General features: G+C 36.6%; 3 protein-coding genes and 2 long non-coding RNA genes across 5 annotated transcripts; 2 read left to right on the forward strand and 3 right to left on the reverse strand.

Moving 5' to 3' along the window:
- The first annotated feature begins 4590 nt into the window (after positions 1-4590).
- Positions 4591-6241, forward strand: LOC140813589 (uncharacterized). Its single transcript, XR_012113983.1, has 3 exons — positions 4591-4743; positions 5355-5413; positions 6118-6241. It is a non-coding gene; the product is annotated as an uncharacterized lncRNA (long non-coding RNA).
- Positions 6242-19318: 13077 nt separating this feature from the next.
- Positions 19319-20803, reverse strand: LOC140815581 (uncharacterized). Its single transcript, XM_073174658.1, has one exon. The coding sequence runs from the start codon at positions 20801-20803 to the stop codon at positions 19319-19321; it is 1485 nt and encodes a 494-aa protein (XP_073030759.1).
- Positions 20804-24188: 3385 nt separating this feature from the next.
- On the reverse strand, positions 24189-30703 carry LOC140814342 (uncharacterized). Its single transcript, XR_012114095.1, has 2 exons — positions 30308-30703; positions 24189-24477 (listed from the first exon to the last, which is right to left on the reverse strand). It is a non-coding gene; the product is annotated as an uncharacterized lncRNA (long non-coding RNA).
- Positions 24969-27951, forward strand: LOC140814341 (uncharacterized). The gene is made up of 5 exons (XM_073173292.1): positions 24969-25595; positions 25687-25912; positions 26018-26405; positions 26689-27082; positions 27157-27951. Exons 1-5 carry the CDS (start codon positions 25074-25076, stop codon positions 27211-27213), a joined length of 1587 nt encoding a protein of 528 aa, XP_073029393.1. The 5' UTR covers positions 24969-25073; the 3' UTR covers positions 27214-27951.
- Positions 30704-35297: 4594 nt separating the features above from the next.
- LOC140814575 (short-chain dehydrogenase TIC 32, chloroplastic-like) lies at positions 35298-42016 on the reverse strand. Its single transcript, XM_073173596.1, has 8 exons — positions 41737-42016; positions 39932-40163; positions 39690-39769; positions 38414-38567; positions 37737-37815; positions 36674-36758; positions 35895-35941; positions 35298-35679 (listed from the first exon to the last, which is right to left on the reverse strand). Exons 1-8 carry the CDS (start codon positions 41840-41842, stop codon positions 35515-35517), a joined length of 948 nt encoding a protein of 315 aa, XP_073029697.1. The 5' UTR covers positions 41843-42016; the 3' UTR covers positions 35298-35514.
- Between the last annotated feature and the right edge of the window lie 30073 nt (positions 42017-72089).

A 72089-nucleotide genomic window follows, 5' to 3' on the forward strand; every position in this document is an offset into this window, starting at 1 on the left:
ATTATTTTATCTACAAGAGTTCAGTTAATCAGTTATATTTTATTCTAAGTTTTGTCAAACACTATAAAGGGGGAAATTGTTCGAAACTTAATTCCGGTGCTTTGACAAAAGACTTACCAACTGAACAAAGTAAGTGAACTGATCATCAACTGAATACGTCATCTGCCGAACTTAGTTAACTGATCGATACAACTGAAGTTCATTCTCGGCAACTGATTCTTTACCAGCTGATCTCTCAGCTGTACACGTCATCTGTTGAAAGCGACAACCGACAAAATAGTACATTTATCTGCAACTAGTAGTGGAACGCCGCATTACAGAATGAACAGTGTATGATTGTCAGAATATATCGACGTGGCAATCAACGGTTAGAATATTCAAACATTCTTTATTGTTACCGTTGAGAGGAGAGCCTATAAATAGTCGAAGACAGCAACTGAAGAAACACCCTGACTTTCAGTTATCTCATTCTACTTGCTGTTACGCTGCAGAAATATTTACTCACAATCAGAAATCAAAGCTCACGCTTATCAGTCATATCAGTAGTATTCAAGACTACATTCTCGAGCTTATATAGCACTTTGTAATCTTTAATAGATTTTCTAAGTTGTGCTAAGATCAGTTACGATCTATAAAAGTGTTGTATACTAAGAGTTTCAGTTTTGGCAAAGTGATAAATCCAAACTGAAGTGGGTCAGTACAGTATCGTGTATTTAATCAAAATCTTTTAGTGGATATCCTATCTTCGTTATAGAAGGGGTGACGTAGGAGTTATTCAAGTTTCCGAATATCCAGAAACATATTGTGTCATTATTTCAGTTTTCATTTTCAGTTAGATACTCTATCTTTCAGTCAGTTTATTTTTCGCAACTATTTTACTCAGTTTAACTGATTGTTATTGACCGACGGGATATCTAGTTTCAGTTTGTAACAAAACTGAACTCATATTGTCGAAGAATATTTAAATTCGAGCAGTGTTTATTCAACCACCCCCTTTCTAAACAATCTTTATTCGATTAACCGATCCTTTCAAAGTTTGATCGGGGTTGTCACTTTTTGCCCCTTATTGTGAGGCATGCAGCAGAGAAGCTGAGGCACTTTATGGATAGCCTCAGACCCACCATTAGGATAGAGGTTATGATGATGAGGTCGAGAGATTATGAGGCGGCCATTGCTTTCGCTTATCTGGCGGAGCAAGCACTGAGTAATATAGATGTGGAGATGTAAAGGAAGAGGCATCAGGCACAACAGAGCTCACATCTTAGTAAAAGGCAGTTCACAGGACCTCCCAAACACCCAGGGCAATAGAAGCCTCAAGGCGAGTTCAAAAAGTCGGGGCAACAAAAGACCCCTCAGAATTTAGGTGCCCCGAGACAAGAGGAGAGGCAGGCATGCAATCAATGCAATTGTTTTCATTACGGTAAGTGTATGCGGGGAACATTTATATGCTTTATCTACGAATAGGAAGGCTACAAGGCCGCCGATTTCCCAAGGAACAAGGGGCCTACTACTGGGAAGGCCTATTTTATGCATACAGATGCGGCAGAAGCAGACCCAGACTCGACATCGATCACTAGAAGGATATTTATTTTAGGTATATCCGCATATGCACAACTAGATTCAGGAGCTACACATTCATTTATATCCGAGACTTTTGTCAAGCGACTGGGATTGTACCAGAGGCCATGGATTTGGGTTTCAAAGTTTCAATTCCTTACAGGGATCATATGTTTACTTCGAGGATAGTAAAAAATTTGGAACTTTGTTTGCAGAAAAATGTTGTTCAGGCAGATCTGATTGTGCTACCGATGCCTAAGTTTGACATTATTCTAGGCATGGACTGGCTTTCTCCGAATGGAGCTTAGATATATTTTCAGCAGAGATCAGTGCCTGTTCGACCGCCCTGCGGGAAATCTTTTATATTTGAGGCAATAGGCTGCCAAGCATTTTTGGCAAGTATTGTGTCAGTATCTGAGCCAGTTGGTTAGAGACTAGAAGATGTCGAGATTTTCCTAGCGTCTTTCCCGATGACGTTTCTGGCATTCCACCATATATAGAGGTGTATTTTTCTATTGAGCTGATGTCGCGTACAATGCCAATTTCTAAGGCACCCTATCATCTAGCACCTGCAGAGATGAAAGAATTTGAAAGATCAAATTCAAGACTTGCTGGACAAGTGTTTTACCAACCCGAGATTTTCTCCATTGGGCGCACCGGTAATGTTTGTGAAGAATAATGACGGCAGTATGTGACTTTGCATTTATTACAGAGAATTAAATAGATTCACCGTCAAGAATAAGTATCCCCTGCCTTGATTCGAGGACTTATTTGATCACCTGCAAGGAGCATCAGTGTTCTCAAAGATAGATTTTCGTTCAGGTTATCACCAGCTGAAGGTGAGGGAGGCAGATGTTCACAAGACGGCTTTCAGGACGCGTTATGGGCAATACGAGTTTATGCTGATGCCCTTAGGTTTGACTAACACGCCAATGATCTTCATGGATATCATGAATCGCATATTTCAACCGTATTTGGATTAGTTCGTCATAGTCTTTATAGATGATATACTGATCTACTCGAAGAGCAGAGAGGAGCACAATTAGCACTTGAGAACGACATTGCAAACATTGAAAGACAGACAGTTATATGCCAAGTTCAACAAGTGCGATTTCTAGGCCTTAGATCAGACCCTAGTAGGTCTGAGACCTGGCCCAATATGGCTCGAACACTGTTGGTCACGGGTTATGAGCAGATTGAAGGAACTTGAGCATAGGGGAGACTCGGTTGGGTTGTTTCGAGGGTAGCTTGCACAGCGGCTTGCATGGTCTTATAAGCCAAGGTTAGAACAATCCAGGAAGAGTTAGTCGTGGTCTAGGAGAGGTTGGTTCGAGCCTGGTCTGGGCTGGTTGGGCGTGGTATAGGGTTTTGCTTTGTGGTTTGATTTTGTTTTTTTCTTCTCTCAGGGGTGGCGCCATGGCACTGCCCATTTGGCGCCGCAGCACTTGAGATTTGTCGCTTGTAGAGCTGGTGCATGGCGTCTAGGTGCTTAACAAGCATCGCAGTGCTACACAGCCAGTGCCTAGGTGCTAGTCCAGTACATGAGCGTTAATGATTTCAGTGAGCATGTCTCATTTTGGGTGTCGATGTGTCGATGTGTCTGAAGTTATTGGTGGTTTAAATTGGGTCATACGGGGTTTGTTTAGGAGTCTCGGAGCTATGGTTAAGTTTCTGGTTGATTAGGGTTAAAGTAGGGACACCGATCTAAATTTTAAAACGGATTATAAAATTTAAAGCGTGATCTCGAGTAAATGATTAAAAAGATGTTTTTAAGGTGTTTGATAAGTCTGGATGGAAAATGTTCGTTTTTCACCCGATTTAGGTTACCACTCCTGGCAGTGCCCTAATAATTGAAAATGCATATTTAAAATGTGTATGTTGATTATGAACATGGATTTTTATGTTAATGCAGGAAAACACGTTGCATGATTGGTTTTAAGGAAATGTATGTATATGCATGAATTTTTCAAGTGATGAATAAGATGACATGTTTTAGAAGGAAGTGAGTTGGTTGTGACTAACACGAACACGAACATGTAAGGCCAATGCTCAGTTGATGGGTAAAATTGTCGCTAATGTCCCCATCATCGGGTACCGCAGTTATGTAAATGGATCTATTGACCTAGAGCTGATACGAAAGTCACAACTAGTGATCTGAATTCTTTACAAGAAAAATGATTATGTATATGATAACATGATTTGATATGAATATGTTTATGTTTATGTTCATGATTTTGAAGATCATGGAAATTATTTTGCTTACAAAACTTTTCACTGTTACATGATATGTCTATGTATTTGTTATAATGGTTCAGGTGTGTTGAATCTTTAGACTCACTAGGTGTGATTGATGCAGGTGAGCAGTTTGTTGATGAGGAGACCAGAGGTGCTGAGGAGTAAGTGGACTAGGGCTGGTTGTGCACTGGAAGCCCGACGACCTTGCGTTTCTTCCGCATTTTATGATGTTACGATTTTATGAGGGTTATGGTTAAACAATATTTCAAAACGTTTATGATTTTTATACTTTGAGGTTTGGTAAGTTTTTAGTATTATGATGTGATTGTTTTACTATAAACAATAAACTTTTCGTTGATCTTACCTTTTAGATTTTTAAAACGCAGTTATTTTATTCGGTATTTGGATCGTTGGTAAAACAGAGTAGACGAATTTATATATATATATATATATATATATATATATATATATATATATATAATAAAGATGTGTGTGTGTGTATTTCACTATTCCATGTCCGAGTATGTAAGGCCCGAAATAATAAAGATGATATTATTTTAATCCGAGAGTATGTAATTGGAAACTTTTGGAGTGTTGAATTATATTCCAAGATGTTTGCATTTATTTAGGATTGAAATGGAATTATTTAGGATTGAATTGAATTAAAAAGATTGAGCGGGGGCCAATTTGTAATTAGTGAAAAGTTGAGGTACTAAAGTGCAAATATGGAAATTTAAGTGGCACACTGGTCTTGGTCACCTCTTGAACGTGGCATTCCCTTCCAATTTTCATTTTTTTCATGGATGCCTAGCTTGGAAGGGTGAAAACGTGAGTTTCCATGGGTTCCTTCAAGGATTTTGATCTTCAAAAATTCATATCTCAACATCCAACCATCAACTTATTAATCCAAGTATAGATTCTTGATCCTTACCTTAAGAGCTTCAAGGGGAGGTAATTTTCATCCATTTCCAGCATGTTTCAAAATTTAGATGTTGGAGGATTTGTGATTTAATTGTTGATATGTGTTCTTGAGTATATAAAGATTATAGAACCGTAATCGGATCGAAGAACGGACATCATATGAATTTGTTTGAAAAATTCAGCATGTTGTTCGAACCTAGTAGGTGCAGATTTTATTATGTTGTGGTTGATATCGTGAGGTTTTTAGTCATTGGTATCAGATTAATGATGTTTGAGTCGCCGGGTATATCGAATTTGCGTCGTTATGCCGCCGGAATTGATATAGATTGAGTTTTGAGCAAACCAAGTCTTACTTTGAATTATTTGATTTATATGGTATTGATTATGAATTCTGATATGATATTTGTAATGTTGCGATTGACGGGGTTATCGAGACTATATTGTTATGCCGTCGAAACATCAGTTGATTTAGATTGATCAGATTCAGATATGATTTCGATTATATTGTGATGTCGATGATATGAATTGAATTGTATCTTGTTCAGATATTGATCAGATTATGTACTGAGTTGAGTATTGATCAGAACAGATTGTGTATTGAGTTATTCACTGACACAGCGTATTCGATATTGTCATTTCAGATTTGATATGGACAGATTTGAATACAGGTCATCGTCTTCGTCAGACCGGGACGACAAAGGTATAATTCATGTGATACTTGGGAAGATATAACTCAAATCAGATCTCATTTGAGTTTCCCAATAAAATCACATACTTGATTATTGTTTATCTTATGATATGATTATGATTTGTTTATAGACTTTATATTCAAATCTTTTGAAATGAACATGCTTTGTTTATAGATTTTATTCATTGCATTTGAGATAGGAAAGTTTGACAGATAGTCAGACTTCTAGACGTTCGGTGTATCGTTACATAGGAGCAGACACCCTTCTATTGTAGATTATTCGATACAGATATGACCGAAGTCTAGGAATAAGACGTACGTCACCCCGATTGGGAGGGTAGGTGACAGACAGTGACGTCTTATTCACCCCGGGATCCCTAGAGTTATAATTGAGTCGAGTCTAGACATGATTTGACTAGAACTGCATGCGGTTATGGATGTGGTTTCACAGATTATGAAACCCATTTTTATTGCTTTCAGTCATGATAGCATGTTTTTATAATTTGATTTGAGTTGCATGTTTATCAGATTCGAGTTGCATGCTTATTCGATTTGATTTCATAGATTATGAAACCTATTGCTTTTAGTTTTATTCATGATAGAATAATTCATGATTTACTTTGTGTATATGCATGTTTACCATGTTTTATACTGGGATTTATTCTCACCGGAGTTATCCGGCTGTTGTCTTGTTTTGTATGTATGCATGACAACAGGTGGGGCTGGATCGGGGTCAAGAGGATGAGGAGAGAAGAAGAGTTAGCGTGGTGATTCCGGACTTACTGTAGATTTGGTTTATTACTTGAACTTAGTAACCGAACCTTAGATTTAGATTGTACAGTATTGTACTTTGATACTGAAATTAATTTTATACTGAGATGTATATTATTTAGATTCCATTACCTTCCGTATTTATATTTTAAAAAATAAAAATTTTTAGACCCTGTTTATCAGAACTGATAATTAAATCCCAACGATGATTAAGAAGATGATTAGCGTCCGGGTCCCCACAACAGGTGGTATCAGAGCGATAGATCCTTTAGATTGAAATAGTCAGAGTTGATAGATCTTTTAGACTGAGATAGAAGAGAATGAGCGGGGTAGATAGATTGAATTTTCTTTCCTTGCATGTGATTGCTAGCATGAGAATTATTTCAATGTTGAATTACATTGTGTGTGCTAGCATGATTTATTGCTTTTCTATTACATGTTGTTTGTTATCTGAGTTGACTACAGCATGTAATTACCAAGACTGAATCAGAACCGAGTCTGAATCAGAGGTATATGATCAGAAGAGGGCTAAGACAGATTATATAGATTGTGTATTGATTTGTTTGATATTCAGATATACCGCCTCGGAGATTTCCAAAAAGGGGTAGTACTTCAACTGAACAGATAGATGCATCAGAAACTCAGATGGAAGTAAAGTGGGCAGAATTTCAGTTATTACAGCCGCCGATTCTGAGTGGTACCGAGACATCTGAAGATTGTCAGAACTGGTTTGATGATATAGAAATCTTGTTTGATTTACTTGATTGTACAGATGAACAGAGAGTTAAACTGGTATTCCACCAGTTACGAGAGGCTGCCCGAAGTTGGTGGATTACAATCAAAGGATTATTAGCACAACGTGGTACTGTGATCACGTGGGAAGTCTTCAAAATTGAATTCTATCAAAGATTTTTCTCCGTTTCCTACCGAGAGGACAAAAGAGCAGAATTTGAGAATTTGAGACAAGGCCCATTGAATATTGACGAATATGCTTCTAGATTCTCTACTTTACTGCGTTTTGATCCTAATTTAGCTGGAAATGATGAAGCTGTAGTGAATCAGTTCATCAGAGGGTTGAATTCGGAGGTAGTTGCATTGATGAATTTGCAGCGACCTTATCATTTTGCTGATATCTTGAGTAGAGCGAAGAGAGCTGAGGCGAATCTGATTAGACAATTGGCAAGGTTGTGTGTAAAGCAACCTCAGACACAGCAATCCCCTCTTCGATATGATCACGACAGTACGAGTGGGAAGCAAGATTTGCTGAAAGTTCGAAAGAAGCCATTCAAGAAGATGGGAAGTGGTTCCTCTAGCTCAAGTGGTTCCAGTCCAAGCCATACTGAAGTCTATTGTAGGACTGGCGGAGGGAGACATTCCTCAGAGCAATGCCAAGGAGTACTTGGTAGATGCAATATTTGTAGACAGCCAGGGCATTTTGCTAAAGTTTGTCCACAGAGAGGTCCCCGAAGATCTTAGAGGGCTGGACCATCTGGATATGATGATCGAGGGACAGACCCAGGGCCCACTGGGTGACATAGTGACATGTACTGTTCTTTTATGAGTACATCACATATATATTGATATATACTAATGCTTTCCTTACGATTATCTGTGACTGAGTTGCATGGAAATATGATGTATCAGTGGGGTTTGTTTGTACTGTAGTATTGATCTCCTATTTGTTGGGAAAGAAAGAGTGATATCAGAGATTTCTGTGACATATTGCATACTACAGTAAGATGTGACTGAAATGGAGTTAGATTTTGACGTACTTGTATTTTCTGATTTGACCGCATTATTGATGTTAATATGCTGAACAAGTACAGAACTATTATAGATTCCTTTCAGGAGAATATAAAATTCAGACCAGATTTGGCTGATGAGTAAAGAGTTCACGGTAAGGATTCTAGATTTAGAATTCTTTTGATATCTGTGTTGTCTATGACTCGATTATTACCGAAAGGAACAGATGGTATCCTTATGTATTCAGTAGATTTACAGAAATCGAGCATATCATTGGCAAATTTGTCAATGATAGACGAATTGACTGATATTGCCCAGATAAGATTTTAGATTTGCTTTATATCAGAAAGATAGATTTCAGAATTGAATTCAGATCAGATACTGATTGTTGTTTTAGAATTCAATACAGAATGATATTGAATATATAGAATGAATTGAAAGATCAGTAGAAGAGTACCGACCAAGAGTTACATCTGATTTAGTGTTGCTCTTTGGCATGTTTCAGTATATTCAGAGATGTTCTGATGATTTTATGTTCATTGTATCTATGAGATTTTGATATAATTCCAGCATTTGATTGATTGAAGAGAATATCTGAAGATTGTATTGAATATTCTGAGAACTGCGATGATTGTATACATAAATTATTCAGATAAGAATCCTGATTGAAACAGATTGTATTCAGAGTATGCGTTATCTGAAGTTAGTATACCGAGTGAGTTTGACATAGTTGAGATTGCAATCAGTGACAGATAGGATACTGATATCAGAAAGATCAGAAATTTCAGAAATGTCAGAATTGTCAGAAATGTATTTTGTCTGATTTGGCAGATTATTTTATTCGACTGTTGCTTTATATCTGCTGAATATTTTTATTGTTCTAAATCAGTATTTGAGACATCTTATATTGTTTTGGGGAGCATATTTTATTTGCAGATGAGATATAACAGTTTATCAGAATGACATGAAGATATTTACCAGAAATCCTTGTTTTATGAGTTCACTGAACTCACTAGTTCTGTATAGGATATTGATACTTCGTTTCTGATTTGATATTACTGTTGTTTTGAATCCGTATATGCTACAGATTATTGTGAATCACGGAGAGTATATACAGCTCCAACCGAATCAGAGTTGAATTCGAGAGTTACAGTAATTCAGGAATGTGATCAGAATGTTCAGAACTAGATTTCAGTAATCAGAGTCGAGTAACAGATATGTGATTGTGTATTTTATATGAGACTGATTATCTTGTGGTATCATAATGTTTCAGAATTGAATAACAGAATTGATATCGATAGTCAGAGCCGAATACCAGGTAGGTATTTTTTCTTTACTTTATGTTATTAACTGATTTGTTTATGTCAGTAGTTCGGATTTGAAATCACAGATAGGGTCAGAAATGCACCGTAGTGGATTCAATTTTCAGTTTGATGATTGAGAATGTATGATATTCGAACAGATAGTTGTGATATAGACAGATGAGATCAGTTATGACAGGAATTGTATTGAAATATTGGCAGAATTTATGTTGAAATATTGGCAGAAATTGTATTGATATGACTGAATCGCTAACAGAAAAGACAAAAAGATAGAAATCAGAAGATTTATTACAGAATTGTATAGTTCTAAATAGAAGTGGGAGTACATTTCTATTGCTTTCGTAATAAAATTACCGCCATTTTCTCCAGATCATGATAGAATATGATTGTGATTGATAGATTATTCAATCTATATTCTATTAGTTTGTACAAGATCATGTACAAACATGACCAAATGACACAGATCGGTGTCAGAGAAGTGGTCAAAAAGATCAGAATGCCACAGTAGATTATATCAGATTGTGATTTGATTGATTTTGTATGTGTGACAGAGTATATCACGAGCTCTCTCTTAAATGGTTTTACAGATTGACAGACCGTCAGAATGTATTAGCCAGATATTAGAAGATTTTGGTACAGCTTTAGTGTTGGATGTTAGCACTAGTTGTTATGACTTATTGTCACTGTATAAATTACTGTATGACAATAGCTATTAAGACAGTTCAGAATGGACAGATTTAAGAAACCAACGTCGGATGATGACGATTAGTATTTAGAGCTGAAGATGGTATATGTCCTTGATTGAGATAAACAGTTTTGATAACAGCAGATGGTACTGATATATGATGAGTTGTAGCTTGGTTTATACGGATGGTGTATAACCAGTAATGCGAGATTGATTCTATCAGAAGGACTGGAGAAGTATTATGACATTATACTTAGTGAATTATTATTCCAGACTGGAATCAGATATTAGAATTTTGATTTACCTCTTGTATACGTTTCGTGTTGATATCTGACTTGATTACCTGTGATTTCGAGGACGAAACCGTATATTAGAGGGGGAGAAATGTAAGGCCCGAAATAATAAAGATGATATTATTTTAATCCGAGAGTATGTAATTGGAAACTTTTGGAGTGTTGAATTATATTCCAAGATGTTTGCAATTATTTAGGATTGAAATGGAATTATTTAGGATTGAATTGAATTAAAAAGATTGAGCGGGGGCCAATTTGCAATTAGTGAAAAGTTGAGGGACTAAAGTGCAAATATGGAAATTTAAGTGGCACACTGGTCTTGGTCACCTCTTGAACGTGGCATTCCCTTCCAATTTTCATTTTTTTCATGGATGCCTAGCTTGGAAGGGTGAAAACGTGAGTTTCCATGGGTTCCTTCAAGGATTTTGATCTTCAAAAATTCATATCTCAACATCCAACCATCAACTTATTAATCCAAGTATAGATTCTTGATCCTTACCTTAAGAGCTTCAAGGGGAGGTAATTTTCATCCATTTCCAGCATGTTTCAAAATTTAGATGTTGGAGGATTTGTGATTTAATTGTTGATATGTGTTCTTGAGTATATAAAGATTATAGAACCGAAATCGGATCGAAGAACGGACATCATATGAATTTGTTTGAAAAATTCAGCATGTTGTTCGAACCTAGTAGGTGCAGATTTTATTATGTTGTGGTTGATATTGTGAGGTTTTTAGTCGTTGGTATCAGATTAATGATGTTTGAGTTGCCGGGTATATCGAATTTGCGCCGTTATGCCGCCGGAATTGATATAGATTGAGTTTTGAGCAAACCAAGTCTTACTTTGAATTATTTGATTTATATGGTATTGATTATGAATTCTGATATGATACTTGTAATGTTGCGATTGACGGGATTATCGAGACTATATTGTTATGCCGTCGAAACATCAGTTGATTTAGATTGATCAGATTCAGATATGATTTCGATTATATTGTGATGTCGATGATATGAATTGAATTGTATCTTGTTCAGATATTGATCAGATTATGTACTGAGTTGAGTATTGATCAGAACAGATTGTGTATTGAGTTATTCACTGACACAGCGTATTCGATATTGTCATTTCAGATTTGATATGGACAGATTTGAATACAGGTTATCGTCTTCGTCAGACCGGGACGACAAAGGTATAATTCATGTGATATTTGGGAAGATATAACTCAAATCAGATCTCATTTGAGTTTCCCAATAAAATCACATACTTGATTATTGTTTATCTTATGATATGATTATGATTTGTTTATAGACTTTATATTCAAATCTTTTTGAAATGAACATGCTTTGTTTATAGATTTTATTCATTGCATTTGAGATAGGAAAGTTTGACAGATAGTCAGACTTCTAGACGTTCAGTGTATCGTTACATAGGAGCAGACACCCTCCTATTGTAGATTATTCGATACAGATATGACCGAAGTCTAGGAATAAGACGTACGTCACCCCGATTGGGAGGGTAGGTGACAGACAGTGACGTCTTATTCACCCCGGGATCCCGAGAGTTATAATTGAGTCGAGTCTAGACATGATTTGACTAGAACTGCATGCGGTTATGGATGTGGTTTCACAGATTATGAAACCCATTTTTATTGCTTTCAGTCATGATAGCATGTTTTTATAATTTGATTTGAGTTGCATGTTTATCAGATTCGAGTTGCATGCTTACCATGTTTTATACTGGGATTTATCCTCACCGGAGTTATCCGGCTGTTGTCTTGTTTTGTATGTGTGCATGACAACAGGTGGGGCTGGATCGGGGTCAAGAGGATGAGGAGAGAAGAAGAGTTAGCGTGGTGATTCCGGACTTACTGTAGATTTGGTTTATTACTTGAACTTAGTAACCGAACCTTAGATTTAGATTGTACAGTATTGTACTTTGATACTGAAATTTATTTTATACTGAGATGTATATTATTTAGATTCCATTACCTTCCGCATTTATATTTTAAAAAAGAAAAATTTTTAGACCCTGTTTATCAGAACTGATAATTAAATCCCAACGATGATTAAGAAGATGATTAGCGTCCGGGTCCCCACAGAGTATCTCTGATGCTGATGGTGTAACAACTCACCTCTAAACCATTGACTCTTAGGCACTGGCTTCTCGAATAAATGTTGGCACTTTGGCCTAGAGGCCGTAGATTCACCAACACTTCTGTGGAATCGCTGTTGAACTATTCTTAGTCAATCAGCATTATACCTTCCAGTAGCTTCAAACAGTTGGCCCTTTGGGATCCAGCATTTCTTGATTATACGTTCTTCTCCTGCAAAGGTTCAGCTTCTTTTCTCATTGAGAAGATCTCTCAAATATGTAACATCCACATTAACAGAAGCTACTGGGGGAAATAGATCATCATCCACCGCCATGGATTCTTGTCTGTCAGGGAACTTTAAGATTCCATTGTTAATTATGTCCTGCAAAATATTCTTGAAAGCCCAACAAGATTTAGTAGCATGATTGTACGAGTTGTGATACTTACAATATTCTCGACCTGTCAACTCTTCTTTGGGTGGCATTCTGTGATCTGGTGGAAAAAATGATGATTTTTTTCTTTTACCAAAAAATCAAAAATCTCATCGGTCTTCGACAGGTCAAATGTGTACTGCATATCCTTGGGGAGTTGGGAGCTATTCTTCTTTTCAGGATCTGTCAGCTTTTTTTTTAACAAAAGAAACGTACATGAACCAGCTGATCGAATTTCTGCCAACGCAACATCTTCCACCTCTTAATAATAAGAACCCATAGTAGTTCTGCTTTTGTATGACTCCTCCCACAAAAATTCTTCGTACTCAACAACTTTGGTAGCCAACTCAAAGAAATCCCTGTACTCCATTCCAATTTCTTTCTTAATTCAAAATCCAGCCCCTTTTGTGACATCTTCACGAACTCGGTCTCAGTTAGGAATACCTTGCATCTATTCTTCATCTTTTTGAACCTGTCGATAAAAGACTCCACATATTCTCCTTTCTTTTGTGTGACTCTGTATAAATCAATAATACACACTTTTGTTTCTGTTCTATAGAATTGAATGTGAAATTTTCTTTCCATCTCTTGCCAATTCATCACTGAATTTCTGGGGAGTGAGGCATATCAAGCAAATGCAGTCACTATGAGAGAATTTGGGAATAGTCGCAACTTAAAGTTGTTGAAGTTCTCCAAGTTGGCTAGTTCCCCGCTCTAGATGGTAAATCTGGCTATGTGTTCCATGATGGACTGGTCGTCTTTCCTAGAGAATAGGCTGAAATCAGGAACTCTATAACCCTTTGGATACGGGTTATTCACCTCTATGTAGCCTGGATAGGATTTGTGGAACTCTAGGTGGCCTATCTATCTCAAGGCCGACCCATATTGCTTTTGAACAGTTTCTCTCACCATTTCCGGATCAATCAAATGGATGTTCCGAGCTAGGAGTGGGTGATGGTATTATTTTACCCTCGAGCTTGGAACCCTACATTTAAACCAACATTACCTCTTGGGAAGCCCCCATCTACTCCTTGATAATCTATGTGTTTCAAGTCATCACAAGCTCATGGTTGGTACATAGGATTTGTCACGTTGTATACTTGAGTAACATGTTGTTTCGAGCTCCCCAATCCATGAGCACGTGAATATGGCTGAGCTCTTCCCCCTAAGGTCTCTTCTCTCCTATGAGGTAGTGTGTACCTTCTTTCTGGCTGACTTGGGAAAGTGAACTCTGGGTGGCGGGGATCAATAGACCTTGAGTTTCTTACTTCCTGGTCAAATTCATGGACTTGTTACTTCCCCGGTTCCCTTCTTTTTCACTTGCATTATGTTATTTATTGGTTGACTGGTTCGGTTTACCCAAGTCTTCAAGCAACAAGACATAGCCTTGGATAGTGCTTGTGATATCTCTTCAATTTTTATCACAGTCAACTATTCAATAAAACGGTTTGAAATATGAGCATATACCTCTGGAATATGACTTGCATGCAAATTCAACTCCCTGGTTGGCTCTTCAGCTGCCAGTTGTTCTGCCAACGGAGTGTGAACATCTTCCTTGCTTGGTAGAGACTCTCCATCCCCTTAATTGACGTTTTCTTTCCTTATTGGCGGCATAATGGTGTCCCACTGGGCGTGCCAAAAATTGTTTGCATAATATTTCAACTTTCAGACGTGCCAGGTGCAAAGATGTACCAATTTGTTTAAAAATAATGAAAAATCTAATATCTAAAAACTCGATATTGTAGATACTAAATTTGACCGTCCGTTATTATCTCCTAAATAAATATGACGTCATAAACAAAGAAAACTAGATAAACAGTACTAAAAATTAAGAGATGAACTCCTAACATGATTTATTTTCAATAAAATGTAGAAATTCACCAAAAAATGATATATACTAAATAACGTTGCTGAAATATGAAGGAAAATGACTTAAACTATTGAAAACTTGAATGAAAAACTATGAAAATGATTGACTAAAACAAATGAGAACTTTGTAGGGAGTTTGCTAGAATTTTTGCGAGAGATTGTTTGTCTCTTCTGTTGCTTTGGCCGATCCTTTTTTTTCTGAATGATGAGCAGTTCTCTCCACTCTCCCATGATCAATGATCTTCCGCCCTTTCATCCCACGATCATTCTCTCTTTCTTCCTGCGATCTTCTCCTCTTTCAGCGTTGATGAGTTCAAACTGATAGGAATTGATTTGCCATTTTGATGGGCATGTCTAATTTAATTTTAGCCCAAAGAGATACTAGCGTGAAAAAATTGAAAAATATGATTACAATACACAATTATGAAATTAAAAAAAAATAGAGCTTTCAAATTTAAAATATATAGGAAAAAAACAAAGAGAAGATAGTGAGAAATAGAAAGAGGAAGAAATTTATATACTAAATTATAATACAAAACGATGGTGTTCACCTGCATAAAAATATAACACGATCACCCATAAAGTGCAAAAAATGAATCTGGTTCCCGGATTGCACCACTTTTGTAAAATCTCTTGCATTGCATCAATTTTGTAATATTTTATTTTTTTTATATTTTTTTTATAAAAAATGCCGAGACTAACACACACAGCTTTCTATGTTTAGTTTATAATCTATTAAAATTTATATATAATTTTTTCTTAAAATAAAAAAATCTAGTTTATACATATATTTAAATTATACTTATTATTGATGAAAATGATATGAGACTAATTGCACATGCATGTGGTATCCCCATTTCGGAACCATATCGTGTATTAAAAACGCTCCACACGGCATTTGCATATGATTTTTTTCTTGAAGACACATGCATCATTCATAGCACTTCATTAAATTTATATGAATGATTCAATGATTGATTAATTAAAGAATCACATTTTATAGAATTATATAAAGTTTCTTGTAGAGACTACACAAGATCCAACCATATCATAATAAAGAAAAGGCAAAAACTTGTGTGAGACGGTCTCACGGGTCGTATTTTGTGAGACGGATCTTTATTTGGATAATCCATGAAAAAGTATTACTTTTTATGCGAAGAGTATTACTTTTTATTATGAATATGAGTAGGATTGACCCGTCTCACAGATTGTGATCCGTGAGACGGTCTCACATGAGACCTACTCCAAAGAAAAAGTACAATTATTCTGAGACACGTGATTTAAGGATTTCATTAATTAATCTCTTACATACATAAACAATGATTATTCTATGCTATACTTGGATATTTTTCCTCCTATGACGTGGTCATATATATGTTAGCTTTTGGATCATCAACATATATGTCTATTTTCATAAAAATATAAGAAAATCACATGATCCAATGATATTTGAATAGGGGAGAAACACACCCATCATAGACTAACCTTAAATAAAGAGTAGTTCTCTTGTGAGACATTCTCATAGTTTTATATCCGTGAAACAGAATTGACATGGTCTACAACTACATTGAAAAATAATATTTTACTTTTAAATCAACTGCCACGATCAACAAATCAAGTGGCTGTTGGAAATCAACGACCACGATTTAGTGATCGTTTGTCGACCTGACAGGTTGATCATTTGATTTTATTTTTTTTATTATTGACTTTGAAATCAACGAACAAGATTTTTGGTTGATGATCATCAACAGCCATGTCATGTCCAACGGTAGACCCGCCAAATCGACCATTGAATTTTTTTTCCAATTTTCTCCTATAAATACCTCATCAGCCATTCATTTTTTTCACAATTTTATCTTAATCTCTAACTCTCAATTCTTTTTTTGTTATCAAAATATCAAGTCTCGATTATTGGTATATTGATTGTTGATTTATTTTCATAGTTATACAAATGATCGGAGCCGGATCAAGTTGTATGTGTGGCAAAGCAAAGGAAAATGTCATTATGCCACCTGAGCTCGAGCATCACGATTTTCCTTCATTCAATCTTGATGGCTATGATCTGGATTTTTTCGATGAGGAGCATAAATAACAAGAACAAGATGCTAAGCAAACACATCATCATCAAAATAAGAAAGTATGAGCAATTCGACGGTACCTAAAAGTAAAACTTGAGTGGTCTTTTGCCCGAAATTCGATTTCTTCATCAAATATCTCGAAATGGTTACGCTTCCCTCCAATGATTTGCAAGAAAAATGCAAATATTGTTCAAAAAGTTACAAATTTCAACAAGGAGATGATTATGAAACTTTAATTTGACACGTCATGAAAAATCATCCAGTGAAAATTAGTAGTGATCATTATCAAACTCAAATTCCAACATTTTCTTCTGAATCAGGTAACAATTCTCAACTTTTTAAATTTTTCGAAGCTAAATTTAGAGAAGAAACGACTAAATTTTGTGCAGTCGAACAAATTTCTTTTAGTTTCAATGATAAATTATCTTTTGAAAATTGACTTTCTACAAATCAAATTTTTTTTATTAAATGTATGCCATAAAATACACTCAACGCATACTTAAAAAATTATTCGTTGAACAAAGAAAATTAATTAAAGAATTAGCTAGTTTAAATAATAAAGTTTTTGTGTGTTCTGATATTTGGAGTGATAATTGACAACGTTGTTAATATAGGAGTATTATAAATCATTGAATTGATATTTTTTGGAATATTCAAAAAAAATTGCTTACATATAGATGTTTTAACGAATCACACATTTAGAACAATATGATCTAACTTCTCAAGTTTTTCAATTTCATTTTATAATACCTGAAACGCCCACTACTCATTATTCTTAAAAAGTACTAGAATTTTTTTTTCATCTAATCGTCCGAAACCATACATATATATAAATACATTTTAAAATACCTTTGTACCATTTAAAATAAATCAACCAACTATTATTTGAAAATTCAAAGGAAATAATTCAAAACAATAAAATCATCAATCGTTTAACAAACCTAAAATTAACAATATTTAAAAATAAAACTAACTCTGACATCCTTTCAAACACATCTCAAAAGCATCATAAAAGTCAAAAAAAATTAACATAAACTTAAATCATAAACTTAATTTAAATGCGGAGGTTTATGGCATGTAAATACGCAAAAAAACGAGTTGGCGATGCGAAGAACGGCGACGTAGAAACCTAGGCTGAATTCTACATCAATAATTGTGGCTTTTCTCTTCAAAAAATTTGTGTGTGCGTGTGTTTGCTGCTGCTAGGATTCGTCCTTGTGTGTTGTGTGATGTGTGCGTGTGTTTTGGTTTGGGGCTTTTATTTTAATTAAAATACATGGTGTAAGCCTAGGCCCAATTGTAACGTCTCGAATATTCGAAAGTCCACGCGAATCACATGCTGCAATTATTAAATTCTTTGTGTATTTTAGTTACTTGCTTTAATTGCATAAATTAATTATGTTGTGCATATGTGTAGGTTTAAATTATTTTTTATGCATGGTTGCATTAAAATGTATTTTTAAAGGTTATTCAAGTTGCGATCGAGGAACGGAGACCGAGGGCTGAAAAATAGAAAATGTTTTTATTAAATAATTGTTTTTAGTTATTTAATTTAAGGGTGATACTTTTTCTTATTTTTGAAAATAATAGGGTTTTTGAGGTGATTTTATACGCCGTGACGTAATTTTTATCGTGTTGGTTTTTCAACAAAAATACGAACTTATGGGCAATCGGCTATTAAATTCACAAACTTGTTTTACCAAAACTATTTTAATATTTTAATTAAATCCTAATTAAGCATTAATGGGCCTAAATTGTGTGCTTAATGGGCCTAAGTTTAATCAAGGATTTAATTACTATATAAAATGTTAAAACACCCCTTAACCTAGGAATCACTCGGCCCCCTTCCCCAACTAATCCAAAACACTCCAAACTTTCTCCCCAAAATTTATAACGGCACACACAAAGTATCAAGCAAGGAGGAGTTTCAAAATTTGCTAAGGTTTTCAAGCCATCGTCTTCGTGTCGTCGTTCTTCAACCGTCAATGTAAAATCGTGCCTTAAATACGCAAAGGTACGCCATATTCTTTCTTTTACTCATCATCACACCATATTATATATTTGCTCATGAAATTGCATGAAAACAAGTTGCACCTAATTATTTTCGCACAAGCATCTCAAGTGGTTTTTAAAACATGTAATTTGATCCTTAAATCATGAAAATTCATGTATATAAGGGGCTGCCATGATATGGAAGTAATATGGGATTGTTTTAAACAAGTTTAAGGGCTTAGGATCACACACAAAACGCTGCAACATGAATAGAAACAAGCTGGAACTGTGGGCAGCAACAGGAGAAAGAAACGTAGGATTGCTTGGCTTGTTCTTAATGCTTTGGTTCAGTTATTGTGGATGGGATTTGGGGGCTCGGCCAGGGCTCTTCCTGGGTCAGGGGTGGTCTTGGTCTAGGGCTGGTATGGGTCTTAGGGTGGCTAGGGTTCGAGTTCTAGGCAGGGGCGTAGCCAAAAAAAATTTTCATCCTGGGCTATGAATGATAAAAATAAATAAAATAATATAAATTACATATTAAAAATTAAAATATGGTAAACTGCTAATTTATAATTAAAAAAAACACTTATCAAATATTTAATGGTAACTGCAAATATTACATAATGACTCGAACAAAATATAAACTACTGAAGTTGTGCTCTGCGGTTTTTCATATAATAGAATTCATCAATTATTGAATCAGTGTCGATCTTTGCAGTAAACTCTCTTTCAATGTAGATAATCATAGAATTTGCCAAGAACTCTTCTTCCATCTTATTTCGAAGACAAGTTTTAATAAGTTTCATAGTTGATAATGATCGTTCTGTTGTTGCAGTAGAAACAGGAAGAGTTAAAACAAGACGAATCAATCTGTCAATTAAATGATAATGTTGTGTCTTTTCATTTTCTACTAATCCTCGACATAATTCAGAAATGGTAGAGATATTCTGAAATCTTTCGTGATAAATTATATCAAACTTATAATGCTCCAACTGACTTCTTAAATAATGTAGTTCTTGTCCATTAAAATCACTGGGATAGAATTTCTCTGCAAGCTTGTAAATATCATCAACATTAAACAACTTAAATTTGTCTCGAGGTTCCAAAGCAGAGCTAAGTCTAAGAAGTTCTACAGATCCATCATTGAATCTGTTATTGAGTTCTTCAACTTGAAAATTTATTGCAGCATGAAATACATCAAAACGATAATGGTGCTCAAATGTAATAGAATTTCTTTGATGGCACGAACGTCTTGTAGCAGATCTATAACAAGCATTCATATCTGGTATCTCAATGCCATTATTTTCACAAACTGATTGCACGATCACTAGAAGAATATCATAACCTTCTGTTCTCAAAGTATGAAGTAAAGCTTTTGTGGTTGAGACAAAATTCATTGCATTTAAAATGTCTAAAGACTTCTCTTGCAAAGCTCGACAAAGCAAATCAGTTATCCCCATAATCTTGTGCATCAAGTATAATATAAATGCGAAGTCAAATGATCTCAATGCAATAAAAGAACCTGTAGCATCCCCCCATATAGAATTTGAAGATGCTTCTTCCACCATGTACTCAAGCACAATAATCACAGAGTTGTACATATCTATCATACTGCAAATCGACTCAAAATGAGAACTCCAATGCGTCTTGCCAGCTCGTTGCAAAGTTCCAATCTGATTAAGTCCAGTACATGTCTCGCGCATACCATTTGCTATCATATCTGCAATTTCAATAGCTTGAGCAGATTGCAACTCAGTGTGACGTTTTGGAGATACCTTAATGAGATTACAAATAGAAGTTAATTTTGAAAAAAATAGCCAAATAGAACTCTCTTTTTCAGCAGCGGCTACCAACGCCAACTGAAGTCTATGTGCAAAACAATGAATATAATATGCTTGTGGAGAATCTTTAAGGAAAAAAGCTTGAAATCCATTCCATGAGCCACACATATTGCTAGCACCATCATATCCTTGACCCCAAATATCTTTGATATACAACTCATGTCGACCAAGCACATTACAAATTTCTTTTTTTAGTGTTACCGCAGTGGTATCAACAACGTGCACAATATCAAAGAAACGCTCTAATAAGAAACCTTCACGATCAACAAATCTCAACACAATAGCCATTTGCTCTTTGTTTGATATGTCTTTAGCCTCATCAACCAGAAGACAAAATTTTTCACTCCCAACCTCCTCTCGTATTTTTTTCTCACTCTCTTGGCAAGAATATGCAAAATATCTTTTTGAATGTCTGGTGATGTATATTTTGCATTTCTTGGTGCATTTTCTAAAACAACATTATTGATATTAACATCCATTTTTCCCATAAGCTTTATCATCTTTATAAGATTACCTTGATTGTTAGAAGATGAAGATTCATCATGTCCTCTCAATGCACATCTTTGCAAACAAAGACAACGAATGCTTTCAATTGTGGCCTTGAGCCTCAATCGGTTCTTATTCACTTCTTCTGATGTTTGTGTATTCATCACTTTATCGATGTGACCACTTACATTTATCTAAACACCCATAGATTGAACGGCATTGTTATGTGGTGAAGTACGACCTCCCACATGCATTTTTGAAATCGCCGATACTGTTCTCCTAATTTGGTTCACGGATATTCCATAACAGGTTGATATGCCCTCTTAAGATATAAGCTCGTCTGATTGCATCTCTTTCATTGACAGGACATTGCCATATTGGAGTACGCATGACCGGATCTAGTTGAACATAAGTACTAACATCACTTTCAACTCTTTGACACTTTGAGGGATGTTGGTCATCATGGTTTGAGATCCCAGCTTTAGTTGGAGAATGCTCCTCTCTAATTGATGTATTTTCTTTTGGTTTATAAAATGAAAACAGATTTTTCTTCTTGCCGCCTTGAGCTTCCATTAGAAAAACCAACCTATTAGGTACAGAAAAAAGTTATTATTGTGAAGGGGATAGATTCCAATATCCATATTGAATAAGCTTAACAGCTTTCCAACATCAATTGGAAAAGAAATACGATAATTGTAATTTTTTTTAGCATAAAATAGATATGGACATCAATTTTAATATTAATCTTATATATTATTCAAGTTAACTAAGTTCGTAAGATTTAAATAAAAACAAGTGATTTGGCATAGATTACTTCTGATCATGAATATAAACAGAGCATAAAAGATTTATTTTGAATTTACAGATTTTGTTCCCGTTGTTTTAAAAATTTGGACATGTTTTCGATTTTAATATCAAAACAAGACTTACAAAAATTTATAAACTGAGCATAAAAGATTTACTCCTGTTTACAATACAAAAGGACTTACAAAAAGTTATAACAGGATTATTGACAAGCCAGTCACACAATGACAAAGGAATTGGCATGTAAATGTGGAAAAAAAAAGACACACACATAACTGCACAGGAGTGCTTACGAGATGATGATTCAATTTTATTTGTAGAGAGATCTATCCCATCAAAGATGACTAGCCACCACCAACTTCAAAGCATCGTTGGAAAAATTAACAAAATCTCAATTGAATAAAAGTACAAGTACCTGGGCAACTTGATTGGAAGAAATTGAAAGCCACAATCAAAATATCAACGGAGCTTAGGCTGGAGTTTGAAGGAATAGTAAATATTTTTCTAACTAATGGGCTTTACAAAAATTTAACCTAGTTCATAATTAAATATATAATAGTCCTATTTTTTTTTATACCCTGGGCTGGATCCCAAAAATTAACCTAGTCCACAATTAAATATATAATAGTCCTATTTTTTTAAAAAAATTTCTACCCTGGGCTGGAGCCCACCCCAGCCTTTGGGGTGGCTCCGCCCCTGGTTCTAGGCCTGGGGAAGGAGCCCACCCAAAGTGGGACTCCTCCCATATTCACGCGCAGAATCTGTTCGGGAGAGAAGAGGGGCTAGTGGCTCGGTCTGGGGGCGAGCTAGGTGGTTCATCAGGGTCCAAGGGTCATGGGCAGTGGTCAGGCTAGGTGTTGGGGCGGCTGAGTCGATGCTGGCTCGAACCAAGAGTGCAAACCGTGAGGATGACAGCAAGGGACGCGCATGTTTGTGCTTCTGGTTCAGGGGCTTCGCTGCTGGGTTCTAGGGAGTGGGCTGGTCTGGATATGGTTTGGGCGTTGTCCATGGGTGGTTAGGGACAGGTGGGCTCGGTGGTGGCTCGGCTGGGAGAGTCCTAGTTGGGTTAGGAGTCCTAGACATACAAGGAAACCCACACACACACACACACCCCCAGAAACATGGGTCGAGTTCCAGCACGAGTTCCAGCAAGTTTTTGAGCGGTTTAGGGTCATGTTCTTTGGGCTGGGCTTGGTCAGGAGGGTGCCTAATTTGTTTGGCTTGGTTTTGGCTCGGGCATGGCTCGAGTAAATTAGGAGATGGCTCGGTATGTTCGATAAGGTGTCTATTTCGAAATCTAAAAGGCTAAAAATGAATTCATGGGTCCACAGGTGTGGCTCATGACTTGGAAGGGTATAATAAATGCTAAAAATATTATGTTTAAAGTTTGGGATCAAAATAACGAGGTTTGGATTTATCCGGGATTTAATCGCCGCACGAAACGCTAATTAATTGAAACACTTAGTTTAAGCTTTATAAATTATAAAAAAATATATTTAAGCTTAAATAATTATTAAAATTATAAGTTTTTAATTTAGAAATTTTATATTAAGGTTTGGTTTAATTCGTGATTAAAACGCAGTAATATGTCTTAGTTAAAGATTAAATTAAAAGTCATCGATTTAAGCTAAATAAGAATATGAGAAAATTCATGTAAGCTTAAATAATTACTTGGGACGTGTTAGAGTCAATGGAATTAAGAAAATATCAAAAACGTGAAATTTTACGTCTAGGGGTAAAACGATCTTTTTACACTTAGAAATTAGTAAACGTCATGGCAGTACCCTAAATGCTATTTTATATGCTAATATGATTATTTACAATGATTATGGATGTTTAAGAATTTTTATATGTTAAATTATGATTTTTAAAAGTTTATGATTTTTATGATTTAAATATGGGCATTTAAAAAACATGTTGCATTCTTGGTTTCAAAATAAAACGATATTATTATGCATGTTTTATTAAGTGATGGAAATACGACATGTTGAAGGGTGTGAAGGGATTGTGACTACTACATGTTGGAAATATCGTGAGGGTTATGGTTCCAGTGGGAGCCCGACGATCATGTTTCCACGGATACGCATACAAAGATGTTAATATGTTGGCCAGGGCCCAGTTGACCGGTGAGAGTGTTGCTGGTGTCCCCCACCGCCCAGTACTGTGGTTTTCTTTAGATGGATCCATCGCCCAATACGATCAAGAATACGAGTCACAATCACGATCTGAATTCAACAAACATGAACATGAATATGAATGTGAATATGGATACGAATATGGATATGATACGAATATGTTTATGTTGATATGTTTATGAAAATGTTTTAAGTTTAAGGTTTATGCCCTATTATGAAAATGATATTTTAAGTATAAGAAATTTTCCTTGTTATATGCTAACGCTGCGTTTGGTACGAGTGATTACCGGAGGATTAACAAAAAAAATACTACATTGTCTGTTGTTTGACTCGTTTTTTAGTGCACACGTGATAACAGGAAGCCCGTGATAGCGGCACTGTTCTCGCATCAAAAGAAGAGACAATAGTCCTTTTTGTTAGGTGGTATTGACAATCCAGTAATGAACAGGAAGACTTATTTACTCGTTCACTACCTAATCTACCCTTCATCTCACCAACCAAAAACACCAAACTCTTTCATCTCTCGTGAATGGCGGCCTCCCGTTTCTATGCAGGCTTCGAAAGTGCTGAAGGGTGAACTACTTTTCCTTTTCCTGTACACGTTTTGTAGGTTTCCGTTTGTCAATTTTACTATTGTATGGTTTTTTTTTGTTCGTTGTAATTTTTCCGCTTTTAAATCGTCAAGTAATAATTAACGCTGCTGATTTTTCGTTTAATCTGTTTGTATCTACGACCGTAAGATAACTTTGTGCTACGCTACGGGAGTGAGGTTGGGTTTCCAGTGAATCTTGAGCATCAGTTTGGAAGCTACGTGTACTGCATTTCTTTTCCGCCAAGTGAACGAAAGTAATTTTCTTTGTACTCTGTACTCATGTCAACGTATATGCTAGTTCGAAACACTACTATGTTCAAGTACAAATAAAATTTTAAAATTACAATTGTTAAGCAAAAATTTATGGAAATTTTGGACCATTGAAAATTGAAATACATTTTTCCGTTGTGTATTCCACTTAGCATCCATCTCCTTTAATAGATAGGGTCCATTAAATCACATTTGTTATTATATCATTTTCCTTTCATTTGTTTGGTATTGACACATAAATTTCCAGTTTTCTGTTGAGTTTACTGACCACATGGAGCACCGATGTAAACTTGTAATCCTCCTGCTGGTGTACCATATGTTTTGTCGATCTTATTTGATGTTATGTCTCCTAATACGAGAGCATACACGAGTGGTCTCAATTACCCGTCGTGTCCGTCGAAGACAAGCTGCTTCTTACAGCATGATAGAAAGGGTCATTTCTCAATTGAACAATTTGCATAGGATAATTGAAGTCGGAGATATTCAATGTGTGACTAACTTAAGGATGAATCGTAGCGCGTTTGAACGACTCTGTTATTTGTTAACAAACGTAGGCGGGTTAGGTGACTCAAGATACGTACGAGTCGAAGAGAAAGTGGCCATGTTCTTGTCTATATTGGCGCATCATAAAAAGAATCGTGTTGCTGGCCATGATTACATACGAAGCGGACAGACAGTTAGTGCTCATTTTCATGATGTTCTTAAATCGTTGCTAAAGTTACATCCATTACTCCTTGTCAAGCCGTCTCCTGTCGCTGAAGATTGTACCAATGAAACATGGAGGTTTTTTAAGGTAATACATAATTTGGATCTTTATTTGTCGAACTTTTGTTCCTTTCGTATGTGGTTCGTTGACATAAAGGTAATTTACACATTGCCAACAGGGTTGCCTAGGCGCATTGGATGGAACCCACATTGGTGTACATGTTCCTTGCCGAGATAAAGCAAGATACAGAAACCGAAAAGGTACTATTGCGGTGAATGTGTTGGGTGTCTGTGACCGCAATCTGAATTTCATCTACGCTCTTACGGGCTGGGAGGGTTCCGCGGGAGATGCTCGAGTTTTACGAGATGCACTAAGTAGGGATGATTCATTCAGAGTTCCACGAGGTTTCTTATGTATTTCTGAAAATCTGCTTTCTTTGTTTGTCTTGCATCTACAGTTCCAACATATGATTTGTTAACCTCGTAGTTATTGATGTTACCAATACGCAGGTTGTTATTATCTATGTGATAACGGATATGCAAATGTTGAGGGTTTCTTGACTCCGTATCGACGTGTCAGGTATCATCGTGATGCTTGGGGCAATCGTTCTTGCGGGCCACAAGATTACAAGGAGTTGTTCAATTGGAGACACTCTCAAGCTCGGAACGTAATTGAAAGAGCATTTGGTTTGTTGAAAAAAAGATGGGCCATCCTTCGAAGTCCTTCGTTTTACCCACTAAAAGTTCAGAACCATATAATTTTGGCTTGCATTCTGTTGCACAATTTCATACGAGCTCAAATGGATGAAGATCCGATGGACAATGTGGAAGAGAATGTTGGGAGCCCGGTTAACGAGTCACAGTATGATTACATTAACAGTTTGGAATCTTCAACTGGGTGGGATGCTTGGAGAGAAGAGTTTGCAATGTCGATGTGGAACATGACCAATTAACTCGCTTGTATTTCATTTGAATTAATCGATACTGTACTTTCATTTTCTTTGGAATTATTCGGTTATGTTAAATTTTACAAGTTGGTGGCGTTAATCAATTTTGTGCGTGCCATGTGTGTTTTTCTGACATTTTTCAATATAGTTTCGCTACTATAGTTTTCTTCATTCTCTCGTATGTATTAACTTCGTGACGATGTATGACATAGTTGAATTTTGTTGTTTTTGTAGAGTCGCAGAGAACCTACCAAATCAAGTTATGATGGATAGTGGAGCATCGTCCGCGAGCGTTGTCGGCAGGAGCAACAAAAAAGAGAAGACACGACGTAGTTGGAATGCTCGAGAAGAAGAAGTTCTAATCCAAGCACTTAAAGATGTGATAACAAAGGGATGGAAAAGTGAGAATGGATTTAAGGCTGGATATTTAAATCTGTTGGATAATGCAATGCATGAATCTATCCCCGGGAATAGTTTACGTGGAAATCCACATATCAACTCCAAGATCCACGTGTGGAAGAAAACTTATAGTGCTTTAGTGACCTTACTAAGCAACAGTGGTGTGGGTTGGAATGATTCTGATAACACAATCGATGTAACGGACGAGACATGGGAGGCAATCGTGAAGGTATTGTTTTTAGTGTTTAGCTACTATTGGTTACATAGTTGAGTTATCTTGTTTGATTCTTCTATATTGCGCAGACTGACCCTACGATACGTTCATTGAGACACAAGCAGTGGACACATTACCACGACTGATGTGAGATCTTTGGCAATGATCGTGCTACTGGTGAGCGCGCCACCAATTTCGGGAATGCACTACATGAGGTCCTCAACATAGATACTGAACTACCTAATGCAGCGTGGCTTGCCGACACACCTGCATTTAACACAATTGATGATGATGAAGACTCAAAATCTGATACAAATACGCCATCATCAAAACCTAAGGAATGTGTAGCTTCGAAAACTAAGAAAAGGAAGAAAGCTGTTGACGGGGAGCAGACCATAGTTGAAGCCATAAAAAACCTTGCTGACATCACGAGAAGTACGATGACAGATTTGATCAAGAAGCTTGATGCAGAGGACAAGCTCTCAGATGCACAAGATGAGGTGTTGAGTGCGTTGGACGGGATGACTCATCTTTCAGAGGAGGAGCAAGTTCTTGCTGCTAAGTTGTTGTTTAACAACCACAATGACTTGGCTTTGTTTAAACGCTTAGGTGATCGCGGCAAGATTTGTTTGGTGAATAGGCTTCTGGGCGGACATTAATGGTTCAAGATTATGTGTGTTTTGCGAAGATGAATCATTGTGAATCGTACATGTAAAACCTACATGCTTTCAGTCTTTATCAAGGTCATCGAAGGAGTACTTGTTTTGGGTGTGTGTTTTGCTCAAATGTAGTATGTAGCATGGGTGAGATCATTTTGCTTTTGTAAAAAATTGAATCTGTAGTCGTACGTTCTCACCAATATTATGGAGTTGTTGGCACTTTTGTTCATCATGTTGGTACGTACTGAATTTGTGATAGAGTTGTTAACCTCAAAATTAATACAACCTTGTGGAACATGGAGAGTCTTGTTCGATTATGTCACAACCAAGAACTATGAGGCATTGAATTGGTACAATAGTCCTTAATGTTTTCAATGACAAGTGCTGCTACAGATTGGGGCAGCATTCGATATATATGGAATTTATGTTGCATAGGAAATGTTAAATTTTGGGTTGTCTATGGATTTAATGGCTTTTATGTTCCTCGATATCAAATTTGGTTTGTGTATGGATTTTATGTTGCAGATGAAATGTGAAATTCGATGTGAACAAGACTCGTTTATATTGTATGGATTTCAGGGCTTCCAGTTGAGAGAAGCTAATCTCAGTTGCAAGACTTGCACCCACTGCTTCTGCATCCCTTCGATGAACAATACCTCAGCATCTTATTGTCTTGTAACATTGTTGGTTAGTTTCATATACAATTTATGTGACTGAGTGCAAAAATACAAGCAAAGACGTTAATGGAGAGAAATGTGAACAACAATGTATGCGCCATTATCACGTTGAACAGAAAAAATTGAACAACAACCGAACAAATAAATTACATAAATTTTTAAGGCTATTAACAATCATTTACCATTACTTGGCGATGTTAATTTACACACTTTTTTTACAAAGGCTGATCTTCCCCACCGTTGGAGACAGTACCACCAAATGCCTAATCTACTAACATGGCGTCAAAAGGGTTAGTACTATGAAATGGATACAAAATAGTGGGGCAAGAACGAAACATTTTCTACTCTTAAACCTGCAACCGACTTCACTCAGTGGTGAGGTCAATTACAGGGATGGTCGATTTGCCAGGGCCTGCCGAGTTTCTCTTGAAATCTTCACCATTCTTACCACGTTGAACTTGTACTTTTTCGTTGTCATAGTCTTCTTTACAGTCCACACGTACCTCCTTCTTCTGGTGACAGAACTTCATTTTTTTCCTCTTGTTGGCCAAAACATAGGCATGTTCAAGCATTTTAATTTCGAGCAAGGTTGCTCGACACTTCTCATCTTTCTCATTCTTTTCGGTTTCAGCGTCGGAACACAGATCGATCACCGGTACAATGTATGAGCTTGTGATAGTATCTTCAGAACCCATGTTACATGTAACAGAAATATTTTTTGCTCGTTCTGGGACAACAAACGAGTTTGTATGATATGTACATGCGAGCATCAGTTTCAAAACATGTATTTAAATAGACACATTTACTGTACCATAAATGTACCCACCTGCTTCAAGTAATTACTACACTGTCAACCTGTTCCCTCAACTTTACTGAAAGATAGGTCAAGTCCAAAGAAGATATGCAAATCACAATTTAATGAAGGTTCCCAGGGTGGTAGATTTTAGTCATAAATAAGTTGATAAAAAATTTACATTTAATAAACTTGGTTACAAACCAACCGTAATCGTAGTTCTCGGTGGAAGTGTACATCTGCTATACATATTGCCTTACAGGGGATTGAATACATGAACTTTCACCACTAAGCTGCAAAAAAAATGTCAAATAAAGTAAGAAATTAGGTCAGTCACATGTTGAAGAGAAAAATACAGTTGATTACACATTCTTAAGTGGAAAAACTAAGATAAAAGTCAACCTCGTTCTGCGAAGTCATATTTTACTCCTGACTCAGTTCCATCTGCTCCAACAACTTAGCTATCTCTTGGGAGTTCTTCTCCATTCTCTTCGCTAAATTGTGATTGTCACGAGTTAAATCTGAAAAAGCCTTCAGTAAATCACCTAGTTTCTTACAGCCCGTACGTTCATTTTTAACATGATCATTCGTGTTATAAGTGGACATATTAGGCTGCGAGCATGAAGTTTCACCACACGTTCTTCTCAAATAACTATGAAATGCTTCCTCGGCATCTTTCCTACTCTCGTACCCTTTGAAACAAGCCCCAGGAAATCTACAAACTTCGGCGTTAGCTTCAGACCACTTGTCATATACACCAGGTTTTTGTCCAACAAAAACAACATAGGTTTTAGGCTGCATTAAAAAACGGTTCAGCACAAACCCGGGTACAGTTTATAATGTACAAACCCGGGTACAGTTTATAATGTATACAAGAACGAAATCCTTTCAATAATGAAGCAAAATTTAAAACCATAAAAAACGAGAAAATTTGTACAAACCATTTACTGTACCCAAACAACCCGTTGCACTGCTAATATTGCCAGATTAACATAGAAAACATAATAGACAAACAAGACTGCAAATATGAAAAAAAATAGGTCTGAAAGGCGAATCTGCAAATCTATAATCTATGTAATAAAAAGTGTCCAACAAATTAGAATTAGAACACATCACCATTTCTTCGGTTAGATATGTTTTACAATTACGCAGTGATCTTCACGGGCGTCGGTATCAAATCTGGAGGACACGTTCACAACCTTCGAATGGCCGATGCAGAGAGACGACTCTGTTACCCCACCAACAAATACCTGAAATTGTATGAGACCTTCAAATGGTGGAAGAAAAGTTAAATAGAGGTATGCACAAAAGAGATCAGCAGTTACTCTACAAGAAAATCACCTTTTCAGTCGTCCTCCGTCCACACAAAATCGCGAAGTTGCGATGAAGAAATCATAAATCGGAAGAAGATTTCCCCATTTCACATAGGATTTTAGGGTTAGGCTTTGGGTGTACGAGGAGAAGCTCGTGATTCGAATTTGTACCCAAATTTTTGGCCAATTGACTACACTCCAATTTAAATTGTAATAATTTTTTTTTCCTTTACTATATCTTTACATTTTAAGATATAATTATATATACAATTATTTAAACAATACAGATTTGAACACCAATGGGGGCATTTACGTCATTACACTAAAGTGCACAGAAATAATCATTCATTAAAAAATCATACCGAACACCATGTTATTTATCCCCCCATACTATTAATCTGTATCTCTCATTTCGTAATCACTCTGATAACTAATCATTTATTTATCTCATCACTCCTACCAAACGCAGCGTAACTGTATTACGTATTACTTGTTATCAAGGATATGACGTGTTGAGTCTTTAGACTCACTAGGTTTGTATGATGCAGGTGATATTAATAACTATGATATTGGAGGTCTTGATGGGGGTGACTTGCTGGACTGTCGGTGCACATAACCCGAGGACCAGCGCTTCTATTTTCCGCATTTAAGTTGATGATTTTAAGTTAAAGATTTTGTAATGCCCGGAAATTTAATCCTAGTAATCTATAATTATTGATATATAATTTGATATGATTATGAAAGGATTAATCGGAACATGAAAATAAGACTACATGTGAAATTCGAGGAAGTTGGGCAGAGAGTGTGGCGCCCGAGCGGTGGTTTTTGACCGCCCGAGCGCCAATGTTCAACAGAAATGTGTCTCGGGCAGAAGATGTGGCGCCCGAGCGGTAGAATATTACCGCCCGAGCGCCAAGGGTGCAAGTTGAAAATCTTGGGCAGAAACTGCCGCGCTCGAGCGGTAGTTTCTTACCGCCCGAGCGCGAGTCATGCAAAACGTAAAGAAGCCACGTTTGTATACAGGCGTGAGATGTATATATATATACATATATACATACAAATGTGAATTATGAATTGTAAGAAAGAAGAGAAACGAGAAAGGAAGCACGAGAAATTCTCCAGAAAATCCTTACGCCTTTTGTGAGAAATCCGTCCGTCAGATTTTGAATCTGAGTACAGTACCGAGTTCCTATCAACGTAGGCTACAACTGGACGTAAGTTTTGCTACGTTTTGATATGCTTTGAAATTATGATGTTGTCAGAATTGAATAGAATTCATATATGATGTTCTTGTCATGTTAGACATCATAGAATCGAAGTCAGAGTGAGAAACGGACTGATTATGTAATTGTTATGATTTTTGGAATCGATTTGACTGAGAATTCATATCAGATATGTAGTGTTATTGAGATTATGACTGGTATCGATATTGATTATGAGTTCTGGTATTATATGTGTGATGTTCGGATTGACGGGGTTATCGAGACTGTATTGTTATACCGTTGAAACATCAGTTAATTGATATTGATCAGATTCTGTAGTGATTTCGATTATATCGTGATATGGTCGATATGGATTAGAGTGTATCTTGATTGGATATCGATCAGCGTATATTTCGATTTGAATATTAATCAGAACAGGTATTGAATTGAGTTGAATATTGATATTATATATGTTCGGTATTGTTATTACCAGATTGGGAATGGACCGAGATAGAGTCGGGACTTCTTCTTCTTCTTCTGAGCGAGAAGATAAAGGTATAAATTAATGTTGAGTTGGGATTGCACAACTCGAGGAAGGTTTGACTCGAGTTTCCCTAAATCACATACTTTATTTTATTGCATTGTTATTTGCAATTGAATACGATTCATATTTTTGGTCTATGGATTTATAGACAATGTATGTCTTGAGTCATAAGCGGATATGCTTAGTCGTAGACATTACATCTTGTGACAAAAGGGCAGGATAGTGAGGACTCGTCACTGGCCCATTGCACTTTGTCACAGGACATGATATTGGTGATAGGACCACAGTCCATGACGGTTAGGTCAGGACACTGGATGTTTGGTTATATCGGCGTGGATAGAACTAGAGTCTTTTCTATTAATGTTGGTCGATATAGGAATACCACATCCGGAAACCGGGATCCCTAGGCTAGGATTGAGTCTAGTCTAAAACGTGGAGTCACGAGTTTGAGTGACAATTATATTGATTCATATTTATTGATGTTGATTATGTTCCTGAATATGGTTCATGTTCCTTTTTGTTCCTGATATTGGTACATGCTTAGAATAGAATTTATTCTGGATATTGAATTATGTTCCGGATTAGGGTACATGTATAGAATATGATTTATTCTTGTTATGGGTTGATATCATGATTTTGATATATGATATGATTTTTAATATATGCTTTTATATTGTTTATATGATATCATGTATACATGATTTATACTGGGATATTTATATCTCACCGGAGTTATCCGGCTGTTGTCTTGTTTGTATGTGTGCCTGGCAACAGGTGGGATAGAAGCGGGGTCAGGACGAGAACGAGGCTGGACTAGATAGCGTGGAGATCCGGGCTTTGAAGCAACGTAGGATTCAGCACGGACTTGTAGTTGAACTTAGTCGGATTTTTGTAGATCATACAATAGTTGTATGAGATATTTAATATGTAATTTGAATTTAATTACATTATGTTTCCGCTGTGTAATTTAGGAAAAAAAAAATTTTAGACCCTGTTTATTATACTTGATTATTTATTCTTAAAGACGATTAAGGAATGAATTAGCGTCCGGGTCCCCACAGATTTTTACGACATTTCACTTATGTTTTTTTCAGAGATTTTGAGAGGTTTAGTGTGGGCTACACTTTTCAACATTTATTGTTTTTTAGGTTTGGTAAACGATTTACGATTTATTGTTTTGACTATTTCCCTTTGGGTTTTCAAATATTAGTTGGATGGTTATTTTAAAATGGTGCAAAACTATTTTTATGCATATGTATATGTATAGGCCGAAGGTTGAGAGTTATTAAAAAATATCTAGTACTTTTTAAGAAAACGAATAAGTAGACGTTTCATCAATATTCAAGTATATTAGGCCCATTAAGCCCGTTAAGTGATATTTAAAATATTTTGTTTAGAAAAGTTTGTGAAACTATTAGTCGAGTTCTCAAAAAGTTCATATTTTCGTCGAAAATCGAATACCGTTTAAAAAATACGACTCGTCGTATAAAATCACCTCAAAACACCTTATTTTCAAAAATATCATATAGTATAAACCTTATTTTAAATAATTAAAAATAATTATTTAATAAAAATATTTTTCTTTTTTCAGCCCTTGGTATCCGTTCCTCGATCGCTTCTCGAATAATCTTTAAAAATACAGTTTATATGCATTCTAACAATAACCATATTTTTAAACAAGTAATCATGCATATCACAATCAATTCATGTCATTAAAACTATTTAATTAATCATTTTCTATTTTTCCTAGATTTGCATGCAGTTAAATTACGTTATCTTATTTTTAGACCTTACAATACCAATGCAAATATTTCTAGTATTAGTGAGCTTACTCAAACGTGTAACCATCACTACACGGTACATTTTTTCATATTAACTACACGTGTCATATTTAAAATTTGTGTGTTTAAAATGAATTAAAAAATTTAGGATCACATATTCAACCAATTAAGATCACAATTCATTATCTATAAATACAAGCTATGAAACAATAGGACAAATTTTTCAAAATAAATTATATGGGTTTAAATGGTTTGTACATGACGTTCTAACTCATTACAATTCAACATATAAATTATTATTATCATCTTTTTAATATAAAAATTTATTATGTATATTTTTTCATCAACATGTTCGAGTTCGTGATATTTATTTATTTTCAAATCAATCGAACATATGCACTAGTGTTTGTGAAATTTTAAAAGTATCTGATGTTTATAATCCTACTTCTAATTTAGTTTATCACATTGTTGCTACATTGCATATATTTTTATTGAACACATTAAATCTAGTTATGATGTTTTAGTTCAATGTATTTATGTCAAGAAAGCGAAATAAGAAAAATATTTTTTAGAAATTCTTGAAATATTTTTATGTGCTTCTATTTTTTATCATATATTTAAATTAGGCTGTTTACAAAAAATTATACATTATATTATGATTCTTTAGAACCTATTACAGAAACTATTCCATCTATCTAATTGATTTTGTTTAATATTAGAACTCATTTATATGATCTTTATAATGAATATAATATCAAATATGATGGATAAATTGTTCCACATGAAGCACAACCTACTACCACTATTAATATTACTTTTAAACTTGCTAAAACACAAGTTTTATATAAGGAACGAACGAAACGTCTTACGAGGATTGGAACTCGAATTTTTTGATAAAAATTATTGATAATACCATATTTTAAGAGTCCTAATTATGGTTTGATTAAGAGTCGAGATTTTCTCGACCGGAATGGGATCAAATCTGACCCGTGGCAAAGTCTAGTTGATCTATTATTTATGTTTCATCTTTCATTTCTTTTTCATTTATTTCAAAAAATCTATCGATCAATTCCGGTTTTTTTTTTTTTCTTTTGATTCTTTTCCGATCAAGATATATATATATATATCATGTTCATGGATTAACAAAAGCACAAAATCTCGACCCACCCGGACGTTTATACTGCATATACTAAATATTTGATTGTTTCGTGCAAAGGTGATGCAAAACGAATATTAAAGAACGATACCCGAAATGCCTAACTAATCAAACAACAAAAGCTAGAGAACTGAGAACCAAATGGTCGGAATCACCAGCTGTTACAAGATCACGAAACAACGCTTCACACAGGTTCAACGAAGTCTTCAAACTATTAATTGAAGAAACGAAAACTTGAAAGAAAAACTTTTATTTTAAGAGCCAGGATGTAAAATCTCAACCACGGAATCTAGGCATCAAGCCGTCGTTTCTGCTAACCAACCTACTTGTTCTCTGTCAAATTCAGGCTGAAATCCCACAGTTTTTTAGCCAAATCTACATCTCTGGCCAGTGAACTCGGATAAGCAATATTGCTGTCCGCAAAATACTTGCCACTAACTCCCTTAACCTGTGGATGGAGAGCTACATAGCATGTTGTTGCCGCTCCCTAATGTCAATCAACTATATTACTTCAGTTCAAGAATGCAATCTAATAGAACACGACGTCTATTTTCTTTACATATGCATTAAACACGAGCAGGGGGAGGACCAAAAGGCTTCAAAATTTTCTGACTAATTGTTTTATAAATATGTAGAGCTTTCAAAATAAACCACGACTACTCTCTTCTTATCAAGATTTCTGAGGTCAAAAACTGAACAAACCTGAGGAATGTTTTTAATGAAGTATTTGCCAACCCAGTTAACAATGCCTGTAAAAGATTTAACATATATTAGTGGAGGAGCATTTTATGCATGCAAACGCAGTAACTTGCTTTGAGCGGACAAATTCCTGTCACATATCATCAAGGGATAACTATCACTTTACACTTTATTCTTTCTAATTCGTGAGTCCTTTCCATTTTTTTAAGACGCGATACATCAATTTGCACACTCCCTTCTTTGGGAAAACCAACTATTAAGGTTAGATTCTTTTACGTGCTACTAGCTCGACTGGTGGATAATGCATTTCAAATGCCACTATCTAAGTATTTGGTGAATCTTACTTTACCCTTTGTGATGCACCAAAATAGTAGATACTTACGTGGAGTACATGGTGAATTCCTATAACATGATTTGTCAATACGAGGAATTATACCATGTGAATGTAAATTGACCTAGTACTTCCATAAGTTATTAAATAAGTTGCAAATTGAATCCAAATGCACATAGTTACTCATACCATTTTTCCCCAACAGTAGATGACTTAATTTCGCACTTTGTTTTTTTCCAGGAGGGTAATCGGCTATAAAATTTCGAAAGGATTAACTTTAACATGCTGATACATCACAATGTGCAACTCACTTCATATTTTCTCACCATCATTGGGTTTTTGGACACGTGACACAAATCATGCTTAATCCCCATTTTGTCTATATCATTGAACCATTTAAAAGTATTTCTCAACCATTATATGCGATAATAAAACTATTTCAGAGCTTCACCTTCAACAAAGCCATGATGTCGCATAAGGTTGGTGGCAATTGCTCCAGGATGCAGAGAATTTGCGGTTATTTCAACCCCTTCTTCCTGCCATTGGAGATATTACACTTTTTAGTGCTACTGAGTACACATCAGTGAAACAGCTTTCCGGAACGCGTGAATCACATTTCCACTAATGCAGAAACTTTACCAGTATCCAAAAAGATCAAGTCGTCAATTTCATAATAAACATCCTGCTCACTCCTTAACACAAATTTTGGTCTCACATGATTCTAATGTGAAGAGTTCCTATTACTACCAGTAAAACAAGTGTAATCAAGACCAAACAGCAGTCATCAGTTCAATTTAGATGAACTAAAACTTCAGAATCTAGAATGTTCACTGTTCAGGCAGAAGAGCAAGCAAGAATTTTATGACCAGTTTAATTTACATCCCAGTTTCCTGGAGCAGAGAAACTAGATGGCTCTAGGCCTAGGCAGAAAAACAAGCACGAATTTTTAGGTACATCCAAGTTTTACTGGAGCAGCAGACTAGACGGCTCCGAGCTTCATGCTTGGTTCTCAAACGAGTAACGACATGTTAACAACAGAAATCACCCATTTACGACCCAATTTCTTCTTCAAAAAATGAACTATTTTAAAAATATTTTGGTCCCTTGGCTTGCAAGCCGATGAAAATAGAAGGCAGAGAAATACAAGCATTAATCCATAATTCCAAAAAAAATCCAATAGACTTGATTGTGTCGACAATTTTCAAATTAGTCCTAGTTTGATTTCAAATCCAACTCAAGCACTGTCTTTAGAAACAAATTCAGCAGGTGGAAGAAATCAGAAATCAATGGCAGTATGATATCCAACTCAATGAACCATATTAGGTGATAAAAGAAATTAATATAGTCACACCAAATGTAACTTTCATTCTCCGTGTTCATTCGAAAGAGATCTAAATGTACACTTGCAAAACAAATTGAAGCCAAATTACTATTGCAGTTCTTATTGAATCCAAAATCCAATGATCAATGAAGGAAAAATCTTTCATGCCACAATACCAGGCTGCATACATTACCTTCAAGCGACTCGCGAGTTCATTAGCATGCAATATGTTAGCCAGCTTCGACTGTCCATATGCGAATAAGGTGTTGTAACTACAGATCAAAGGCACATGACAAAAAGTATTAAGCGACTTCCCATCATTGAAAATTGTTTGATGAAAAGTATTTAAAGATCAAAAAAGTAATCAGGAGGCATTTCACTATCCCCTATTCTGATGTAATTTTTTTGTTAAATAAACAGATGAAGTGAGTAATAATTGATCAAAAAGTTTGCACACTTAGCTCAGACCATTTGACTGAAGAAACCCAAAACTGAAAAAAAAATTAAATCTATACATACATATAGTAAGTTCATGCAAGTTCCTCTTTCAATTAGACCAAAAATGTCAATTTTCCATGCTTAATATCCCCCTAGTGGCCCACTATAGCAAATAGATACATTTAATAGAAAAAAAGGTATTTTCATAACATAGTGGCTGCCTTTTCTAGTGGACAAGGTTGTTTTCATGCACCACAGAGTTGAAAATAGCTTTGTGCATTTCTTGATTATACAGTTCACTCAGATAAATGTCTAAACCTATAATTTTGGAACAGCATATGTAAGACACGGTCTGTGATTACCAGTTGCTTCGAAAATGGCATTTTTGAGTGACTAATATTAGTTGAACTAAGGATAATCAGTGAAGCTTACCTCGAGCTATCGTTAATTTGATCAAAACGAATTCCTTCACGATATGCAAAACGATGACCCTCTGATGAGACGATGACAATCCTTCCTTCTTTCTGGCTCTCACTAGCAGTCTTTTTCATGTTGTCCAACAAAAGATTTGTCAAAAGAAAATGGCCTGCACCAGAATGTAAATTTGTTTATTGAAAATTGGAAAATGTCCTTGGCAACTGAACTGGGAAAGTAGATCATGATCGAAATATACAATGATATTGACAGAAGACACACACGTAATAAATAAATAAATACAACTTGAAAAGTCCGTGAATATACGTTCTAGGCTTCTAGCACAAACGACATAGATATGGTTTAGGAGAGATTGTTTCCTGCAGGTTTACCCCTTTCCAAGGAAAGAGCTGTTATTTGTCAGCTCTTTTTCAAGGATCCTCCTAAGTTTCAGTACAAATCACAAAGCTGATGGCTACTGAAAAATGAGATGACAGGAAAGCTCATATCTGAAGTCTGAATATTTCATCGATTAGAATTTTGAATGATTTGACAAGGAACCAGACTGGAGAAACAAAACCCAGACATAATTCGAGATGGGTAACTTTATAAAAAAGAAAGATTTCTGAGGTCCTGAAGAGTCGCACCATCTTATCTGCTCGCATAATGAATGCTAAGTACGTTGCACATCAATATTCGTAAGTTGCACTCAAAAATATAATTGTCCTATACTATTAATCCATTAGATGGTTCAAAGTGGAAGAAAATCCCTATAAAAGATTATATTACTTTAATAAATTTGAATAATCATTTATAAAAAATCAACTTTAATTCTAACATCATCTAGAGAGTCAAAATAAGTTTTTCTCGATAAATTTACTTGTCAACAATCTAAAGAGTCCCAAATAAAAAACACTCTTGGAAGAAGATTTGTGGGAAGAGATGTTTGAGGGGAGGATCTGGGGAAGGTCTTCTTGTCGAACAGAAAATATGATGTGAAGTAGACAAGATAATTATGTAATGCCATATGGTGAACATACCAAAATAGATCATTCCTGGTTTTGTTATAATAAAGATATTTAGGAACTCAACCATAAATTTTCAACAAATCCGTACAAATCAAAAGATCAAAAGATCCCCCGCCAAAATCAATTCCAAAGTTGAGCTAAATCTTTATTAATCAATACAACAACCCTTTATTCAAAAAGCAATGTGATAGGCTAATCGGTCATAGAAATGGCTTACAAAATTAACTTCAAGATTTAAAGTTTAGATAAGATGCAGGAAGGCATACCTAAATGGTTCGTTGCAAATTGCAACTCTATGCTGTCTTGTGAAAGTGTGAATGGTGGAGCCATTACCCCTGCATTATTACTTATAAATAAGAAAGATTGTAAGATTTTAGAAGTTAAAAATTTCTACTTATGAGAAATAAAGTGGATCAACATAGTTGAAGGCTAAGAAACAAGAGGCTGTTGGTGCAACAGAATGAAGTGAGTCGTAAATCAGGAAGTTACTAAATATCAGGAAACTTACATGAGGAGGTTTAACGGTAACGACAAGTTGTTGTATTCCAACGCAAATTTCCGGATTGATGCCATAGAGCTGAGATCAAGTTCCATAACATCAATCTTAGCATCAGGACTTTCCTTTATTATGGTTTCTTTAACTTTTTTACCACTGTCCACGTTGCGTACTGCCATAATCACGTGGACGCCACATTGTGCAAGAATTGTGGTAGTCTCTGTTCCAATGCCACTAGATGCTCCTGAACATGCATAAACAAATTATTCTATGACAGAAGCTTTTTAACCACCGGACATCTAAGTGCTTGACACAATACAGATTGCTGAAAGAGATGCATTTCCACTATTGTAAGCTCTTGAGAACAAAATTGTCCAGCTAAGTAAAACATAAACATGCAAATATATGAATTCATCTCATTAAAACTTAATCCTTTACTAATATAATGCGACTTTTATATCCCTTTTTCCATGTTTTATACCATCAAATAAAATACCCATGGTAAAATCACAAAAAATTTGCATTCTACTAGAGTAAATTGCTGGATGAAATTTAGGCAGGTATATTAAAAAAGACAACAATGTGGTAAAATAAATTCAGGTCACCAAACTATTAATTTGAGTAAAAAAGTACAATAATATGAGTACTATTACATCACTGGTATTTTAGAGTAACTAAAGATGGCAGCAAAGAAAAAAGGATAAGAAACAGTTTAAAATAGCAAGATACTCAATTCCTAGTTCAGATTTTTAATAGCTGAGAATTCATGTACTGCAATAACTTCATTCTTTCACACTGGACTAATCTGTAGTGAGAGAAAACTGGAATAAGACACCTCTACCAATACAACATTTACCCCAATGATGCAACTTTAATCTTAAACAGGTAAAGTCATCCAGCACACACAAAACACATTCCAAGAAACTTAAAAGCACTACTTACATTTACAAACAAACAAGTATCAGGACGTTAGGGGTGTCAAAATGCGACACGACCCGTAAACTCGACACGACCCAACACGAAAAAAATCAGATTCGGGTTGGGGTTTTTCGGGTTCGGGTTGGGTTCGGGTTGAATGGATTCGGGTTAGTGTCATGTTAGACGGGTTTCAGGTTGGGTCGGGTTGGGTCGCGGGTTGACCCACAGACTTTTTTTTTTGAAAATATTACCTATATTTTTATATATTGTATGTTTGAACAAAATTTATTGTATATTTATGTGCTAAATTTTCATCATTTGATATTTATTTTGCATATTTTTTTTTTTAACAATTTTTTATTTGATTTAATAAATATACTTTTAATTTTCTACGATTAAACTTTCAAATTTAAATCGAAAATTTTGTTATTATGTGTTTAAATTAAAATACTTTTATTATATTTTATTTTTTTGAATTTTTTTCATTAATTTTTTAAAAAAAATATAAAAAAAATTAATAAAATTCGGGTTAGGCGGGTTAGACGGGTTGAATTGGGTTATATGGGTTCGTGTTCGGGTTGGGGGTTTTCGGGTTGCTTCGGGTTCGGGTTGGGTTCGGATTGAAAAAAAAGTAAAAAAAATTTCGCGGGTTGACCCGAAACCCGACCCAACCCAACCGATTGACACCTCTACAGCACGTATAGTTTACTCAATAAACAACCTAACAAAATATTTATGGTAAAAATATATACACCAAAAATATTATTGCAAAGCAAAATCATTGCAAAATCCTCAATACGAGTACCCTTTTTAATCAACTAACTAATCAAGAATCACAACATAAGAACCACGACGATACAATAAAAAAAATCGCCTAAACCCCAATAATAGTAACAAACCGGTAACAATGGCCGTAAGGCCTGATGCATCAATCCCTTGAGCCACTTCGGCAGCTGTCGAACACGCCGAAAAACCCGATGCCCCTTTTCTTCCAAAAATCCACATGTTTCGATCAAAAGTTTAAAGCTTTCAACACTGATTGCTGCGGACCTCTGACGAAAGGGTTGCTAAAGCAGAAAATTTTGCAATTTATATAATTGTGCAGGAGAGTTTGATTCCCATGTATAATACAGACGAGAGGAAGCCGGAAGGTGACAAAAATGAGAGAGAATAGAAATATACAAACAGGAACAATATAATTTAAAAGGAGAAATAAGCAGAAAAAAAACCGTGAAATAAATTAAAGAATTTTGAACAAGAAAGTTGGCTAGAAATAAATTATTTTGGAAGAACAAAATAGTCGAATATAATTTATTTGTTTTTAATTTTTTTTGAAATATTTCGAATTTATAAAATCTCCAGAGTTATATTTTTATTCATATATTATAAATATGATATTCGTCAAAATTATTAATATAATAGTATTTTCATTTTTTAAAAGTAGATTAAGCTTTTGGGTATTAATGTTTGAATAATTAAAATTGAGACAAAATTCTCCAAGAAAAATAAAATCAAATTAATATAGAAAGTTAATATATAGAAGGAAATTAATTACTTTGGCACCTATCAAATGATTTTTATTTATATAAAAGTTGTAATTAATTGAGAGAGTGGAAAGGGTAAATGAAAGTATTTGAGGATTTTAAAATATTAAAAGTTATATTATATAATATTTAATATATAAGGTTATATTTAAAATTAATAGATCTCTTGTTAGACGATTTCATTTATTTATAATAATAAGTAATATTTTTTATGTTAAAAATAATATTTTTTGGGTGAATCAAATAGGATATCTGTCTCACAAAATTGACTCGTGAAATCGTATCACAAAATTTTTTGTGTTTTAAAATATATCTTTAACATGAGCTAAAAAAAGAATATTCTCTTTTTATTTATTTGAATGAATTAGTTAACTATTGAGTTTAAACCATAAGCTCATGCTTGATATGATTGAATGAAATAAAATTGGAACGAAATGAATTTTGAAATAGAACGAAAACAAGGATGAAATAGTATGTCTATCTAATTTTTATGATTAACATGAAAAAATATTAAATACAATTATTTATAAAATTAAATCATATTATATTTAAATAATTATTATTCTATAATTATTTCATATTGTTATAGTCAAGAATGAAATGAGATTGATAATATCATTTCATTCACACCTCATTCCATCCAATAAAATATGCATTAAAAGTAGAGTGAGTCTCATGTGAGACCGTCTTACGGATCTTAGTCTGTGAGACGGGTCAACCCTACCCATATTCACAATATAAAGTAATACTCTTAGCATAAAAAGTAATACTTTCTCATGGATGACTCAAATAAGAGATCAATCTCACAAATATGACCCGTGAGACCGTCTCACACAAGTTTTTGCTCTAAAAGTATCATATATGAGGATAATAATTTTCAAAAAAGAGTTTCTAATTTTTGTATGTGCTTCATCCCAATAATATATTAAATTATTTATAATATTATTTCGGGTCGGGAAGAGATTCCTATCGGGTGGAAGTTATTTGCTCGATCCCTCTCTGACGTTGATCGAGACGGGAAAAACACCAAAAACTCAATTCGGAAAAAAAATATAGTTCATGAAATTTTTTTGTCAGGATTTCGAGAAATTTTTCCAGCCATATATAAGATGCCTTAAAATCCAACAGGTTACATGTGCACACGAGAGAGTTGGTACCAACTCACACCTAGAGGGGTGGACGTTTATTTCTGCCTTATTTTCAGTATCATTGCATTTTAGTTGTTTTATAATTGAGTGCATTAAATATTTCTTTGAAACAAATACTATACCAAGAAATTGGCTAAACCGAAATCCCCCAAAATCCCGACTCATCCCAAATCTCATCTTATTTCATATTTCGACCCGTCTTTTTCCCGACCTAGGCTGTTGGGATTCTTCCCGTTCCAATCTACATCGAGAGAGGGATCAAGTATATAATATCCACCCGATGAGATTCTCGTCCCAAATCGATTATATTAATAATAATATTTTTATTATTTTTGAAAATATTATAATATTTGTTGGGTGCAATAATTGTCTTTGCTCAATAGAGCGGTCGAATAGTGGTGCTTGAGCTGTTGTGCGGTTTAAAAGATTTGAGTTGCACTATTACCATCAGCTATAGCTTTGGGTAAAGCGGAAAGCGTCCGGTTCTACAATTGGTATCAGAGCTAAGGTCACGGGCTCGATTTTCATTGATTGCAAATAGTGCAATTATATTGGGAGAGAGATTGTTGAGTGCAATAATTGTATCTGCTTAGGAGAATGATCGAACCGTGGTGTTTGAACTGATGTGCGGTTTAAAATATTTGAGTTACACCATTACCACCGGCTATAATTTTTGGTAAATCGACAAACGTTCGGTTCTAAAATATTATTATTATATTGGATTCGGGATATAATTTTGAATAGAATATTATTGAGTTGAAGCCCATACATAAATTAGCCGACGCATTTAAAAGAGGCTAGCTTATAGATGAAGATTTTAAAGCATAAATCACGTCTGGTGAATGCTGATTGATGCCAAACAATTTTCAGTCAATATGAATTTTGTATTTATTCATAAAATACTATTAGTGAATAAATAAAGTTACTTAACAATATTCAACTAGTAGAATATTGATTGATGTCAAATGGAGCTTGGGAAGGTTGTGTGGTGATTTGATGAGACAATAATTTGATAGGCTAATTTTTTTTTTTCAATTACCTTGTATTAACCAAGAAGTTGTTTCCATTTATTTATAGTGAACCAGGAAGATGATGATTTAATTATTAATGATTATGTACATTATCTGTCGTGCTCGTGATCTATCAAAACTAAAAATTTGACGTGTGTTATTCATAAAATATCATTGATAGCAATAAGATTCAGGTAAATATTTTTATTAATAACAAGGTTTAATTAAAATAAGTAGTAGAAATAATTTTTTATTGTTAAATAATTGAAATATACATTAATAAATAGTATTTTATTTCCATATGCATGTATATTAATTTTTTATTTATAACAAATATTTATAATATTTATTACAATTAAAATGATAGAATTCATATAATATATATATATATATATATATATATATATATATATATATATGTTTATCATGAAATTGCGGGCGTGCCAGACGTGATCGTGCCAAAGTTATGAATGATCTGACTCCGTTTACCAAGTGTTGTGAGTCTCAATTCGGTCGTAAGTTCTAACTCCTTCGAAATGGCTCAAAAACGCAAACACAAAATGAGGAATAAGACAAAATTACAGGAGGAATCCATGAACAACATCAAATTTAATTACGCTGTTATGAATTTGAACGACATTATCACAAGAAATTTGAAGTAATATGTAAAAATCTCAAGGAACTAAAATACTGGAAATTGGAAAAAGATGAACTATTGAGAGGAATTCTGCAGAGCTTTGCGGTAAATTTGTTGTGTTGATTTTTGTCGGTCCTTTTTCTGATTCCCTTCTCTTTTGACACACTCTGCCCATCAGTTGCTCCTTTCCACGATCATCCCATGATCTTCCACCTTGGGTAATGGCCGTAACTGGCAGCAACGTTCCTTTACTGGGCCAACTGCAACTTTCCTTGGGCTTCATCTATTGGGCTATGGCTTGAGCTTCATGGATTTTGGCTAATTAAATTGCTCCCAGGCAAGTTGGGTCCTTGTTTAATTGATTTGGGCTAAACAATTGCCCCCCGTAGCCAATTTGGCTCATGGGCCAATTTGGCTATATGTGTAATAATTCTAATGTATTGGCCCATTTATAAGTTGGACCCAAATGCTAACACGACATATATGATGAGGAGACAGATGAGGAGAAAAAATAAAAGGTAGCAACGTGGTTTTCTTCCTTGCCTTCTTCCCCCAAAATCCTCCCATTTTCACTGCCTTTCACAACCAATCTTCCTTCACTTTGAGACAACTACTCAACCACTCATGGAGATCCCATGTCCCATATCACTGCCGAATACATCACCTTTGTGATGTCATCCAAGTTTCTGAGAATTGTCATCATCAAACTTCTTTACATCAAGCCACACCTTCTCAACATAGGTATATTTCACCATTTTTCTCAATCCTCTATCACAAAAACACAGTAGAATTTGCCACATTTCATGCTGCTCTCAAGGTGTTTGTGTCTATGTTTGAATGAGTTTTTTGATGAGCAACACCTTTCAACACTTGTGGCAAGGGATTCCCATAGATGTGTCTGAACTCTTTGTAGTGCTTCCTCACATATTCCTCCAATTTTGAGACATCTTGCCTTCTAAAAATATCTCAGAGAGCACCATCGTCAACGTCTTCAATATTTTCCAACATGTTTCTTGAAATCGGCATTTCGTAATTTGCACATTCTTCCTCTTGGGACATTTCCACTATTTCAGAAGCTTCCAACAATTTCTCCGAACCATCATTAATTATGTCACTCGAGCTCACTGCTTGCACCTCAACAGAGCAACTTCCTTGTTGTGCATATTCAGAGCTTGGTCTATAGCTTGTGCAACTTATATAATCTTCCATGTACTTACAAGAAATGCACCAGCACAAGGAATTGTGATGCTCCACCAAATTCACTGAGGATGAGATCCCATTTTTTGGATTTCTGGCAAGCCATAAACTTAAAGATCAATGGAGATGAAAAATACTCATGGTAGTGCCGCAGGCCAATCCAAAAGAAAATTGCCAAGCTTTGATGAATATCTTTTTTGCACTTGTTTGCCATTGTTTGGCAAGTGTCTTTTATGATGTGTATAGTTGGAAAATTAGCTTGAAAGCCAAATTTTGTTGTTGGAAACATGTTGTTTACCTTATACATGTTGCTTGGGATTTGTTTTCATGTATTTGTATTTCTGGGATGTCACGTTTACAGGGGAAACTCTGCCCGAATTTCTGTAAAATAAATTAAGAACAACGGCTAAATAGCTTGTTTTCTTCAATATTATCACAACATGTTATCACCATTGCTCATTATCACCCATACTTTCCAAACACCATCAAAATATTGAAATATGTAATAAACGTGCTCTATACGTCATCAATTCGGCTATCAAGACAACACATTATTCTATTAAAATCACATCAGCTGCAAAGGATTCCATGAACAAATTTTTATTTATTTATTCACAGATGGTCCATCACTATTTGCAAACAAGTTCAGCGGGGAATGGATTAAAAGCCTATTACTCGCATATTACAGAAACTTTCTACGAGTCAATATCTCAAAATTAGCCAAAGTGGCTATCCAGCCTACTTTGTACAATACTTCTCATCTATTCCATCTTTATAAAACATTCGTCTCCGGCTGTCAATCTTTCATCTGAGCCGGAGCTAAGATTAAATCCTCCATTTGTAACTCTTCTTCCTTGCTACCTCCATATTCCTCCTCAAATATTTTCTTTTCTTTGAATGATTCCTCCACCTTAGATCTGCGCTCAACAGCTTTTTCTCTCAACAAACGTCGTTTTTGGGTCCGAGAAAGCGGTTTTGGGAACTTTGGATGCTCCACCCGTTTCCATACACAATTGGGGATTGCTCTGGGAGGAACAACAAAACGAGGTCTCCTTTCATATTTCCTGTCAGCGCCTAGAGATACTGGCCTCTGGATTGTCTTCTGGATCCATTGTGAGTCATTTCTTCTCTCTTCATTCACCGACCAAGAACGTGGGCCCCTTCTGAGGTATTGGTTCTCCGGCCTTTTGGCCATGGATTCCCGGTTATACCTAATATTCCTCCCAGTATAATGCAGACCGCCCCCACTGTAATAGCAGTCTTTTCCATGAGCAGCTTCTGTTTTCTTCTCTTTAACCTCTAATATCATTTTCTGAGGCACCCAACACCTTTTTATGGTAAGTATTGGTTTAATGGACATGTCCCCACTCCCATTCCTTCTCCTCTCGTTGATTAAAAAACGCAAGTCAGTGTTGTTCACATTCACATTGGCCACCGGGGGAAAGGGATCTTCATCCACTGTCATTGTTTCTTTCTTCTCTGGAAATTTCAGGATCCCCTTGTTGATTCTTTCCTGCAAGACATTCTTGAACGCCCAACAAGCATTAGTATTATGGTTGAAGGAATTATGATACTTACAGTAATCTCTTCCTTTCAACTCCTCCTTCGTGGGTAGCTTGTGATCTGGGGGGAATGTTATGAACTTTTCCTTCACTAAGTGATCGAATATTTCCTCCGTCTTTGATGCATCGAAAGTATAAGGAGTTTGCACTGGAGGAATGTTTTTCTTGGAAAGTTCTTCAATCTTGCGCTTCAATAAAAGGACAGTGCGTGATCCGGAATTTGCTACTTCTGCCGATGCAACTTCCTCCACTTCCTGGAAATAAGATCCCACTGTAGACTTTCTTTTATGACTCTCCTCTCGTAACAATTCCTCATACTCTGACACTATGGCAGGAAGTTCATAAAAATCACGGAATTCCATCCCTTGGAACTTCTTTCTAAGTTCAAAATCGAGTCCTCGCTGTGCTATCTTCACGTATTCTGATTCAGAGAAGAAAACTTGGCATCTGCTTCTCACCTTCTTGAACTTACAAATGAAATCATTGGCAGATTCCCCCGATTTTTGAACCACTTTTGACAATTCCGCTATACTAATCTCAGGTACTTTCCCGAAGAATTGTGTATGGAATTGACGTTCCATATCATGCCAAGTCATAATAGAGTTCCGAGACAGCGTTGCATACCATGTGAAAGCAGTGCTGGTCAAGGAATTGGGGAACAAACGTAACTTGTACATTAGGAAAGTTCTCCAAATTTTCCAATTCTCCACACTGAATTGTAAACCTGACCACATGTTCCACGCTGGACTAACCGTCTTCCCCGGAGTATAACGTGAAGTCTGGAATGCGGTATCCTCTTGGATAAGGGTTGTCACGATCTACAACATCAGGATACGGTTTATGGAATTCTGGTCGGTTGATTGACCTCACTCCTGGGCCATACAACTCTTGAATAACATCACGTACCATCTCAAAATCCACCACTGGAGTTTGTCGTAACTGTTAAGGTGGATAAATTGCCCCCTGAGTGTTATTCCCTGAACCTGGCACTGAAAATCCACGCATTCCCCCATCACCATACATCCCTGGATGTGAGTTAGGAGATGTCACAGAGAACGTATTAGCAGCCATTTGTTTACTGTTATTGTAATTCTGGAATTTCAACCCCAACTCCTCGTCCCTTTTGTGCGAAGGAGTATATCTTCCTTCCTTGGCAGATTCAGGAATCAGTGCCTCCCCCAAGCGGCGACTTTCACCTGCTTGAGAAAATCCTAATACTTGGACTTGATCTTTCAGCGATTTAACATCAATTTCTTGAAGTTTGTTATTCTCTGGTATAAGCACTTCGCCTTTTGCAGACTTTCTCCATTCCTTCATTTCTGCCACAAATTCCATCATGACAGTAGCGAAAGTTTGATTCATTTCTTTGAGATCGCTGTGGATATTTTTCTCCATGGCCAGCATGAAGTTCGGCGAAGACCCATCACCACCAGAAACAACAATTCCTTCCTTTATAGTCTCTTCCTCGAACTGGTTTACGAGCCTTTCAACCGTTCTTCCTTCTGCATCAGTTTCCTGAAACTCTTCTTGTGAGCGATGACCTTTCCCCAGTGATGGAGGAATTCCTTCATTCTTCTCAGTACGCTTTGGAGGCATTGCGTCCCACCGGGCGTGCCAACTTGTTTATCACGAAAATTGCGGGCGTGCCGGGCACGTGATCGTGCCAAAGTTATGAATGATCTGACTCCGTTTACCAAGCGTTGCGAGTCTCGATTCGGTCGTAAGTTCTAACTCCTTCGAAATGGCTCAAAAACGCAAACACAAAATGAGGAATAAGACAAAATTACAGGAGGAATCCATGAACAACATCAAATTTAATTACGCTGTTATGAATTTGAACGACATTATCACAAGAAATTTGAAAGAATATGTAAAAATCTCAAGGAATTAAAATACTGGAAATTGGAAAAAGATGAACTATTGAGAAGAATTCTGCAGAGCTTTGCTGTAGATTTTTTGTGTTGATTTTTGTCGGTCCTTTTTCTGATTCCCTTCCCTTCTCTTTTGACACACTCTGCCCATCAGTTGCTCCTTTCCACGATCATCCCACGATCTTCCACCTTGGGTAATGGCCGTAACTGGCAGCAACGTTCTTTTACTGGACCAACTGCAATTTTCCTTGGGCTTCATCTATTGGGCTATGGCTTGGGCTTCATGGATTTTGGCTAATTAAATTGGTCCCAGCCAAGTTGGGTCCTTGTTTAATTGATTTGGGCTAAAATATATATATATATATATATATATATATATATATATATATATATATATATATATCTCTGAAAATAAATTGTAGCTATTAAATTTTGATATAAACAACGAAAATTCATAAATCAAAATATTTGTCATGGAAAAATATCGGTTCCAAGAAACAATCTCAAACAAGCTAGAATTGATGAACTTGACAATGTCAAAATAGTCGTTGAGCAAAAATGACAAAAGCATTAATGTGTCTAAGAGTTTCGAGATAACCCAATATGATTGTCGGAAGAGACTATTATAAAAGAGAGAATTTCCGAAGAAGAAGAAAAATTAAGATGGTCGAGAAGACGTAAAAGGATTAATCAGTATTATTAGAATGAATTATTGTTCTCGACTCACCATGGATATTCATCGTCTAAAGTAAGATGTGTCCAAATATAAATCAAAGTCTTCTTGTAGAATCTTTCAATAACGAAGGGATGAGAGATATAGAAAGATTTGGTACTTGAACTTTCATAAAACTTTTTTAAAAAAACTTGTTTGTTGATTTACCTTCTTTTAAATAATCATTTATGACACACACCTTATTTTCATGCTTTGTATATCAACTTGACCAAAATATTTGTTGCATCAATCGAGTTTGTTACACTTAAAATCTCGTAAAGCCATCCAGACATGAAGGTCCAAATGTTGCTAAGTCGAGGAAAGATACAATTGGTTCGAGAAAAAGCACGATGGAGGAATTGATCCACGACGCAACATGAATGATCGTGGAATGCGGCTGGAACTGCTCCTGGAGTGTAACAAAAACAGAAAGAAGAATTAGAATAGGGACACAACATTCAACAAAGCAACAACAAAGCTTCTTCAATTCCTCTCTATATTTTATCTGCATATTTTCCAATTTCCATCATCCTAGTTTCTTTAGATTTTGGCATATTCCTCCAACTTTCTTGTAAAAATATCGTTCATGTTCATAACAACGTAATTAAATTTGATGTTGTTTGTGGATTTTCTCTACAATTTCATTATATTCATCAGTTTATATTTTTTGCTTTAAAGTCATACCGAGGGAATTAGAACTAACGGTCGCACAATGTTTGACAAAGAAGTCGGATCATTTCATATTTGGCATGATTACGTGCCTGGCACGCCCGAAAGTTTCGTGAGAAACAAATTGGCACGCCCAGTGAGACTGAAATGCCTCCAAAGAATACTGAGAAACATGAAGGAATTCCTCTATCACAGGGGAAAGACCATCGTTCGCAAGAAGAAGAAGCCAATGTTGATGGAAAAACAGTGGAACGACTGGTGCACATGTTTGAAGAAAAGGCTATGAAGGAAGGAATTTCATTTTCTGGTGGTGAGGGGATTCCAGCAAACATTATGTTGTCCATGGAGAAAAATATTAGTGGTGATCTCAACAAAATTATCAAAGCTTTTACTGTTGTTATGATGGACTTTATGGCAGATTAATAAGGGAATGGAGAAAGTCTTCGAATGAGGAGAATAAGTCACCACAAGTTGGTAAACCTAAGAAATTGAAACTAAGATGTGTGAAGACCAAGGCCAGGGGTCGGTGACTTCTCAAGCAGGTGAAAATTGCTGCTTGGAGGAATCACTGAATCTGAGGTCTGTTAGGGAAGGAAAATATACTCTTCCACACAAGAGGGAAGATGAAGTGGGCCGAAACACCAAAGCTACAACAATGGTAAAATAGTAGCTGGTAATATGTTTGTTGCGACTACTACTAGCATACATCCGGGGATGTATAGGGATGGGGGGATGCATGGGTATTTAGTTCCAAGTTTGGGGAATAACACTTGGGGGGGGGGGGGGGAGGGAGGAATTATTCCCCGTACCCATTACAACAAACTCTAGTCTTGGATTTCGATACTGTACGTGATGTTATCCAAGAGTTGTATGGCCCAGGGGTGAGGCCAATCAACCGATCAGAATTTCACAAGCCATATCCCGATGTTGTTGATCGTGAAAATCATTATCCACGAGGTTATCGCATTCCAAACTTTACTTTATACTCGGAGGAAGATGGTCATTCTAGTGTGGAACATATGGCGAGATTTACAGTACAGTGTGGGGAACTAGCAATTTGAATAACTTTTCCAAATACAAGCTACTTTTGTTTCTCAATTCATTTACTAGAACTGCGTTTAATTGGTATACCACACTGCCTTGGAATTATATTATGACTTGGCATGACATGGAATGCCAATTCCATACACAATTTCTCAGAACAGTACTAGAGATCAGTATAACAGAATTATCGAGGGTGGTCCAGAAGCCGGAAGAATATGATAATGATTTCATATGAAAATTTAAAAGAGTGAAAATTAGCTACAGAGTTTTCTTTCCAGAATCAGAATATGTGAAGATGGCACAGAGAGGACTTGATTTTGAGCTTAGAAAGAAATTCCTAGGGATGGAGTTCCGTGATTTTTATGAGCTTTCCGCCAAAGTATTAGAGTATGGGGAATTATTACGTTAGGAAAGTCATAAAAGGAAGTTTACCGTTGGCTCTTACTTCCAAGAAGTTGAAGAAGTCGCTTTGGCGAAATTGGTGAATTCTGGATCACACACAGCCCCGTTGATTAAAGGGCAAGAATGGAGAATTTCCTAGAAAAAATGTTTCTCCAATTCAAATGCCCTAATACCTTTGATGCGTCAAAAACATAAGAAATTTTTGATCATTTGGTGAAAGAAAAATTCATAACCTTCCTCCCAGATCATAAAATACCAATCATAGAGGAGATCAAGGGAAGGGACTACTGAAAGTATCATAATTACTTCAACTATAGTACTAATTTTTGTTGGGATTTTAAAAATGTTCTGCAAGAAAGAATCAACAACAGAATCTTGAGATTCTTTGAGAAAAAAAAGACAATGATAGTGGATGAAGACAATTTTCCACCGGCAGCTAACGTGAATAATACCGACTTGCGATTTCTAATCAATGAGAAGAAGAATGTAGTTGAAAACATATCCTACCGGCCAAGAGTTACTATAAGGAAGTGTTGGGTACCCAGAAGAAGAACTTTTCATGAAAGAGATCGTCGTTATAGCAGGGGGAATATGTCTTACAGAAGGGGGAATGGAACATATGAAGGGGAATTCATGGCCAAGAGGTCGGTGAACCATTACCTCGAAGGAAACTCGTCTACTAAAATCAGGAATGGTGAAAGAATATATGACCAACATTCATTCCAAAAGATACTTCAGGGGTCTCCATTCCTGAATAATTATCAAAAATATTAAAGGAAATCTCGTTTTGTTGTTTTTCTGATGGTAACCCTCAATGGACAATGAAGACGTATGGAACATACAAAATTTCAAAGGCCTCTTTTTCGAACCGAAAAACGACGTTTGTTGAGAGAAAAAACTGTGGAGCGAAGATTGAAAGTGGAAGAGTCGTTGAAAGAGAAGAAGATGTTCGATAGGAAGACTATTGAGGATAAAGAAGAGGAAGGTGATGACTTGTTGTCAGAAGAAGACAATAATGTGGTCAAGAAAGCTACATTCAAGGTAGTGCAGATTCTTGTTCCATTTGAATGTGCCATAGGCTCATTAATGTTACCAGATAAGTTCAAACACAAAAGAATGTTGGAGTCTGATGGCTCCGTGGGAAATTAATTTTTTACATAATCCGTCCAGAATAACTTTTTGAAAGATTGTGTTGGATTTCTTGTTGATGAAGAAAAAAGAATGGTTATGAAGAAACCTACCAATGAGATGACTAGACATATCAAACCACTTTATATCACATCACATGTTAACGATAAACATGTAGAGCCCAAATTCAGTACACGTAAAATCCATGCATTTATTTAAATTGTTAAATTATTTAATTAAGTTTAAAATGATTTTAGATATGCATGATTTATTCAAATGCATTATTTAAATTAATTATATTTTTGTGATGTCATGTTTTAGGCGATTATTCGATGCGGGATCGAGGAAAAGAGACTGGCAACGATTTTGGTAATTTTAAAATGTGGTATTTTATTTTAAATTAGGATTGGGGCATTTTAAATGTTTTATTTAGTTCAGCATTTTTTTATGCCTAATTTGTTTATTAGGTGATTTTAAAGTTTCAAAATTTTAAAAGCTTATCAATTGGGTGTGTTACTTTTAATTAGGAAAAATTTTATGAAAGTAATTAATGAGTTAACATTTTAATTAGCATTCTAATTGTTTAATTAAGCACATTATTTCCCTAATTTATACCTAAACTCGCGCACACCCCCACTAACACACACACTTTCATGCCTACACACACACACACACACAATTCATTTCCTTCACATTTCATTTTTTTCTCTTAAAAGAAGATAGCTAGGGTTCTTTGTTCTTCCTCTAGCAGCCACCCTTTCTTCTGAAATTTTCCAGCAATTCATCAGGCTTTTCTTCAAGAAAATCGTTTCATGTTCGTCCCGGATCAACCCTCGCATCTTTCCCGCTTCGGGGTCGTCGTTTCGTTAACGTTAAATATCAAAAAGCATGTATATTCTTTCGTTTATGAATTGATTGAAAGGGGATCGGTTACGGTGACCGGAAGCGCAACAGAAGTTTAAAAAATTAATTTTGACAAGAAATTTCGGCACCCTACAAGATATTGTGTAGCAAATACAAAAACACCAAATAATGTCATACATAGTGTGTTTGAGAGATATACCTATCAATCACAAGGATTGATGTATGGCTCCAACTAAGGTGTAAACACCTTAGCTCTTCAATCGTAGAAACTATCTTCAAGCTTCTTTTGAGCACTCCTTGATCAACTATTAAGCCCACCACCGACTAGGTAGATCCCCTCTTAATTTGCACTAGAAAATTAAGAGGATTTTTAAAAGAGAAGAGATGAATTCCTCAACAACTTGAAGAACAAAAGGAGAGAAAAATTTGAGAGAATCTTGCTTGCAATTTTCGGCCATTTTTGCATAGGATGAAGGGGAGGGAGACTTGTCTTGGACTTGCAAAAGGCTACCAACAAAAGTTGCATGCCATGCCTTGAAAATAGAAAAAGTTGTCTCCCAACTATTCACCTCCCATGCATGCAAATCTCATTTGATTTTTAACAATTAAAAATCCATGGACTTAATTTAATTATCTCAAACATATTTGAGACTAATTAACATTACTTGAATTTACCCAAGTCCCACTAGCTAAATTATTAATTTAAATTGAGCTCTACAAGACTCAATATGATTTAATTAATTCAACACTTGAATTAATTTAATTATTTGGACTCTACTAGGTCCACTAGTGTTTAATTAATTCAACACTTGAATTAATTTAATTTAGTCCATAATAATGTTTATGAAAATCACAATTTTCAAATACATTATTCACTTGGCCAACTTTTAATTTAGGAACACTTCCATAAATTAAAATTTACATTTCTCTCATAAAAGTCATACTTCTATTTTTCTTTACGCTTATAAACTCATTTATAAGCCGTTCAACACATTGAACTAATTTCTCCTTTATAGAAGTCATACTTCAATTTTCCTTACGCTTATAAACTCCTTTATAAGCCGTTCAACTCATTGAACTATTTCTCTTCTCAACTCGATCTAGAAAACTAGTACTTGTGTGGCCCTCAATGGTTCGTTGATACAACTAGCCGTGGGTTCACATCTCCATGTGATTCGGACTAAACATGTCCTTATATGAGCATACCCCAATTGCTCCATTCTTACTTATCAACTCCTTGATAACAAGAATGTCATAACTCAAGTCTGATAGTACCAAACCAACCATGTTAAACGCCTAGCAGCATCGCTTACATGATTCCCTAGGTATCAAATGATAGTGCCTGCAAGAACAATTCAATTATGGTTAGCGTACAGTACGGTCCCTTCAACTCATATATCCCGATCGATTCGACAACCATTGGTTTATCGAGAGTTGTCAATGAATCGATACTATGTGTCATGTCGTAGTTGCATCGATGGTGTTGTAAGGACCGTGTATCGTATTATCGTAAATCCTACGTGATTATCGATAATTTATGAAATTGTCATGTGATTATACATTTGATGTATATTATGATAATGAAATTGAGAAAATGAATATTGAATATGAATTGACGTTGTAAGAGCTCGATTGGAAGGCCGGACGCCAATTTAGTACAAAATCAACAAATTGTACAGAACATGTGGCGCCCGAGCGGTCGGAAATTACCGCTCGAGCGCCAGGGTATAGGGAAGTGAGTATGCGGACAGAACATGCCGCGCCCGAGCGGTAGTTTTTGACCGCTCGAGCGCGGTGCAATTGTTAATCGGGGGCAGAACTTCTCGCGCTCGGGCGCGAGAATTCTACCGCCCGAGCGCGGTAAACGGTGGATGATAAGAACGAGGTTTCCTCTTTCTTTCTTCATTTGATTTCAGCAGCTTCGAGAGAGAGACCCGATAGATTTCAATTTTCTATCGTCCGAATCGACTTTGAAACGCTGTCTAAACGCAAAACAAATTATATATTTGTTATCTGCGCGTTGAGGGCTTCTGACTGAGGTAAATTTCTTCCAGTTCCATCAGCTTTAAATATCAAGGTGCTGGAATATCATATATTTGAAGTTGAATTTCTGATATGTAGTAGAATATCCGACAATAAATTCGTATTCGAAGTCGGACTTGAATTATGATATGATTTTGATTTGATATGAATTTTTGAAGTTTCAAATAATATTTGAAACTCATATTAATGGTTTTGAAGCGTGTTATTGATTGGAATGAATATGTTATTGATGTAGATCAAGTATTATATCAGTATCTTCAGGCTACATCAATTGGAACGAAGAATTGAGGTATGTTGCGACCGGGTAACATACGACAGGTATCTGTATTATATGATATATGATTGGATTGATTTGATTGGATTGGATTGGAATACGTGTCTATGTGCCTATTTGATGATTTGATGTGGCATACATGACATTGAGATTTGAGTATCGATGTATAAAATAAATGTTTTGTTAACACACATCATTTTATGCATACATCGATACATGACATGCACGTTGAGCTATGATCCTTGGATACCCTGATATGATTTGATTGGATTCCGGGGTTTGTGAACACAATCGCTATGCCGGTATTATATGACCCGTAAAGCATAGACAATTGTGGCCCCATATGATTGGATATGAGATGTGGGATTGACGACGCTTCGTCGACGTTGTCATATGTGTATTCCCATATCGGCCGGTGTGCCAGCTCGAGCATTGATTTGATTTGATAGCGATTCGATTGATTCTGACATGTGCTCAGTGGATGGGCATTTGACCTGATACCTCCACGACATACATGCATTGCATACCATATATCATTGTTTAGATATCTGTGGTATATATGATTGGTTGTTCCATACGGAGCTTTGCTCACCCCTAAGGGGGGCTGTTGTTGTCTTTGTGTGTGGACAATGGCAGGTACTCTAGGATATAAGGAGACCGGAGAGGGTACTTCTTGTGGGAGCCACAGCTTGGGCTGAGGTTTTATGTTTATGTCTGATTCCCAGTATATATGTATATGTATCTATATACCGGGGCATGTCCCGAGGATATGAGATGTTTGTATGTGATTGATTACGTGTGGGAGTGTTTATGATTTGAATTTAGATATTATTTTTAGTATTTAAATATCAGAAGAGATATTTTGGGCTCATTGTAAAGAAATTTTAAACATGTTTTCCGCTGTGATTAATTAAACCCTAATCAGATTGCATTGTAATAACGATTAGGAGTTAAGGGCCCCACACTAGATGGTATCAGAGCATAGCTGGGAATGCTCTATTGAGTCTTGTGTACACTTGAATAGGCACAAATGAATTGTGCGTATGTGTTTGATTTATTTGTATTACTTGCTCTTATGTGATTTGATTTGAGTAAGTATCTGATGAGATTGATGATATGAGATGATGAGATTATGAATTGATATGAAATTGTGATATTCATCTTTTGAGTTGTAGATGGATCACACAAATGAAACTGCGAGTAGCAGTACTGAGAGGATTGTTGGGCAATTTGAAGGATTGTCCATGGATGTTGTGATGGCTCGATTCCAGGATCTGAAACCACCGAAGTTCTTTGGCACTGAGAATGCTGAAAGAGCTGAGGCCTGGCTAAAGGATATCGAGCACTTGTTTAATATTGTTGAGTATTCCAAGGCTCGGAGACTGAAACTTGCTTTGTATCAGCTGAAAGACCGAGCTAAATCTTGGTGGGAAGCCGCTGAGATTGGACTGAAAGAGGCCGGGACTGAAGTCACCTGGGATGTCTTCAAGGCTCAATTTCTGGAGCAGTATTCTCCTCCTTCTTATTATACTGCTCAGGAGAATGAATTTAATAATCTGCAGCAGGGAACGATGACTGTTGCAGAATATGCTTCTAAATTTTCTACTTTGCTGAAGTATGCACCTCACGTAGCTGGAAATGCGAGGGCAAAATATAACAGGTTTGTAAATGGTTTACATCCTGTTTTATTTACATATGTTGTTTCTGGATTGCCTACCAGCTACGCAGAGGCAGTTGAACGAGCTAAGGCAGCCGAGGCTGGACTTAGGCGGGGAGGTCCACAGTATACTCCTCCACCACCGGTGTCAGCTCAGCAGCCTACCTTGAGGCCGAGAGGTAAGAAGTTTAAGAAGACTGGCTCTGCTTCTTCGTCTTCTTCGAGTTCTAGTGGATCACAGAGAGGGAGTCCTGTGATTGCTCCCTACTGTAGTCATTGTGGAGGCAAACATACTATCGAGCAATGTCGAGGTATGTTTGGTACTTGCTATCAATGTGGGCAGGAAGGCCATTTCTCTCGAGTATGTCCGAACAGGGGTACGACTTCTGCTCAACCCCAGCCAGGATTTAGAGGTGGCCCTGGTATGACGAGACCTGCTGTTCCTGTTCCATCTTTCCAGCAGTCCAGTGTTCCACGATATCGAGGACCGGGTGGTCAGAGTGCCCAAGTTTCTCCTCAAGCGAGAGTGTATGCCATGACTGAGGATCAGGCAAGAGAAGCTCCTGGTGGTGTGATTGCAGGTATTTGCACGCTTTGCGATTATCCTGCACGTGTTTTATTTGATACAGGAGCATCTCATTCATTCATATCTCATGCATTTGTTGCATCTCACGATATTGAGTGTACCCCGTTGTATGATACTTTGTCGATAGCCACGCCAGCAGGAAAGATTATTTTGTCTGAGAAAGTTGTGCATAATTGTGTATTGATATATGAGGATAATGTGATATTTCTGAATCTGATTGTCCTCCCTATGCACGACTTTGATTGTATTGTTGGCATGGATATCTTGATGACGAATCGAGCTACTGTTGATTGTTGTCATGGAGTGGTTCGATTTCGACCGATTGATGGACCCAAGTGGAATTTTTATGGCAAGGGTTCCCAAGCCAAAATTCCATTGGTATCTTCCTTGGAAATGTCTCGATTGTTGACTAGCGGAGATGAGGGTTATCTTATCTACGCTATTGATATTTCGAAGAAGGAATCTTCTTTATCCGAGATTCCTGTTGCGAAAGAGTTTCCAGATGTATTTCCCGATGAGATTCCTGATTTTCCTCCTCATCGAGAAGTTGAGTTTAGTATTGATCTTGTGCCGGGGACTGCGCCTATTTCTAAAGCTCCCTATCGTATGACACCATTGGAATTGAAAGAATTGAAAGAACAATTACAGGATCTTCTCGATAAGGGATATATTCGACCGAGTGTATCACCTTGGGGAGCTCCAGTTTTATTTGTTCGAAAGAAAGATGGTACGATGCGAATGTGTATCGACTATAGGCAGCTGAATCGGGCTACTGTGAAAAATAAGTACCCACTTCCGCGTATTGATGATTTGTTTGATCAGCTTCAGGGTACTTCTGTTTACTCGAAGATTGATCTTCGTTCTGGGTATCATCAAGTACGAGTTCGAGACGAAGATGTACCCAAAACTGCTTTTCGTACGAGGTATGGCCACTATGAATTCTTGGTTATGCCTTTTGGTCTTACGAATGCTCCTGCTATTTTTATGGATTTAATGAATCGGGTCTTTCGAGATTATCTAGACCAATTCGTTATTGTGTTTATTGATGATATTCTTGTGTATTCGAAATCGAAGAAGGAGCATGCTGAACATCTGAGACTGGTACTTCAAACTCTTCGTACTAGTCATTTGTATGTCAAATTGTCCAAATGTGAATTCTGGATGGACAAAGTGGTATTTCTGGGCCACGTCATTTCGAGACATGGCATATCTGTTGATCCTTCGAAGGTCGAAGCTGTTTTGAATTGGCCAAGACCTACGAATGTTCCTGAGATCCGTAGCTTCATGGGTTTAGCTGGATATTATCGTCGTTTTATTGAAGGATTTTCGAAAATAGCTAAACCGATTACTCAACTGACACAGAAGAATCAGCGATTCATTTGGTCAGATGAATGTGAAGCTAGTTTTCTTGAATTGAAGACGAGATTGACCACTGCACCTGTGCTTACTATTCCCTCAGGTACCGGAGGATTTGTGGTGTGTACAGATGCGTCGGGTAAAGGTTTGGGCTGTGTTCTGATGCAACATGGCAAGGTGGTTGCTTATGCGTCTCGTCAATTGAAATCTCATGAAACACGTTATCCTGTTCATGATCTCGAACTGGCTGCCATTGTGTTTGCTTTGAAGATTTGGCGCCATTATTTATACGGAGAAAAGTTTGTTATCTATTCGGACCATAAAAGTCTGAAATATCTCTTTTCTCAATCTGATCTGAATATGAGGCAACGCAGGTGGATGGATCTCCTGAAAGATTTTGATTGTGAGATTCAATATCACCCTGGATCGGTGAATGTTACTGCGGATGCCCTGAGCCGTAAAGTTCATGATTCTGTTCTAGCTTCTGTTTGTGTCGCCAAGGTACATGAGGATATTTGTACTTCTGGTTGGACTTTTCACTCGAATTGGAATTCTGTCACTGTTTCAGCATTGCAAATTGAGCCGAGTTTGATATCGAATATACGAAAGGCCCAACGAAGCGATGCTCAGATTCAAAAGTCGAAAGAACTGGTATCTGCTGGACATCAGTCTGGATTTCAAATTTCTTCTGATGGTTCTTTACGACTTAATGGTCGGCTGGTAGTTCCTGACAACTCTGATTTGAGATCTGCCCTTCTTCGAGAAGCACATTGTAGCAAATATAGTATTCACCCTGGAGGTCGAAAGATGTATTTGACTTTGAGACCTCAATTCTGGTGGAGACGTATGAAGAAGGACATTGCTGAGTTTATTTCTAAATGTCTTGTCTGCCAGCAAGTGAAAGCCGAGAGAATGAAACCGGGAGGATTGCTCCATAGTCTTGAAATCCCGAAATGGAATTGGGAACATATTGCTATGGATTTCGTGACTCATTTACCTCGTTCGCCCAAGGGCTGTGATGCTATTTGGGTGATTATTGATCGGCTTTCGAAATCTGCACATTTTATTCCGTATGAGCGGACTTATCCTTATAAGAGAATGGCCCGTTTATACATTGAGAATATTGTGAGACTGCATGGTGTGCCAGTCTCAATTGTATCTGATCGTGATCCCAGATTTGCTTCTAAATTCTGGGGTAGTTTCCAAGAAGCGATGGGTACGCGTTTGGCTATGAGTACTGCTTATCATCCTCAAACTGATGGCCAAACCGAGCGTACGATTCAAACGTTAGAAGATATGTTGCGTGCTGTGGTGATGGACTTCAGAATGGGATGGCAAGATGCCTTACCATTGGTTGAATTTTCTTATAACAATAGCTTTCAGACGAGTATCGGTATGGCTCCGTTTGAAGCTCTATATGGGAGACGATGTAGATCACCGTTATTCTGGGATGAGATTGGTGAGAAACAATTGACTGGACCTGAAATGATACAGGAAATGAACGATAAGGTTCAGTTAATTCGGCAGCGGATGAAAGCTGCTCAGGATCGTCAAACAAGTTATGCGAATAAACGAAGACGACCCTTGGAATTCCAGAAAGGTGACAGAGTGTTTTTGAAAATATCTCCCTTTAGAGGCACTGTTCGATTCGGCATGCGAGGGAAGTTATCTCCTCGATATGTTGGTCCATACGAGATTCTGGATCGAGTTGGTGATCTTGCGTATCGATTGGCATTGCCACCAGCTCTATCTGCCATTCACGATGTATTTCATGTTTCTATGCTGAGGAAATATGAACCAGATCCATCACATGTGCTTGCACCTGATGAGGTTGAACTTGATCCTTCTCTTTCCTATGTTGAACAACCTGTTCGCATTATGGATCGAAAGGAAAAGATATTGCGTAATAAATCGATTCCTCTGGTACGAGTGCAATGGACACGACATGGTGTTGAAGAATCGACGTGGGAGTTGGAAAGCAAAATGCGAGAATCGTATCCGCATTTATTTGATTCTACGACATCTGTGCCATTGTATTCGATGTATTCTGATCCTTTTACTGATTTTAGTTTTGATATGTACTATAACTGGTGACATATGTATGTTTGCCCATGTTATGTATATAAGACTGTTTGAGATTTCGAGGACGAAATCTTTTAAGAGGGGAAGAAATGTAAGGACCGTGTATCATATTATCGTAAATCCTACGTGATTATCGATAATTTATGAAATTGTCATGTGATTATACATTTGATGTATATTATGATAATGAAATTGAGAAAATGAATATTGAATATGAATTGACGTTGTAAGAGCTCGATTGGAAGGCCGGACGCCAATTTAGTACAAAATCAACAAATTGTACAGAACATGTGGCGCCCGAGCGGTCGGAAATTACCGCTCGAGCGCCAGGGTATAGGGAAGTGAGTATGCGGACAGAACATGCCGCGCCCGAGCGGTAGTTTTTGACCGCTCGAGCGCGGTGCAATTGTTAATCGGGGGCAGAACTTCTCGCGCTCGGGCGCGAGAATTCTACCGCCCGAGCGCGGTAAACGGTGGATGATAAGAACGAGGTTTCCTCTTTCTTTCTTCATTTGATTTCAGCAGCTTCGAGAGAGAGACCCGATAGATGTCAATTTTCTATCGTCCGAATCGACTTTGAAACGCTGTCTAAACGCAAAACAAATTATATATTTGTTATCTGCGCGTTGAGGGCTTCTGACTGAGGTAAATTTCTTCCAGTTCCATCAGCTTTAAATATCAAGGTGCTGGAATATCATGTATTTGAAGTTGAATTTCTGATATGTAGTAGAATATCCGACAATAAATTCGTATTCGAAGTCGGACTTGAATTATGATATGATTTTGATTTGATATGAATTTTTGAAGTTTCAAATAATATTTGAAACTCATATTAATGGTTTTGAAGCGTGTTATTGATTGGAATGAATATGTTATTGATGTAGATCAAGTATTATATCAGTATCTTCAGGCTACATCAATTGGAACGAAGAATTGAGGTATGTTGCGACCGGGTAACATACGACAGGTATCTGTATTATATGATATATGATTGGATTGATTTGATTGGATTGGATTGGAATACGTGTCTATGTGCCTATTTGATGATTTGATGTGGCATACATGACATTGAGATTTGAGTATCGATGTATAAAATAAATGTTTTGTTAACACACATCATTTTATGCATACATCGATACATGACATGCACGTTGAGCTATGATCCTTGGATACCCTGATATGATTTGATTGGATTCCGGGGTTTGTGAACACAATCGCTATGCCGGTATTATATGACCCGTAAAGCATAGACAATTGTGGCCCCATATGATTGGATATGAGATGTGGGATTGACGACGCTTCGTCGACGTTGTCATATGTGTATTCCCATATCGGCCGGTGTGCCAGCTCGAGCATTGATTTGATTTGATAGCGATTCGATTGATTCTGACATATGCTCAGTGGATGGGCATTTGACCTGATACCTCCACGACATACATGCATTGCATACCATATATCATTGTTTAGATATCTGTGGTATATATGATTGGTTGTTCCATACGGAGCTTTGCTCACCCCCAAGGGGGGCTGTTGTTGTCTTTGTGTGTGGACAATGGCAGGTACTCTAGGATATAAGGAGACCGGAGAGGGTACTTCTTGTGGGAGCCACAGCTTGGGCTGAGGTTTTATGTTTATGTCTGATTCCCAGTATATATGTATATGTATCTATATACCGGGGCATGTCCCGAGGATATGAGATGTTTGTATGTGATTGATTACGTGTGGGCGTGTTTATGATTTGAATTTAGATACTATTTTTAGTATTTAAATATCAGAAGAGATATTTTGGGCTCATTGTAAAAAAATTTTAAACCTGTTTTCCGCTGTGATTAATTAAACCCTAATCAGATTGCATTGTAATAACGATTAGGAGTTAAGGGCCCCACAGGTGTAATCTATGAAACCCCTTTCATAATTACCACCATACTCTGATCAGAGATTTCAAACTACATATACATGAAAACACATAGGATATCCATACCCGTAGGTAAGCGGTGAATCCCCGACTACAATGCATCGACTCCTATATGTTTCGACATAACACCCAACCTTGCCACATGACGACCCCATGAGAGTCGGTAAACAAGTCAAAGTGAAACGCTAGCACATAGAGTCTCAATGTTGTCCCGGGTCATAAGGACTAATGGTGTACAACCATAAACTAGGACTTTTCCACTCGATAAGTGAGAACCACTTGGAAAGTCCTTTTATGGAAGGTTGTTCAGTGCACTCTACAAGGAGCACCTATCTGCATGTTCGGACATCACAATGTCCCCTACCAATGAAACATGGTACTCACATCGCAGATACTAGTCTCGAACTCGAGCGGCCTATATCCTTCTTAGTGGCGGCTGAATCGACTAGGAACCGTTTAGAATATACAGTATTACAAATATGAGTTTCATGATACTCATCATATGAGCATCTCATATTCTTTCTACTATTTGTATATTCAAGGACTTTATCTATGCAACTAGCATGGGTATACAGATAAAGATGTGACAAAATAATAATTTCAAATATTATTAAAATAAAGATTGTTTATACATGGAGTTTCATTGTGAACACTCGGCCAACACTTCCCACTTGCACTAGAGCCAACTACCCATATGCTTCAAACCCACCGATTCGCGATGCTTCTCGAATAATGGTCCAGGTAAAGGCTTAGCTAGTGGATCAGCAACATTATCTACGGAGCCGACTTTGTCGATCGACAGTTCTCCTCTTTCCACAATCTCTCGGAGGATGTGGTACTTTCTCAATACATGTTTGGATTTCTGATGAGACCTTGGCTTCTTTGCTTGAGCTAAAGCTCCCGTGTTGTCACACAACTCCGGGAGAGGAGCAACTCTATTAGGAATGACGTCCAACTCTTAGACGAAATTCCTTATCCAAACAACCTCCCATGCTGCATCTGATGCAGCAATGTATTCGGCCTCTGTGCTGGAATCCGTAGTATTGTCTTGCTTGGAACTCTTCCAAGAGATAGCAGCTCCATTGAGCATGAATACAAACCCAGAGGTTGACTTCGAGTCATCGATATCGCTTTGGAAGCTAGAGTCGGTATAGCCTTCCAATTTCAGTTCTCCACCCCATAGACCAAGAACAATTTATTGGTCCTTCTCAACTACTTGAGGATGTCTTTCACAGCTTTCCAATGTGGAAGACCGGGGTTCGATTGATATCTACTCACTACACTTAGTGCGAAAGACACGTCAGGACGTGTAGATATCAACCCATACATGATGCAACCAATCGTAGATGCATAAAGAATGCTTGTCATCGCCGCTATCTCTGCATCAGTCTTGGGAGACATAGACTTGGATAGGGACACGCCATGGCACATTGGTAGATGTCCTCCTTGGACTCATCCATCGAGAACCGCTTCACGATGGTATCAATGTATGTAGACTGGGTGAGACCAAGCAATCTTTTTTATCTATCTCTATAGATTGTATTCCCAATACAAAAGCTGCTTCACCCAAGTCCTGTATCGAGAACTCACTTGCTAACCATATTTTAGTTGATCGCAACATTCCTACATCATTCCCAATGATTAGAATGTCATCAACATAAAACACCAGGAATGTCACAATACTCCCACTGACCTTCTTATACACACAGGGTTCCTCAAGATTATTAGTAAAACCATACTCTTTGATTGTACTGTCGAATCTGAGGTTCCAACTCCTAGATGTCTGCTTTAGACCATAAATAGATCTTTGAAGTTTGCATACCATATGCTCACTTCCAATAGATGTAAACCCTCCAGATTTGAGACATGTAAATCTCTTCCTTAATATCCCCATTAAGAAAGGCTGTCTTGACATCCATCTGTCATATCTCATAGTCATACCATGCAGCTATGGCTAGCAATATCCTTATAGACTTGAACATTGCAACTGGTGAAAAGGTTATCTCAAAGTCAACTCCTTGTCTTTGAGTATATCATTTTGCCGCCAATCGCGCCTTGAAGGTCAATACCTTCCCATACGCCCCAAGTTTCCTCGTGTAAATCTATTTATACCCTATGGGAACAATTCCCTCAGGTGGATCGACGAGATTCCACACTTGGTTCGAATGCATGGAATTCATCTCAGATTCCATTGCTTCAAGCCACTTGGATGAATCGGCATCAGATAACGCTTCCTTGAAGGTCCTTGGATCACATCCATGGTTAGGCTCATTATGGCCCTCTTCAAGAAGCAGACCATACCTCATAGGTGGTCTCGAAACTCTCTCGGATCTTCTAGGAGCTTGTATCTCCTCTCTTGGCTTTTCTAGTGTGGGTTCTATAATTGTGGGTGTCTCTCGAACCTATTCGAGTTCTATCATCTCGCCTTTTCTATCCAATAGAAATTCCTTTTCCAAAAAGGTTGCATTCCTAGAAACAAACACCTTTGTTTCTTGGGGATGATTGAAATTATATCAAACTGAATTCCTTGGATATCCCACAAAGAAACATAAAATGGATCGACTATCCAATTTATCTCTCACTACCTGCTTCACATAAGCAGGGCTCCCCATATTCTAAGATAAGAATATTTGGGTGGCTTACCCATCCATATCTCATATGGTGTCTGCCTTTAAATGGACATTTAATGGAATATCTTTCAATTTTAAGTTATAGAGATCGTTTTCAAGTTCACCAGTACCAATCGAACATTCATTCATGTAAATGTTGCAAACACCTTTGCAAAATAAACAAGAATATCTATTTTTATTAGCATAGAAATGGAAACAATGTTTTTCACAAAATTAGGTACAAACAAAACATATCATAAAATTAACTTAAAACTATTGTTCAATAATAAGTAAACATCTTCAACAGCCTTGGCAGCAACTCTTGCTCCATTGCCCATCCTCAAGATGGTCACACCTTCCTTAAGCTTCCTACTTCTTCCCATCACCTGTAACTCATTACAGAGATATAAGCCGCAACCGTTATCCAATACCCAAGAAGTAGAGTTAATTGAAATGTTTAGTTCAATTTAGAACATACCGTTTCCAGAACTCTTCTGGGCAAGATATTCCTTGCAATTTCGCCTCCAATGTCCAGGCTTCTTGCAGTGATGACAAACATCACTAGTCTTGTCAGCCTTAATTGGTATGGCTGCCACAACGGGATTCGGAGATTGCCTCATCAAGGGCACGTTCTTCTTGGGACGTTGGAAAGAACGCTTCTTTCCCTTCCCATGTGGATCAATCTTCGTACCAGATGAAGAACCCACATAAAGAACCAACTTCTCTTTCTTGATGGTTGATTCAAACGTAACAAGCATATTCACCAACTCCTCAAGGGTCGGCTCCATCTTGTTCATGTTGAAGTTCACGACAAAAGGATCAAATGAGCTAGGCAATGATAACAGCAACACGTCGGTGGTCAACTCCGAAGGCAAGATCAGATCCATGCCAACGAGCTTGTCCACGAGCCCAATCAACTTCAGGCCATGCTCATGGACCGAGGCCCCATCTCGCATGCGCAAAGTGATCAGCTCCTTGACGGTTGCATGCCTAAGAGGCCGTGTTTGCTCACCAAAGAGCTCATTGAGATGAGAATGAATGTCAGCAGCATTCTTTGCATCCTCAAAACGCCTCTGCAGCTCATCATTCATAGAAGTCAGCATATAACACATGGCTATCAAGTCATGGTCACACCATTCCTTATAAGCCTGCAATTCCTCAGGAGTGCAGTCAGTCGGAGCCTCCACAGGGGGCGACTCAGTCAGTGTATATGCTACCCTTTCCGAATTTAAGACGATTTTCAGGTTTCTTAGCCAAGTGAGGTAATTAGGTCCAGTTAATATGTGTTTGTCGAGTATTACGGATATCGGATTGCGAATCAAAGACATTGTCAATTTGTACTGAAAAGTAAAAACAGATAAATGTTGATGACTATTTTAAAATATTTAGTAAGATATGAAGTTTGGACTTTTACTTCATAAATATTTGCTCCCACTGTTTTGACATCTTTCACTACCCTCTAGTGAAAACGGGAAACTCCTTTCCTCAGTAGGTACGTAAGGTCCAATTAGCGAATTACGATCCCGAATAATATCAGCCAATCATAATTCCTAAAAGGTAGTTTCCGATTGCATCACAATGCAACCCTCTACGTAAACTTTTGTCTCACGTTTGATTAGGACCAAATAATATGACGTCGTTCATCTTCACGTGTCAAGCCTTACCCATCGATGTTGAACCTTAATGGACGGTCGCCATGAGTTCCTCCAATAATATGAGCCGGAATCATGGGAGTTCCACGTAGTTCACATCACAATGTCAATGGATGTCACAGCTTTCCGGCACCCAGGGCCCCCCCAATAATATGAGCCGAGCCCCGAGTACGGGTAGCGTTCATCACGCACCCATTGTCGATGGAAGACATGGAAATTATAAACAAATTTACAATTCCCCTTTTCGGGCTTCATATTAATTTTGAATCTTATTCAAAATGAGGGTTTTTAATTTTGAAAGGTCTCATCATTAATTTTATTTTAAAAACTCGCCATGTTTGATCATATGTTTGCCGGATTCATGCAACTTTGTTATTATCATAATAATAACGCACATACTCATTATTTATAACATATCATGCATATATTATAAACAGTAAACAAACAAGGATGATCAATCGCCCCAATACTAACGGACCGTGTGAGCTAAACACGGGCCTAGGTCCAATCCTAGGAAAATGCACGGGATGCAAATGCAACTATTACATAAGCTTCCAATATTTACATGTCTTCGATCTTCACAATCATCATGGCCACCATCTTCCAATCTTGATCATCCACTATACTAATATTTACAAATAAATATCCATGGAAAATAGGGATACATCTCATGGGGGTGGGAACGGGCCATAAACCAAGCCCACTTTATAAATTGATAATTATTACAATCATTCAACACAAAATATCCTAGCATACACCTAACAAATTGGGCTTGGGCTTTTGATCATCCTTCATGCATAATATCACATATCATACACCATCAATTAATTATCACAATAATTAATTGATCCAATATTATATATCTTGATCCAATCACTAACCGTCACGATTATAAACTAAATTAACAAAGTATACAAACACCTTTGTCTACTTTCCAATTAATTTATTTATAAACGAATTTCTTATAAATCACAATTTACTATAAATAATTAAATTCCAACTTCAATTATTTATTTATGAGAAAAATTTACAACTTTTGTAATTTTAAACTTAAGGGCCCAAAAACTTATTTTTCACCAAAAACATTTTGGCTCATTTAAAATTCACACATATGTTAGCCATCCAATGGCCCAACAACTCAAGGCTCATGACACTTTGATATTCCAAAACACTTTTGGAAACCCTAGTCGTCATCGCCGTCGCCGGAGCTCCGTCGCCGGATTCCGGCAACCAAAATTTTTGTTTTTTTTTAAAAAAAATGGGGCGTTTGGGCAGCCCCTCGGCCTGCTGCCCGACACGGGCAGCATCATGTTGTCCGAAATTTCCCCACAAAAGCCTCGGTTTTTGGTTGCAAAAAAATTACACTCATGCGGTTAGAAATCTATCTCAATATAATATCTTGTAATCGCTACACAAAATCGTAACCATAGCTCTGATACCACTTGAAAGGGGATCGGTTACGGTGACCGGAAGCGCAACGGAAGTTTAAAAAAAGGAATTTTGACAAGAAATTTCGTCCACCTACAAGATATTGTGTAGCAAATACAAAAACACCAAATAATGTCATACATAGTGTGTTTGAGAGATGTACCTATCAATCACAAGGATTGATGTATGGCTCCAACTAAGGTGTAAACACCTTAGCTCTTCAATGGTAGAAACTATCTTCAAGCTTCTTTTGAGCACTCCTTGCTCAACTATTAAGCCCACCACCGACTAGGTAGATCCCCTCTTAATTTGCACTAGAAAACTAAGAGGATTTTTCAAAGAGAAGAGATGAATTCCTCAACAACTTGAAGAACAAAAAAAGAGAAAAATTTGAGAGAATCTTGCTTGCGATTTTCGGCCATTTTTGCATAGAATGAAGGGGAGGGAGACTTGTCTTGGACTTGCAAAAGGCTACCAACAAAAGTTGCATGCCATGCCTTGAAAATAGAAAAAGTTGTCTCCCAACCATTCACCTCTCATGCATGCAAATCTCATTTGATTTTTAACAATTAAAAATCCATGGACTTAATTTAATTATCTCAAACATATTTGAGACTAATTAAACATTACTTGAATTTACCCAAGTCACAATAGTTAAATTATTAATTTAAATTGAGCTCTACAAGACTCAATATGATTTAATTAATTCAACACTTGAATTAATTAAATTATTTAGACTCTACTAGGTCCACTAGTGTTTAATTAATTCAACACTTGAATTAATTTAATTTAGTTCATAATAATATTTATGAAAATCACAATTTTCAAATACATTATTCACTTGGCCTACTTTTAATTTAGGAACACTTCCATAAATTAAAATTTACATTTATCTCATAAAAGTCATACTTCTATTTTTCTTTACGCTTATAAACTCATTTATAAGCCGTTCAACACATTGAACTAATTTTTCCTTTATAGAAGTCATATTTCTAATTTTCCTTACGCTTATAAACTCCTTTATAAGCCGTTCAACACATTGAACTATTTCTCTTCTCAACGCGATCTAGAAAACTAGTACTTGTGTGGCCCTCAATGGTTCATTGATACAACTAGCCGTGGGTTCATATCTCCATGTGATTCGGACTAAACATGTCCTTATATGAGCATACCGCAATTGCTCCAATCTTACTTATCAACTCCTTGATAACAAGAATGTCAGAACTCGAGTCTGATAGTATCCAACCAACCATCTTAAACGCCTAGCAGTATCGCTTACATGATTCCCTAGGTATCAAATGATAGTGCCTGCAAGAACCATTCAATTATGGTTAGCGTACAGTACGGTCCCTTCAACTCATATATCCCGATCGATTCGACAACCATTGGTTTATTGAGAGTTGTCAATGAATCGATACTATGTGTCATGTCGTAGTTGCATCGATGGTGTAATCTATGAAACCCCTTTCATAATTACCACCATACTCTGATCAGAGATTTCAAACTACATATACATGAAAACACATAGGATATCCATACCCGTAGGTAAGCGGTGAATCCCCGACTACAATGCATCGACTCCTATATGTTTCGACATAACACCCAACCTTGCCACCTGATGACCCCATGAGCGTCAGTAAACAAGTCAAAGTGAAACGCTAGCACATAGAGTCTCAATGTTGTCCCGGGTCATAAGGACTAATGGTGTACAACCATAAACTAGGACTTTTCCACTCGATAAGTGAGAACCACTTGGAAAGTCCTTTTATGGAGGGTTGTTCAGTGCACTCTACAAGGAGCACCTATCTGCATGTTCGGAAATCACAATGTCCCCTACCAATGAAACATGGTACTCACATCGC

The sequence above is a fragment of the Primulina eburnea genome, chromosome 15 (genome assembly GCF_022965805.1).
Source record: "Primulina eburnea isolate SZY01 chromosome 15, ASM2296580v1, whole genome shotgun sequence".
Lineage (NCBI taxonomy): Eukaryota > Viridiplantae > Streptophyta > Magnoliopsida > Lamiales > Gesneriaceae > Primulina > Primulina eburnea.

Bases quoted from the DNA above. Each gene is read 5' to 3' on its own strand.
- LOC140814575 (XM_073173596.1), bottom strand. From the start codon at position 41,842: ATGTGGATTTTTGGAAGAAAAGGGGCATCGGGTTTTTCGGCGTGTTCG. The intron at 39,770-39,931 runs GTAAGTTTCCTG...CTTATTTATAAG, and splicing joins TTACCGTTAAACCTCCTCAT to TAATAATGCAGGGGTAATGG. The intron at 35,942-36,673 runs GTGAAGCTCTGA...AATCTTTTACAG, and splicing joins ACATCATGGCTTTGTTGAAG to GCATTGTTAACTGGGTTGGC.
- LOC140814341 (XM_073173292.1), top strand. From the start codon at position 25,074: ATGGAGCACCGATGTAAACTTGTAATCCTCCTGCTGGTGTACCATATG. The intron at 26,406-26,688 runs GTGGGATGCTTG...TTGTTTTTGTAG, and splicing joins AGTTTGGAATCTTCAACTGG to AGTCGCAGAGAACCTACCAA. The intron at 27,083-27,156 runs GTATTGTTTTTA...TATATTGCGCAG, and splicing joins CATGGGAGGCAATCGTGAAG to ACTGACCCTACGATACGTTC.
- LOC140815581 (XM_073174658.1), bottom strand. From the start codon at position 20,803: ATGGCTATTGTGTTGAGATTTGTTGATCGTGAAGGTTTCTTATTAGAG.